This window comes from Rutidosis leptorrhynchoides, chromosome 1, assembly GCF_046630445.1.
Source record: "Rutidosis leptorrhynchoides isolate AG116_Rl617_1_P2 chromosome 1, CSIRO_AGI_Rlap_v1, whole genome shotgun sequence".
NCBI classification, from domain to species: Eukaryota; Viridiplantae; Streptophyta; class Magnoliopsida; order Asterales; family Asteraceae; genus Rutidosis; species Rutidosis leptorrhynchoides.
Genome location: NC_092333.1, coordinates 35841789 through 35913877, shown reverse-complemented (window position 1 = coordinate 35913877; position 72089 = coordinate 35841789). Strand labels below are relative to the sequence as shown.

The 72089-nt window shown below is 33.1% G+C and overlaps 1 protein-coding gene and 1 non-coding gene across 2 annotated transcripts; one reads left to right on the top strand and one right to left on the bottom strand.

The window, feature by feature from the left end:
* Window positions 1-31851: 31851 nt before the first annotated feature.
* On the top strand, window positions 31852-31958 carry LOC139886988 (small nucleolar RNA R71). Its single transcript, XR_011772844.1, has one exon. It is a non-coding gene; the product is annotated as a small nucleolar RNA R71 (small nucleolar RNA).
* A 16353-nt stretch (window positions 31959-48311) lies between these two features.
* Window positions 48312-50449, bottom strand: LOC139858929 (disease resistance protein RUN1-like). Its single transcript, XM_071847762.1, has 2 exons — window positions 49885-50449; window positions 48312-49352 (listed from the first exon to the last, which is right to left on the bottom strand). Exons 1-2 carry the CDS (start codon window positions 50379-50381, stop codon window positions 48533-48535), a joined length of 1317 nt encoding a protein of 438 aa, XP_071703863.1. The 5' UTR covers window positions 50382-50449; the 3' UTR covers window positions 48312-48532.
* Between the last annotated feature and the right edge of the window lie 21640 nt (window positions 50450-72089).

Genomic DNA, 72089 nt, shown 5'->3' with positions numbered 1-72089 from the left:
GAATTTAAAAAGGCAAAAGAAAATAATAAGGGAAAGGGCATAAAAATAGAGAAATCTAATTCCAACCCCGATGAACTTTATATGTATCGTCAACCCCCGAAGTCCTTAAGTTGTAACAATGACCCGGGAACCTCTAAACCACCAGGTTTTTCTAAACCAATGTGGATCACGACGGCTCGTATTAGGGGAACATCATATATCCCTAGAAACTTGGCAAAACGAACCAAAACCGAAGAAGAAGAAACAAGCGAGTCGGAATAAGATAGTTGTATTCGTGTGGTGTAATATATGTAATATAGTGTGCTTATGCTTTATGATATATGTAAAAATTGCTTGTATTAATAAGTATATTTTTTTTATGAATCTAACTCTTGTCTATTTTACAGTATAAAAACACAAAATGGATAGACAACCCAATATTTTAAGAGACCTACCCGGAGACATGATTGATGAAATCTTGTCTAGAGTCGGCCAGAATTCCTCGGCACAACTATTTAAGGCGAGATCAGTTTGTAAGACATTCGAAGAACGTTCCAAGAATGTCTTGGTTTATAAGAGACTTTCGTTTGAAAGATGGGGGATATCACATTGGGAAACCCATAAGTTATGATGTGTTTACTTTGACGCATATATTGCGGGGAACCCAAATGCTATTTTACGCAACGGGTTAAGAAATTATTTTGACTCAATATATCCGAATATTGGACTTCGTGATTTAGAAAAAGCGGCTAACATGCAACATAAAGAAGCATGTTATGCTTACGGATTAGTAATGTTCGCTTCTCACCAAAGTGAGAACAAGAACATCGGGCTACAACTATTAAACAAAACATTTCCACAAGTGACGGAGTCGGTAATTGGGGTAAGAAATGAGGTTTTTAGATTGTTACGGGACTGTTGGACATTACGTAACCCTCGTCCTTTTGACGATGTTACAACACGCTGTCTTATCAACGGCCATAACGGTTATGTTCCACAAGACCAAGGATGGGAAGTAATCCTAGTAAAACCAGAATGCATGACTTGTTTCTGGACGTATGAATTACGTGTCTTTATTGTCTTTGCTGAACGACTTGTGTACTAGCTAGAATTATCTTCACAACTATCTTGTATCAAAGTTATTGTGTGCTATATTTCATGCTTTATGTAAAATAAGCGGTATTGTAAGTTTGTAAAATATTGTATAAAAGTTTGAACGCGAAATATTATTATAATCAGTTTTTCATATAGAATTGTAGTAGTTGAATTGTATATTAGCTACTAAGTATGAACTTAACGGGTAGGTACTACCCGAATTTAAACTTATAAAACGCTAATATGAAGAAAAAGCTTTTATAAATGAGTTCATATTATGCTACGAAATACTATTAACTACTCTTAATATTCTGTATGATTAACTTGTTCCATTTGACTATTTTGAAGGAAATGGCACCGACTACTCGACACACCGTGAATATGAATGAAGAGGAATTCCGTACTTTTCTAGCTTCAAACATAGTCGCAGTACAGGCTGCGCTACATACCAACAATAACGTTGGATCTAGCAGTACAGGAAATCGTGTAGGATGCACCTACAAAGAATTCAATGCCTGCAAACCTTTGGAATTTGATGGAACCGAAGGACCGATCGGATTGAAACGGTGGACCGAGAAGGTCAAATCGGTGTTTGCCATAAGTAAGTGTACTGAAGAGGACAAAGTGAAGTACGCTACGCATACCTTCACAGGTTCTGCGTTAACATGGTGGAATACCTATCTAGAGCAAGTGGGACAAGATGATGCGTACGCACTACCGTGGTCAGCATTCAAGCACTTGATGAACGAGAAGTACCGTCCCAGAACCGAGGTCAATAAGCTCAAGACAGAACTTAGAGGGTTACGAACCCAAGGATTTGATATTACCACGTACGAAAGACGATTCACAGAATTGTGCCTATTGTGTCCGGGAGCATTCGAAGATGAGGAAGAGAAGATCGACGCATTTGTGAAAGGATTACCGGAAAGAATTCAAGAAGATATAAGTTCACACGAGCCCGCCTCTATACAACAGGCATGTAGAATGGCTCACAAACTAGTGAACCAGATTGAAGAAAGAATTAAAGAACAGACTGCTGAAGAGGCCAATGTGAAGCAAGTCAAAAGAAAGTGGGAGGATAACGGTGATAAGAATCACCAATACAACAACAACAGCAATTACAACAATAATCGCAACAATTATCCCAACAATCGCAACATCAATCGCAACTACAACAAACGGCCCAACAACAACAACAACAACAACAGCAACAGCAACTACAACAATCATCCCAACAACAATAATAACCGCAACAACAACAACAATCAGAAGCAGCTATGCCAAAGGTGTGAAAAGTATCACTCGGGGTTCTGCACCAAATTTTGCAACAAGTGTAAAAGAAATGGTCATAGCGCGGCGAAGTGTGAGGTTTACGGACCAGGGGTTAATAGAACGAAAGGAACAAATGGTGTCAGAACGAGTAATGGCGGAGCAAGTAGTGTCGGAGCAAGTTATGCCAATGTAGTTTGTTATAAATGTGGAAAACCGGGCCACATTATTAGAAATTGCCCGAACCAGGAGAACACGAATGGACAAGGCCGCGGAAGAGTTTTCAATATTAATGCGGCAGAGGCACAGGAAGACCCGGAGCTTGTTACGGGTACGTTTCTTATTGACAATAAATCTGCTTACGTTTTATTTGATTCGGGTGCGGATAGAAGCTATATGAGTAGAGATTTTTGTGCTAAATTAAGTTGTCCATTGACGCCTTTGGATAGTAAATTTTTACTCGAATTAGCAAATGGTAAATTAATTTCAGCAGATAATATATGTCGGAATCGAGAAATTAAACTGGTTAGCGAAACATTTAAGATTGATTTGATACCAGTAGAGTTAGGGAGTTTTGATGTGATAATCGGTATGGACTGGTTGAAAGAAGTGAAAGCAGAGATCGTCTGTTACAAAAATGCAATTCGCATTATACGAGAAAAAGGAAAACCCTTAATGGTGTACGGAGAAAAGGGCAACACGAAGCTACATCTTATTAGTAATTTGAAGGCACAAAAACTAATAAGAAAAGGTTGCTATGCTGTTCTAGCACACGTCGAGAAAGTACAAACTGAAGAAAAGAGCATCAGTGATGTTCCCATTGCAAAAGAATTTCCCGATGTATTTTCGAAAGAATTACCGGGATTACCCCCGCATCGATCCGTTGAATTTCAAATAGATCTTGTACCAGGAGCTGCACCAATAGCTCGTGCTCCTTACAGACTTGCACCCAGCGAGATGAAAGAACTGCAAAGCCAATTACAAGAACTTTTAGAGCGTGGTTTCATTCGACCAAGCACATCACCGTGGGGAGCTCCTGTTTTGTTTGTCAAGAAGAAAGATGGTACATTCAGGTTGTGTATCGACTACCGAGAGTTGAACAAACTTACCATCAAGAACCGCTACCCACTACCGAGAATCGACGACTTATTTGATCAACTACAAGGCTCGTCAGTTTATTCAAAGATTGACTTACGTTCCGGGTATCATCAAATGCGGGTGAAAGAAGATGATATTCCAAAGACTGCTTTCAGAACACGTTACGGTCATTACGAGTTTATGGTCATGCCGTTTGGTTTAACTAATGCACCAGCTGTGTTCATGGACCTTATGAACCGAGTGTGTGGACCATACCTTGACAAGTTTGTCATTGTTTTCATTGATGACATACTTATTTACTCAAAGAATGACCAAGAACACGGTGAACATTTGAGAAAGGTGTTAGAAGTATTGAGGAAGGAAGAATTGTACGCTAAGTTTTCAAAGTGTGCATTTTGGTTGGAAGAAGTTCAATTCCTCGATCACATAGTGAACAAAGAAGGTATTAAGGTGGATCCAGCAAAGATAGAAACTGTTGAAAAGTGGGAAACCCCGAAAACTCCAAAACACGTACGCCAGTTTTTAGGACTAGCTGGTTACTACAGAAGGTTCATCCAAGACTTTTCCAGAATAGCAAAACCCTTGACTGCATTAACGCATAAAGGGAAGAAATTTGAATGGAATGATGAACAAGAGAAAGCGTTTCAGTTATTGAAGAAAAAGCTAACTATGGCACCTATATTGTCATTGCCTGAAGGGAATGATGATTTTGTGATTTATTGTGACGCATCAAAGCAAGGTCTCGGTTGTGTATTAATGCAACGAACGAAGGTGATTGCTTATGCGTCTAGACAATTGAAGATTCACGAACAAAATTATACGACGCATGATTTGGAATTAGGCGCGGTTGTTTTTGCATTAAAGACTTGGAGGCACTACTTATATGGGGTCAAAAGTATTATATATACCGACCACAAAAGTCTTCAACACATATTTAATCAGAAACAACTGAATATGAGGCAGCGTAGGTGGATTGAATTATTGAATGATTACGACTTTGAGATTCGTTACCACCCGGGGAAGGCAAATGTGGTAGCCGATGCCTTGAGCAGGAAGGACAGAGAACCCATTCGAGTAAAATCTATGAATATAATGATTCATAATAACCTTACTACTCAAATAAAGGAGGCGCAACAAGGAGTTTTAAAAGAGAGAAATTTAAAGGATGAAATACCCAAAGGATCGGAGAAGCATCTTAATATTCGGGAAGACGGAACCCGGTATAGGGCTGAAAGGATTTGGGTACCAAAATTTGGAGATATGAGAGAAATGGTACTTAGAGAAGCTCATAAAACCAGATACTCAATACATCCTGGAACGGGGAAGATGTACAAGGATCTCAAGAAACATTTTTGGTGGCCGGGTATGAAAGCCGATGTTGCTAAATATGTAGGAGAATGTTTGACGTGTTCTAAGGTCAAAGCTGAGCATCAGAAACCATCAGGTCTACTTCAACAACCCGAAATCCCGGAATGGAAATGGGAAAACATTACCATGGATTTCATCACTAAATTACCAAGGACTGCAAGTGGTTTTGATACTATTTGGGTAATAGTTGATCGTCTCACCAAATCAGCACACTTCCTGCCAATAAGAGAAGATGACAAGATGGAGAAGTTAGCACGACTGTATTTGAAGGAAGTCGTCTCCAGACATGGAATACCAATCTCTATTATCTCTGATAGGGATGGCAGATTTATTTCAAGATTCTGGCAGACATTACAGCAAGCATTAGGAACTCGTCTAGACATGAGTACTGCCTATCATCCACAAACCGATGGGCAGAGCGAAAGGACGATACAAACGCTTGAAGACATGCTACGAGCATGTGTTATTGATTTTGGAAACAGTTGGGATCGACATCTACCGTTAGCAGAATTTTCCTACAACAACAGCTACCATTCAAGCATTGAGATGGCGCCGTTTGAAGCACTTTATGGTAGAAAGTGCAGGTCTCCGATTTGTTGGAGTGAAGTGGGGGATAGACAGATTACGGGTCCGGAGATTATACAAGAAACTACCGAGAAGATCATCCAAATTCAACAACGGTTGAAAACTGCCCAAAGTCGACAAAAGAGCTACGCTGACATTAAAAGAAAAGATATAGAATTTGAAATTGGAGAGATGGTCATGCTTAAAGTTTCACCTTGGAAAGGCGTTGTTCGATTTGGTAAACGAGGGAAATTAAATCCAAGGTATATTGGACCATTCAAGATTATTGATCGTGTCGGACCAGTAGCTTACCGACTTGAGTTACCTCAACAACTCGCGGCTGTACATAACACTTTCCACGTCTCGAATTTGAAGAAATGTTTTGCTAAAGAAGATCTCACTATTCCGTTAGATGAAATCCAAATCAACGAAAAACTTCAATTCATCGAAGAAACCGTCGAAATAATGGATCGTGAGGTTAAAAGACTTAAGCAAAACAAGATACCAATTGTTAAGGTTCGATGGAATGCTCATAGAGGACCTGAGTTCACCTGGGAGCGTGAAGATCAGATGAAGAAGAAATACCCGCATCTATTTCCAGAAGATTCGTCAACACCTTCAACAGCTTAAAATTTCGGGACGAAATTTATTTAACGGGTAGGTACTGTAGTGACCCGAACTTTTCCATGTTTATATATATTAATTGAGATTGATATTTACATGATTAAATTTTTCCAACATGTTAAGCAATCAAACTTGTTAAGACTTGATTAATTGAAATATGTTTCATATAGACAATTGACCACCCAAGTTGACCGGTGATTCACGAACGTTAAAACTTGTAAAAACTATACGATGACATATATAGTTAACATGTTTTTATTATAAGTATGTATCTCATTAGGTATTTTAACAATGAGTTATATACATAAAAATGAGACTATTAATTTAAGAAACTCGAAAACGATATATATAACGATTATCGTTATAACAACGTCTTACTAGGTACATATGAATCATATTAAGATATTGATACACTTGGTTAATTATGTTAAATGATAAGTAAATATATTATTAAGTGTATTAACAATGAAATACATATGTAAAAATAAGACTACTAACTTAATGATTTCGAAACGAGACATATATGTAACGATTATCGTTGTAACGACATTTAACTGTATATACATCATACTGAGATATATTATATATCATAATATCATGATAATATAACAATTTAACATCTCATTTGTTATAATAAACAATGGGTTAACAACATTCAACAAGATCATTAACCTAAAGGTTTCAAAACAACTTTTACATGTAACGACTAACGATGACTTAACGACTCAGTTAAAATGTATATACATGTAGTGTTTTAATATGTATTCATACACTTTTGAAAGACTTCAAGACACTTATCAAAATACTTCTACTTAACAAAAATGCTTACAATTACATCCTCGTTCAGTTTCATCAACAATTCTACTCGTATGCACCCGTATTCGTACTCGTACAATACACAGCTTTTAGATGTATGTACTATTGGTATATACACTCCAATGATCAGCTCTTAGCAGCCCATGTGAGTCACCTAACACATGTGGGAACCATCATTTGGCAACTAGCATGAAATATCTCATAAAATTACAAAAATATGAGTAATCATTCATGACTTATTTACATGAAAACAAAATTACATATCCTTTATATCTAATCCATACACCAACGACCAAAAAACACCTACAAACACTTTCATTCTTCAATTTTCTTCATCTAATTGATCTCTCTCAAGTTCTATCTTCAAGTTCTAAGTGTTCTTCATAAATTCCAAAAGTTCTAGTTTCATAAAATCAAGAATACTTTCAAGTTTGCTAGCTCACTTCCAATCTTGTAAGGTGATCATCCAACCTCAAGAAATCTTTGTTTCTTATAGTAGGTTATCATTCTAATACAAGGTAATAATCATATTCAAACTTTGGTTCAATTTCTATAACTATAACAATCTTATTTCAAGTGATGATCTTACTTGAACTTGTTTTCGTGTCATGATTCTGCTTCAAGAACTTCGAGCCATCCAAGGATCCATTGAAGCTAGATCCATTTTTCTCTTTTCCAGTAGGTTTATCCAAGGAACTTAAGGTAGTAATGATGTTCATAACATCATTCGATTCATACATATAAAGCTATCTTATTCGAAGGTTTAAACTTGTAATCACTAGAACATAGTTTAGTTAATTCTAAACTTGTTCGCAAACAAAAGTTAATCCTTCTAACTTGACTTTTAAAATCAACTAAACACATGTTCTATATCTATATGATATGCTAACTTAATGATTTAAAACCTGGAAACACGAAAAACACCGTAAAACCGGATTTACGCCGTCGTAGTAACACCGCGGGCTGTTTTGGGTTAGTTAATTAAAAACTATGATAAACTTTGATTTAAAAGTTGTTATTCTGAGAAAATGATTTTTATTATGAACATGAAACTATATCCAAAAATTATGGTTAAACTCAAAGTGGAAGTATGTTTTCTAAAATGGTCATCTAGACGTCGTTCTTTCAACTGAAATGACTACCTTTACAAAAACGACTTGTAACTTATTTTTCCGACTATAAACCTATACTTTTTCTGTTTAGATTCATAAAATAGAGTTCAATATGAAACCATAGCAATTTGATTCACTCAAAACGGATTTAAAATGAAGAAGTTATGGGTAAAACAAGATTGGATAATTTTTCTCATTTTAGCTACGTGAAAATTGGTAACAAATCTATTCCAACCATAACTTAATCAACTTGTATTTTATATTATGTAATCTTGAGATACCATAGACACGTATACAATGTTTCGACCTATCATGTCGACACATCTATATATATTTCGGAACAACCATAGACACTCTATATGTGAATGTTGGAGTTAGCTATACAGGGTTGAGGTTGATTCCAAAATATATATAGTTTGAGTTGTGATCAATACTGAGATACGTATACACTGGGTCGTGGATTGATTCAAGATAATATTTATCGATTTATTTCTGTACATCTAACTGTGGACAACTAGTTGTAGGTTACTAACGAGGACAGCTGACTTAATAAACTTAAAACATCAAAATATATTAAAAGTGTTGTAAATATATTTTGAACATACTTTGATATATATGTATATATTGTTATAGGTTCGTGAATCAACCAGTGGCCAAGTCTTACTTCCCGACGAAGTAAAAATCTGTGAAAGTGAGTTATAGTCCCACTTTTAAAATCTAATATTTTTGGGATGAGAATACATGCAGGTTTTATAAATGATTTACAAAATAGACACAAGTACGTGAAACTACATTCTATGGTTGAATTATCGAAATCGAATATGCTCCTTTTTATTAAGTCTGGTAATCTAAGAATTAGGGAACAGACACCCTAATTGACGCGAATCCTAAATATAGATCTATTGGGCCTAACAAACCCCATCCAAAGTACCGGATGCTTTAGTACTTCGAAATTTATATCATATCCGAAGGGTGTCCCGGAATGATGGGGATATTCTTATATATGCATCTTGTTAATGTCGGTTACCAGGTGTTCACCATATGAATGATTTTTATCTCTATGTATGGGATGTGTATTGAAATATGAAATCTTGTGGTCTATTGTTACGATTTGATATATATAGGTTAAACCTATAACTCACCAACATTTTTGTTGACGTTTAAAGCATGTTTATTCTCAGGTGAATATTAAGAGCTTCCGCTATTGCATACTAAAATAAGGACAAGATTTGGAGTCCATGTTTGTATGATATTGTGTAAAAACTGCATTCAAGAAACTGATTTCGATGTAACATATTTGTATTGTAAACCATTATGTAATGGTCGTGTGTAAACAGGATATTTTAGACTATCATTATTTAATAATTTACGTAAAGCTTTTTAAACCTTTATTTATGAAATAAAGGTTATGGTTTGTTTTAAAAATGAATGCAGTCTTTGAAAAACGTCTCATATAGAGGTCAAAACATCGCAACGAAATCAATTAATATGGAACGTTTTTAATCAATAAGAACGGGACATTTCAGTGGCTTTGGAGAACATGGTGCAAAGGTTACAAGCACCAACAGCAGCACCGAAAGTAACAGTACCACCATCAGCAACACCAACAGTATCATCGCCACCACCAACAACAACATCCGCATCCCACACCTCAACATCACAATCTGTACCTCGAACATCAACGTCATACACCCCATAGATACCAAGGAATACCAACAACAACAAACGATGAAGTATTGATTCATAACTTCATCGAAGAAATATTCTGCAGAGAATATGTAGTGTCAAAAAGTTTTGGAGATTACTTATTGTAGTTCTATTTGTAAACCAGATGAATGAGCAAATAGAAATGATGAAATAAAACCCTAATCGGAATGGTGCACGATTTACAAGCTAGATCTGTTAGCAGCAGCACCGTCAGTACCATCAGCATCGTCAGCATCAGCAGCATCTACAACAACCACAAGCTCCGCCAGATCCATAATCACTGCAAACATCATTACTAATCAACAACGCGCATATCGTATCAACGAGTTATGAAGTATTAACTCATTTCCTCTGAAGAAATTATATGCATATTTTATATATATATGAATTTTGAGATCAAAATAAATCTTTTCGTACTAAGCTATTACGTGTGAATCTTAACTAGTAGGTACTACTCAGTTAATTCATATTACTAATATGCTATGATGTACATACTTCGTTAACGACTTAACCATCGTTAACTACAATATCTGTTTCAACTCCATGAATTTCATTTCATAATGAACTTAGAGTATTAATCAACTACATGTTTGATTTTACACTTTTATCTTCGATATACTCGAAACTTTCTAGAAAACATCATTTATATCTTATGAAGTTCATAAGAATTCCATGAGCACTAACATCATTCACCGAGGAAATATCAATAAAAATGAATAACGAAGTATTGATTCATAATTTCATTTACGTTGAAGAGATAATCCACGAAGATTACGAAATTTCTAAAGTTTTAGAGATTATTCATTTCTAGTTCCAGCTGAAAATTAAATGAGCTTAATATGATATTAACTCATTAAATCTGTATTACATTTGAAGAAAATATACATACTAATATTTTCATAAAAATTGTGATAAAATTCTTTTGTACAAAATATTATTTGTGAAACTTTTAACGGGTAGGTAATACCCAAAAGATATATAAATTCACAAATAATATGTTACATTCTTCGAATCTGATTCAGAAATCATCAACTATATTCACTACTTTCACAACGATATACATTCTTTCATAGAAATCAAAACAACCATTCGTATCCAAATTTGATTACATATTCTGATTTTGAAAAATCAAAATCCAAGCCCAGATTTAACAGAAATCATCACTCTTAGATTCTTACATCTTTCAAATGCCATACTTTGAATTCAAAACTGTACTAGAACATCATATGTATACATATAACATTCATCTCTTAGAATTATGAGCATTCATTCTGAAATTCTGAAAAGCAACCAGTCTACGAATCAATACCCTAAATGTTGAAAAAGCTGATGAAGCAGCAAAAACTGTAAACGACTTTAACAGCCAAGAGTTTGATGATAAAGAATTGTGTGTTGGCAAAGCTCAGAAAAAGAGAAGGTTTGGAACTGGAAAACGGATTGAGCAAAACATGAAGGAGGCTGTGGACAAATCACAAAGACTAAACCTGCCTTCAAAGAATCCAAATGATTCAGTATCTGCTGAAGATATTAACGAATACCTTGCTCCTGACTCTAAACTTTTACGGACAAAATCTTCTTCATCATCTTTCGATATTAGAAATTCTAAGATATCATCATATCTTTCATTATAAATATCCTAAATATTTCTGAAGATATTTTCATAACTGTTCTTATTTGAAATCATTTATCTCTTCGCGATATCAATATTACATTAGAAAGGAAACCGTCTTTGTTTCTAAATTCTGAAAAATTCAAATTTAAAATATGAATGTTTTTGAAGTAGTGTTGGGAACTAAAGCATGAGTTAGTATAATATAATGATACTTGATCAACGTGATTATATTACCATAAGTCATGCTGAGTTTTTTTAAATAGAGCGTGATGATTCATAGATCATAACGTCATCATGTGCCATGTTACACGACTTTTGTATTCTAGTTAACCTCTAAACATTTCAAGAAAATATTTTTCTTGATGATTCGGTCTTTTTCGAGTTATTCTGGTAATTTGACAAATCGAGATCGTACTATTACAATTTCCTTCTTAGAACATTAACTATGTTCATTTCAAAATCCATAACTACGAATTTTGGACCATTATTCGCTTGACTTGAAGTCGGGAAGAGGAGACAAAAGTATGGAACTCTTGAATATAAAAGAAAATATAAAGCTCGAAAACAACATATAAATTACAAACTGTGCATATCAATACGTATTGTCACGTAAAGACACGGGAGAACTAAAAACACTATAAAGCCAAGAGTATAGTAAAAGTGAATAGATTCCTCCGGCGGCAGATGAAAAAGAAGAATGACAGATATGAAAGTTAGGAGTATATCAAGAATCAGAACTGGATGAAGTATTCTCACAATCTATTGGGAAGTATAAAATAAGGAAGAAGATTATAGGAGTGGTGAAAATAAATGAAACGGAAGAGGTCAATTTATAGCAAAATATCAGACATAGCAATCGAGACAGATTACCGCATTTAATCAAAGATAATCCTAATTTTCGATGAATCAAATCTTATTTAGATTATGAAGATTTTCTATTCCTTAAATACCGGAAATCAATCGTAACTACGTCAAAAGTTAAGACAAATCTCTATTCCTTCATTTCACTCTATTACGATAACTTCTCTCATACGCTTCGAGTAATCGGATTGTTTTATCCATATTATTCAATGGTGATAAAATTCTATTTACCAACTCATATGTAGTGACCCGAACTTTTCCATGTTTATATATATATTAAATGAAATTGTTATTTACATGATTAAGTGTTTCCAACATGTTAATAAATCAAACTTGTTAAGACTTGATTAATTGAAATAGGTTTCATATAGACAATTGACCACCCAAGTTGACCGGTAATTCACGAACGTTAAAACTTGTAAAAACTATACGATGACATATATATGGTTATATATATAGTTAACATGATTTTATTATAATTATGTATCTCATTAGGTATTTTAACAATGAGTTATATACATAAAAATGAGACTATTAATTTAAGAAACAGTAAAACGATATATATAACGATTATCGTTATAACAACGTCTTACTAGGTACATATGAATCATATTAAGATATTGATACACTTGGTTAATTATGTTAAATGATAAGTAAATATATTATTAAGTGTATTAACAATGAAATACATATGTAAAAATAAGACTACTAACTTAATGATTTCGAAACGAGACATATATGTAACGATTATCGTTGTAACGACATTTAACTGTATATATATCATACTAAGATATATTATATATCATAATATCATGATAATATAACAATTTAACATCTCATTTGTTATAATAAACAATGGGTTAACAACATTCAACAAGATCGTTAACCTAAAGGTTTCAAAACAACACTTACATGTAACGACTAACGATGACTTAACGACTCAGTTAAATGTATATACATGTAGTGTTTTAATATGTATTCATACACTTTTGAAAGACTTCAAGACACTTATCAAAATACTTCTACTTAACAAAAATGCTTACAATTACATCCTCGTTCAGTTTCATCAACAATTCTACTCGTATGCACCCGTATTCGTACTCGTACAATACACATCTTTTAGATGTATGTACTATTGGTATATACACTCCAATGATCAGCTCTTAGCAGCCCATGTGAGTCACCTAACACATGTGGGAACCATCATTTGGCAACTAGCATGAAATATCTCATAAAATTACAAAAATATGAGTAATCATTCATGACTTATTTACATGAAAACAAAATTACATATCCTTTATATCTAATCCATACACCAATGACCAAAAACACCTACAAACACTTTCATTCTTCAATTTTCTTTATCTAATTGATCTCTCTCAAGTTCTATCTTCAAGTTCTAAGTGTTCTTTATAAATTCCAAAAGTTCTAGTTTCATAAAATCAAGAATACTTTCAAGTTTGCTAGCTCACTTCCAATCTTGTAAGGTGATCATCCAACCTCAAGAAATCTTTGTTTCTTACAGCAGGTTATCATTCTAATACAAGGTAATAATCATATTCAAACTTTGGTTCAATTTCTATAACTATAACAATCTTATTTCAAGTGATGATCTTACTTGAACTTGTTTTCGTGTCATGATTCTGCTTCAAGAACTTCGAGCCATCCAAGGATCCGTTGAAGCTAGATCCATTTTTCTATTTTCCAGTAGGTTTATCCAAGGAACTTAAGGTAGTAATGATGTTCATAACATCATTCGATTCATACATATAAAGCTATCTTATTCGAAGGTTTAAACTTGTAATCACTAGAACATAGTTTAGTTAATTCTAAACTTGTTCGCAAACAAAAGTTAATCCTTTTAACTTGACTTTTAAAATCAACTAAACACATGTTGTATATCTATATGATATGCTAACATAATGATTTAAAACCTGGAAACACGAAAAACACCGTAAAACCGGATTTACGCCGTCGTAGTAACACCGCGGGCTGTTTTGGGTTAGTTAATTAAAAACTATGATAACCTTTGATTTAAAAGTTGTTCTTCTGGGAAAATTATTTTTCTTATGAACATGAAACTATATCCAAAAATCATGGTTAAACTCAAAGTGGAAGTATGTTTTCTAAAATGGTCATCTAGACGTCGTTCTTTCGACTGAAATGACTACCTTTACAAAAACGACTTGTAACTTATATTTTCGACTATAAACCTATAATTTTTCTGTTTAGATTCATAAAATAGAGTTTAATATGAAACCATAGCAATTTGATTCACTCAAAACGGATTTAAAATGAAGAAGTTATGGGTAAAACAAAATTGGATAATTTTTCTTGTTGTAGCAGCGTGAAAATTGGTAACAAATCTATTCCAACCATAACTTAATCAACTTGTATTGTATATTATGTAATCTTGAGATACCATAGACACGTATACAATGTTTCGACCTATCATGTCGACACATCTATATATATTTCGGAACAACCATAGACACTCTATATGTGAATGTTGGAGTTAGCTATACAGGGTTGAGGTTGATTCCAAAATATATATAGTTTGAGTTGTGATCAATACTGAGATACGTATACACTGGGTCGTGGATTGATTCAAGATAATATTTATCAATTTTTTTTCTGTACATCTAACGTTGGACAACTAGTTGTAGGTTACTAACGAGGACAGCTGACTTAATAAACTTAAAACATCAAAATATATTAAAAGTGTTGTAAATATATTTTGAATATACTTTGATATATATGTACATATTTGTTATAGGTTCGTGAATCGACCAGTGGCCAAGTCTTACTTCCCGACGAAGTAAAAATCTGTGAAAGTGAGTTATAGTCCCACTTTTAAAATCTAATATTTTTGGGATGAGAATACATGCAAGTTTTATAAATTATTTACAAAATAGACACAAGTACGTGAAACTACATTCTATGGTTGAATTATTGAAATCGAATATGCCCCTTTTCATTAAGTCTGGTAATCTAAGAATTAGGGAACAGACACCCTAATTGACGCGAATCCTAAAGATAGATCTATTGGGCCTAACAAACCCCATCCAAAGTACCGGATGCTTTAGTACTTCGAAATTTATATCATATCCGAAGGGTGTCCCGGAATGATGGGGATATTCTTATATATGCATCTTGTTAATGTCGATTACCAGGTGTTCACCATATGAATGATTTTTATCTCTATGTATGGGATGTGTATTGAAATATGAAATCTTGTGGTCTATTGTTACGATTTAATATATATAGGTTAAACCTATAACTCACCAACATTTTTGTTGACGTTTAAAGCATGTTTATTCTCAGGTGAATACTAAGAGCTTCCGCTGTTGCATACTAAAATAAGGACAAGATTTGAAGTCCATGTTTGTATGATATTGTGTAAAAACTGCATTCAAGAAACTGATTTCGATGTAACATATTTGTATTGTAAACCATTATGTAACGGTCATGTGTAAACAGGATATTTTAGATTATCATTATTTGATAATCTACGTAAAGCTTTTTAAACCTTTATTTATGAAATAAAGGTTATGGTTTGTTTTAAAAATGAATGCAGTCTTTGAAAAACTTCTCATATAGAGGTCAAAACCTCGCAACGAAATCAATTAATATGGAATGTTTTTAATCAATAAGAACGGGACATTTCATCATATTCGTCATGAAAATATTTTTATTGTTAGCCATGACGACCTTACTCAAATTTCGGGACGAAATTTCTTTAACGGGTAGGTACTGTGATGACCCGGAAATTTCTGACCAAATTTAAACTTAATCTTTGTATGATTAACGTTTCTGACACGATAAGCAAAGTCTGTAAAACTGAATCTCAAATTTTTTTGAACTACTTTCATATGTTCAATTACCCTTTGATTGTTCTCAACGATTCGCGAATAATTATATGTATATATATATATATATATATATATATATATATATATATATATATACTATAACTAGAAAACGTAACAATGTGTTGAGTATATGATACTGTGCATTAAACTTATTGGTTTGATTATCTGAATGATATATTTAACTACGGAGTTAAAAGATATTTATTGAGTCCCTTAAGGATTATGATATTATTACGGGTCTCTATTGTGAGACCCACGTTGATTTGGGAAATCATTCATTTTTAACGGTATTTGGAATAAATGGTAAAGTGTTTGTTTAAATAACGTAATTTGGACACATACAATAATAAGGAATATTAACTGTTGAAATTAGATATATGAATAATTTACGATATGTATTTTAAAACGTGTTTATTAATATTGAAAATATATATTTAACAATACGATAAAATATAATATTAACTTGGTTATAAAACGATTTGTTATTATATATATATTAACAAATAACGAGAAGATGATTTATAGAAGTAAATGATCAAAACACTCAAACGTATAAGTTATATTTCGAGTGGTATAGTTTATGGATAATTTAAGTCTATAATTTGACAAAGGTATGAGTCACGAAACGTAAAGAGCGAGTTTTCTCAGCGTACGAAGGGACATTCGAAAAACCGGAACCGGGACATAAGTCGAGTGACGACATACGACTTATCGGAATAAAAAGTACAAGTCACCTATACACGAGAATATAATATAATATATGATTAATTAATTTAAATTATATATATTATATATAATATATTTAAATATGTCGACGAACTACAAAACAAATCAGATGTGAGCTGTCCAGACAGGCCATGCGATCGCATGACATTTGTACTGGAAGCCCATTCGATCGCATGGGAACCAGAATCAGCAAACACCTATAAATTCGATCGGGTTCAGTTTTCTGTCACACACACATATATCTTTCTTCCTCCGTATTATTATATATATTATTATTATTATTTTTATTATTATATATATTATTATATATATTATTTTTATTATTATTATTATTATTATTATTATTATTATTAAGATTAAGATTAATATTATTATTATTAATCTTATTATTATTATTATTATTAGTATTATTATACATAAAATACTACGACGAAGTCATGAGCGTGTCACTTTCAAAATGGGTTTTCAACCGGGATCGAGCTAAGAAAATTATGGGTTATAGCTATAGAGGTTATGGGTAATGTACGTGGGTATTATTGGTAACTCAAACCTAGTGTTTATCATCTCTGTTGCATCTACGTACTTCCCTGCAATATTGAATCACAATATTGATACGTTGAGATCTACGGTTATTTGGTAATCCAAGTTTCGATCACATTTTGGTGAACGACTTTATATGCTGCTAAGGTGAGTTTCATTTGCTCCCTTTTTAATTGCTTTTGCAATCTATATTTTTGGGCTGAGAATACATGCACTTTATTTTAAACGCAATGGATACAAGTACATACTAAATTCTACACTGAGTTTGAACCAAAAATCCCTTAGCTTTGGTAACTAGTAACTACCAGTTATAAAAACTGTGGGCACGAGTAGTTGTATATAGATCCATAGGGCTTGACATCCCCGTCCGTTCCAGGTATAGAGACCCTAGCCTGAACTATAAAGCGGACGTATGCTATTTGAGTTTAATACGTGTTGGTTTGCGTGTATTGTACATGTTGGTTGCATGTATGTTAAAACAAGGGTACTTATTATATATATGTTAAGTTTAGTTACTAGGGTGCTCAATCTTGTAGAATATTTTGATAAACGTTTCTGGATGAAACAACTGAAATCTTGTGATCCACCTTTATGTACAGATTATGCAAAAAATTAAAACTATGAACTCACCAACCTTTGTGTTAACACTTGTTAGCATGTTTATTCTCAGGTTCCCTAAAAGTCTTCCGCTGTTTGCTTATATGTTAGACAGGCTATGTACATGGAGTCTTACACGGCATATTTTTCAAAGAAACGTTACATTTACCAAATCATCACCATGTATCTTATTTTGACTGCATTATCAACAGAAGTACTATTGTAAACTATTATTTATGGTGATTGTCTATATGTAGAAATCATCAGATGTCGAAAACCTTTGATTTAAATATTCATTTATGGTGTGCCTTTTCAAAAGAATGCAATGTTTACAAAACGTATCATATAGAGGTTAAATACCTCGCAATGAAATCGATGAATGACGTGTTCGTCCATATGGATTTGGAGCGATCGTCACAGTTGGTATCAGAGCGTTGGTCCTAGCGAACCAGGTCTTGCATGAGTGTGTCTAACTGATAGTTGTTAAGATGCATTAGTAAGTCTGAACTTCGATCGTGTCTGCATGTTAAAAATTTGCTTATCATTTCTTGTCGAAAATTACATGCTTATCATTCTTAAGTCTAGACAAGTTTTCCTGCATTTATTGCATAAATAGTGTATAGACAAAAATTCATATCTTAGCGTATCTGTTACTGTAAACTTTTCCTGACATCTTCCGAAAATTTCTCCGTGATTTATGGAATTTGGTATTATATATACATATGTAAATTATGTATTGAAGAATACCAAACTAAATTCTATAATCTAATTCATATCAAAACATCATCTCCCTAATTATACAAGATGGATCCCGTATCTAGTTCAAATTCCTTAAACTCTGACAGCTATTCCGATATGGATATTCACCTGAATTCCGAAGACAGTGTAACCGGAATGGATCAACCAATCAGCCATCACCTATTCTGGATGAATTTGGGATGGGTTCATAGCCTACTTAATCATTGGAGACAAGAAGAAGGTGATCCCTTCCATCCACCACATTTCCCTCTTGGCGAAGAACCTGAAGCACTTACCGGTGAACCTGTTCGAGACACCATTTTCTCTCTCATTTCCAGAGTATCTCGTCACGATAATATACTATCTCAAATTCTGAATCTCATTCACCCGCTCGTCCTAATCGACAATCATCCCAGTGTAATAGAAGAAGTCAACGAGCTTCGCGCTCGGGTAGTGGCTTTGGAGAACATGGTGCAAAGGTTACAAGCACCAACAGCAGCACCGACAGCAACAGTACCACCATCAGCAACACCAACAGTATCATCACCACCACCAACAACAACATCCGCATCCCACACCTCAACATCACAATTTGTACCTCGAACATCAACGTCATACGCCCCATAGATACCAAGTAATACCAACAACAACAAACGATGAAGTATTGATTCATAACTTCATCGAAGAAATATTCTGCAGAGAATATGTAGTGTCAAAAAGTTTTGGAGATTACTTATTCTAGTTCTATTTGTAAAACTAGATGAATGAGCGAATAGAAATGATGAAATAAAACCCTGATCGGAATGGTGCACGATTTACAAGCTAGATCTGTTAGCAGCAGCACCGTCAGTACCATCAGCATCGTTAGCATCAGCAGCATCTACAACAACCACAAGCTCCGCCAGATCCATAATCACCGCAAACATCATCACTAATCAACAACGCGCATATTGTATCAACGAGTTATGAAGTATTAACTCATTTCCTCTGAAGAAATTATATGCATATTTTATATATATATGAATTTTGAGATCAAAATAAATCTTTTCGTACTAAGCTATTACGTGTGAATCTTAACTAGTAGGTACTACTCAGTTAATTCATATTACTAATATGCTATGATGTACATCCTTCGTTAATGACTTAACCATCGTTAACTACAATATCTGTTTCAACTCAATGAATTCCATTTCATAATGAACTTAGTGTATTAATCAACTACATGTTTGATTTTACACTTTTATCTTCGATATACTCGAAACTTTCTAGAAAACATCATTTATATCTTATGAAGTTCATAAGAATTCCATGAGCACTAACATCATTCATCGAGGAAATATCAATAAAAATGAATAACGAAGTATTGATTCATAATTTCATTTACGTTGAAGAGATAATCCACGAAGATTACAAAATTTCTAAAGTTTTAGAGATTATTCATTTCTAGTTCCAGCTGAAAATTAAATGAGCTTAATATGATATTAACTCATTAAATCTGTATTACATTTGAAGAAAATATACATACTAATATTTTCATAAAAATTGTGATAAAATTCTTTTGTACAAAATATTATTTGTGAAACTTTTAACGGGTAGGTAATACCCAAAAGATATATAAATTCACAAATAATATGTTACATTCTTCGAATCTGATTCAGAAATCATCAACTATATTCACTACTTTCACAATGATATACATTCTTTCATAGAAATCAAAACAACCATTCGTATCCAAATTTGATTACATATTCTGATTTTGAAAAATCAGAATCCAAGCCCAGATTTAACAGAAAACATCACTCTTAGATTCTTACATCTTTCAAATGCCATACTTTGAATTCAAAACTGTACTAGAACATCATATGTATACATATAACATTCATCTCTTAGAATTATGAGCATTCATTCTGAAATTCTGAAAAGCAACCAGTCTACGAATCAATACCCTAAATGTTGAAAAAGCTGATGAAGCAGCAAAAACTGTAAATGACTTTAACAGCCAAGAGTTTGATGATAAAGAATTATGTGTTGGCAAAGCTCAGAAAAAGAGAAGGTTTGGAACTGGAAAATGGATTGAGCAAAACATGAAGGAGGCTGTGGACAAATCACAAAGACTAAACCTGCCTTCAAAGAATCTAAATGATTCAGTATCTGCTGAAGATATTAACGAATACCTTGCTCCTGACTCTAAACTTTTACGGACAAAATCTTCTTCATCATCTTTCGATATTAGAAATTCTAAGATATCATCGTATCTTTCATTATAAATATCCTAAATATTTCTGAAGATATTTTCATAACTATTCTTATTTGAAATCATTTATCTCTTCGCGATAGTAATATTACATTAGAAAGGAAACCGTCTTAGTTTCTAAATTCTGAAAAATTCAAATTTAAAATATGAATGTTTTTGAAGTAGTGTTGGGAACTAAAGCATGAGTTAGTATAATATAATGACACTTGATCAACGTGATTATATTACAATAAGTCATGCTGAGTTTTTTAAATAGAACGTGATGATTCACAGATCATAACGTCATCATGTGCCATGTTACACGACTTTTGTATTCTAGTTAACCTCTAAACATTTCAAGAAAATATTTTTCTTGATGATTCGGTCTTTTCCGAGGTATTCTGATAATTTGACAAATCGAGATCATGCTATTACAATTCCCTTCTTAGAACATTAACTATGTTCATTTCAAAATCCATACCTACGAATTTTGGACCATTATTCGCTTAACTTGAAGTCGAGAAGAGGAAACAAAAGTATGGAACTCTTGAATATAAAAAAAAAATATAAAGCTCGGCAACAACATATAAATTACAAACTGTGCATATCAATACGTATTGTCACGTAAAGACACGGGAGAACTAAAAACACTATAAAGCCAAGAGTATAGTAAAAGTGAATAGATTCCTCAGGCGGCAGATGAAAAAGAAGAATGACAGATATGAAAGTTAGGAGTATATCAAGAATTAGAACTGGATGAAGTATTCTCACAATCTATTGGGAAGTATAAAATAAGGAAGAAGATTATAGGAGTGGTGAAAATAAATGAAACGGAAGAGGTCAATTTATAGCAAAATATCAGACATAGCAATCGAGACAGATTACCGCATTTAATCAACGAGAATCCTAATTTTCGTAATTTCTGAAGAATCAAATCTTATTTAGATTATGAAGATTTTCTATTCCTTAAATACCGAAAATCAATCGTAACTACGTCAAAAGTTAAGACAAATCTCTATTCCTTCATTTCACTCTATTACAATAACTTCTCTCATACGCTTCGAGTAATCGGATTGTTTTATCCATATTATTCAATGGTGATAAAATTCTATTTACCAACTCATATTCGTCATGAAAACATTTTTATTGTTAGCCATGACGACCTCACTCAAATTTCGGGACGAAATTTCTTTAACGGGTAGTTACTGTGATGACCCGGAAATTTCTGACCAAATTTAAACTTAATCTTTGTATGATTAACGTTTCCGACATGATAAGCAAAGTCTGTAAAACTGAATCTCAAATTTTTTTGAACTACTTTCATATGTTCAATTACCCTTTGATTGTTCTCAACGATTCGCGAACAATTATATGTATATATATATATATATATATATATATATATATATATATATATATATATATATATATATATATATATATATATATATATATATATATATATATATACTATAACTAGAAAACGTAACAAAGTGTTGAGTATATGATACTGTGCATTAAACTTATTGGTTTGATTATCTGATTGATATATTTAACTACGGAGTTAAAAGATATTTATTGAGTCCCTTAAGGATTATGATATTATTACGGGTCTCTTTTGTGAGACCCACGTTGATTTGAGAAATCATTCATTTTTAACGGTATTCGAAATAAATGGTAAAGTGTTTGTTTAAATAACGTAATTTGGACACATACAATAATAAGGAATATTAACTGTTGAAATTAGATATATGAATAATTTGCGATATGTATTTTAAAACGTGTTTATTAATATTGAAAATATATATTTAACAATACGATAAAATATAATATTAACTTGGTTATAAAACGATTTGTTATTATAAATATATTAACAAATAACGAGAAGATGATTTATAGAAGTAAATGATCAAAACACTCAAATGTATAAGTTATATTTCGAGTGGTATAGTTTATGGATAATTTAAGTCTATAATTTGACAAAGGTATGAGTCACGAAACATAAAGAGCGAGTTTTCTCAGCGTACGAAGGGACATTCGAAAAACCGAAACCGGGACATAAGTCGAGTGACGACGTACGACTTATCGGAATAAAAAGTACAAGTCACCTATACACGAGAATATAATATAATATATGATTAATTAATTTAAATTATATATATTATATATAATATATTTAAATATGTCGACGAACTACAAAACAAATCAGATGTGAGCTGTCCAGATAGGCCATGCGATCACATAGCATTTGTACTGGAAGCCCATGCGATCGCATGGGAACCAGAATCAGCAAACACCTATACATTCGATCGGGTTCAGTTTTCTGTCACACACACATATATCTTTCTTCCTCCGTATTATTATATATTATTATTATTATTATTTTTATTTTTATTTTTATTATTATTATTATTATTATTATTAAGATTAAGATTAATATTATTATTATTAATCTTATTATTATTATTATTATTATTAGTATTATTATACATAAAATACTACGACGAAGTCATGAGCGTGTCACTTTCAAAATGGGTTTTCAAGCAGGATCGAGCTAAGGAAATTATGGGTTATAGCTATGGAGGTTATGGGTAATGTACGTGGGTATTATTGGCAAGTCAAACCTAGTGTTTATCATCTCTGTTGCGTCTACGTACTTCCCTGCAATATTGAATCACAATATTGATACGTTGAGATCTACGGTTATTTGGTAATCCGAGTTTCGATCACATTTTGGTGAACGACTTTATATGCTGCTAAGGTGAGTTTCATTTGCTCCCTTTTTAATTGCTTTTGCAATCTATATTTTTGGGCTGAGAATACATGCACTTTATTTTAAACGCAATGGATACAAGTACATACTAAATTCTACACTGAGTTTGAACCAAAAATCCCTTAGCTTTGGTAACTAGTAACTCCCAGTTATAAAAACTGGTGGGCGCAAGTAGTTGTATATAGATCCATAGGGCTTGACATCCCCGTCCGTTCCAGGTATAGAGACCCTAGCCTGAACTATAAAGCGGACGTATGTTATTTGAGTTTAATACACGTTGGTTTGCGTGTATTGTACATGTTGGTTGCATGTATGTTAAAACAAGGGTACTTATTATATATATGTTAAGTTTAGTTACCAGGGTGCTCAATCTTGTAGAATATTTTGATAAACGTTTCTGGATGAAACAACTGAAATCTTGTGATCCACCTTTATGTACAGATTATGCAAAACATTAAAACTATGAACTCACCAACCTTTGTGTTGACACTTGTTAGCATGTTTACTCTCAGCTTCCCTAGAAGTCTTCCGCTGTTTACTTATATGTTAGATAAGCTATGTGCATGGAGTCTTACATGGCATATTTTTCAAGGAAACGTTGCATTCACCAAATCATCACCATGTATCTTATTTTGACTGTATTGTCAACGGAAGTACTATTGTAAACTATTATTTATGATGATTGTCTATATGTAAAAATCATCAGATGTCGAAAACCTTTGATTTAAATATTCATTTACGGTATGCCTTTTCAAAAGAATGCAATGTTTACAAAATGTATCATATAGAGGTCAAATACCTCGCAATGAAATCGATGAATGACGTGTTCGTCCATATGAATTTGGTGCGATCGTCACACTAATGAAACCGGTCCAACCATACCGGTTGCTCCTATACTTAGACGCTCGACTAGAGTGCCCAAACCTAATCCTAGGTATTCTCCATCAACAAACTACTTGCTCTATACCGAGAATGGTGAACCTGAAAGTTACTTTGAAGCAAGAAAGTCTAAAGAATCCATACAATGGGAGCTTGCTATGAAAGAAGAGATGGGGTCACTTGAGAAGAACAAGACTTGGTCACTAGTGAAATTACCTCATGATAAAAAGGCATTGTAAAAAAAATGTGTGTATAGAATAAAGAATGAGGTGGATGGCAAGAAGAGGTACAAAGCACGGTTAGTGGTTAAAGGGTTTCAACAAATGAAAGGGGTTAATTACCAAGAGATATTTTCACCGGTGGTGAAGATGACTACTATTCGTTTGGTACTTGCGTTGGTCGCATCCGAGGACTTACATCTACAACAACTAGATGTGAAGACCGCATTCTTACGCGGGGATCTTGATGAGGAGATCTACATGAGGCAACCAAAGGGCTTTGAGGTAAAGGGTAAAGAGAAGTGGGTTTGTATGTTAAAGAAAAGTTTGTATGGATTGAAACAAGCACCTCGGCAATGGTACTTGAGATTTGATGAGTTTATGAAGAAGGTTGGTTTTGTAAAATGTGAAGTGGACCATTGTTGTTACTTGAAGAAATTCAAGTCTTCTTACATAATCTTATTGTTATACGTTGATGACATGTTGCTTGCGGGTTCGGACGTGTTCGAGATCAATAAGTTGAAAGGTATGCTTTCAAAAGAGTTCGAGATGAAGGATCTTGGTAGTGCTAAGCAAATACTTGGAATGAGTATTGTGCGTGATCGTGCTAAAGGTGTTCTATACTTGTCTCAATCCAAGTATATTGAGAAAGTAGTAGAAAAGTTTAATGTTGATAAAGCAAAGGCTCATACTATGCCTTTGGGTAGCGCGATAAAGTTATTGAAGAATCAATCACCTAAAACGGAAGAAGACAAAGCGGAGATGGAAAAGGTTCCGTATAGATCGGTCGTGGGAAGTATTATGTATGCCATGGTTTGTACGAGATCGGATATAGCTCATGCATTGGGAGTTGTAAGCCATTATATGTCTAATCCGGGGAAGGAGCATTGGGAAGCTGATGTGATGCGAGGTGTATACGAAATATACTATATTTTTACTACGAAATACTACGAAATATGATACAAGTTTTTAATTAATTTACGGATGGGATATACCTAAACCTTGCTACAACACTTATAGGCAGTGTACCTAATCGTAGAGTAGTGTAGTTTTTAGTAAGTCCGGTTCGTCCACAGGGAACTAGCCAAGTTTAACGCTATATATTTTTAACAACTTATATTTGTATATATATATATATATATATATATATATATATATATATATATATATATATAAGTCGTATTATTATTATTATTATAAAAGGGGGTTTTTTTTACCGTTTAATGACCGTTTGTCGGTTTTAAATAAAGCATAAAGATAAATGACGATAATATAAAGGACAGAATTTAAATTGTGATAAAGTAAATTGCAGTAATTAAAATGACAGTAAATAAAGGTACGATGAAATATGAAATAAAATTATTATGCTTATTTAAACTTCTGTAATCATGATGTTTGACGTTTTGATTAGTTGTTACCCGGGTTAATTGTCCTTTGTCCTGGTTTATTTGATACCTATCTGGTTTTTGTCCATAATAGTCCATCGGTCATAATTATAAAATGCTCGTCAAATTAACCTTATTCCCGAAGTCAAATATTCCAACTAATTAGGGATTCGAACTGTAACAAGGTTTTAATACTTTGTTAATAATTACACCAGGTTATCGACTGCGTGTAATCCAAGGTTTTAATACTTTGTTAACAATTACATCAATTATCCTTGTATGTAATCCACCCCTGTTTTAATGAGATATGAATATTAATTTACCCACTTGATCAGAATGAATAATCAATTACCCAACCCGAATAATTAATTAAATGATCGTAAAAGATGTCGTATAAACGTCACTAAATAGAACATACATAATCATTTTAATAATTATTAGATTAACTAATTTGAAGATAGGTTCGACAGATTCTAATGAATTGTCATTCGATTAGACAATACACCCTATCTATTAATAGTCAATAATCCAATGTCCACAAGTGTCGGTCTTTTGTCCAAACATTAATTATGGTACAAAATCCAATAACCCAATCTTAATTTTTAGTCCAACATCACGATTACTTTGGCTTAAATAAGCATAATAATAACTTAGTTACGAGACATTAATTTAAAAAGGAAGAACATAGCTTACAGTGATTATTTATCGCGTAGTGTTACACGGACAGAGTTCCGACTTTAAAACCCGTAAAACATTCTTACAATAACCTTATTATTATTAACTTAAAATTAAAATTATAATTATAAAATATAAATATAAATATAAACTGAGATAGATAGATAGAAATGGGGTGTGGAGTTCGGTAGAATTCGTTGGCTTTTATAGGGGAAATTGTGTCAGGACTGCTCCGCGATCATAGAGTTTTAAGCCTTCACAGCTCTGCGATCGTGGAGATTCTGATTCCAGCTCACAAACTTTTAGCCATTTGCTTGTCGACATAATTTAATAAATATATATAATTTATATATAATTTATATAATTATTTATATATTATATTATATTCTTGTGCATAGTTGACTTGTACTTTTAGCTCCGTTGACTCGCGCGTTGATGCTCGGTTCATGTCTCGGTTCCGGATTTTCAAACGTCCTTTCGTACGCTTAGATATCTTGTACTTTGCGTTTCGCGACTTGTACTCTTGTCAATTTTAGACGTTTCTTATCAATAAATTAAACCACTTGGATTGTACTTTGTACTTTTTAGCTTTTTGGTCATTTGCGTCTTCAAATCGTCATTTTCTTCTTTTGTCTTCGCACTTATTTATTTAAACGAATATTACATAAAAATAGAACAATTGCAACTAAAAGCTTTACATATTGGAAGGATATTGCTATGAAATATATGTTTCTTATTAGCATTATCAAATATCCCCACACTTGAACGTTGCTTGTCCTCAAGCAATACAAAACTTGAAAATAAATTACACTTCACTTGAATCACTTTTTTTATTCTCACACTTTATACATTAGTGATTTTGATATGGCGGTATAAACAATGATAGTAACGATGTGGTTTACAGTCCCACATGACTATAAAAATTTAGATCCTTTAAGGAATTTGGATCTTTATGAAAACATTTGATCTTTTGAAAATTCATTCTAGCTTTTACCCTAGATAAGTTTTTCGGAATAACCCTTCACCGGTGTTTGCAAAATGTTTTTGTGGGTTTGGTGGGTTTCAGATTTAAAAATTTTAGCTCAAAACTTATGGTTTTGTGTCACCCACTTGCTAACCTTGTATTGGGAAAGCAACACATCCAGTTTACTTGCTCCGTATATTACCTTTCGGTAAACTACTGTCCGGTTGTAAAGGAAAGCGTTGAACAAGCAACTGTTAAGGAAATGTCCCGTGACATGCTTTTGATTACGGTCTATAACGTGTCGGATGCAATTACTATCCTTTGTAGGAGCAATAGTAAAGATCACCCTATAATTTTTCGGTCTGGCACAAGGTCCTGTCTTTGACCATGCTATGCAACCACCGTTCTTACGGTTGACCCCCGATTTAGTTCAGGTGACCTAATGAATTCCAGGTGAATTCCTAGAATTTTACGTTCAATGGTAATGAACGCATTGAAAATAGGTTTTCAGAAAACAAATCAGTTTTAATTTTGATCAAAATATTTTCTCGTTCAAGCTCGAGTTTAGATATCATTGAATTTCATGAGTTTGTAATTCTCAATCTTTAAAGTCAATCTCAAGGATTGAGTAATATCAGGCTTAAAAGCTGATTTTTAATCTTTAAGGAGATTATCCTTTCTGGGGGTCTGATTCATTAGTCTTATCAAGCTAATTTGCACGACGCCCTCCCCATTTTACGAGACAGATCCTCTCATGGTTAGGATAAGTCTGACCACTTGGCGACCCTGTTTGATGTTGAGGTCCGTGGATTTCCTGCTGATTTTAGAGATGACTTTTCTAGATTTTTTGTCAACCTACAGCTGGTCTGGACGACAACTTCCTGACCTAAATCAAGAAGCGCGTGTCTTTTTCGAAAGACTTTACTTCCTTTTAATGATGGAATTAATTCATCGTGCAGATCCATTTTTCTTTCAAATATATTACAGTAAATCTGGTAAAACTGATTAAAATCGTCCAAAACAAAAGTACCTGTAATAATCTTGTACAAACATATGTGATATGTGTTTTAAATAACTTGGTAAATTCTTCCCACACTTAGCTTTTATTTATTTTTTCTTTGCCTTTTTATTCTCCTCTATTCCATTTTAAATGAATTCTAACGTTTTGGGTTGTTTTTTCATTTATGTTCTCTCCGAGGTAACAATAATTTCTGCATTAATACCTAGTTTTATTGTTCATAAATATGTATAAACATGATTTTGAATTCATTTAGTTGAAAATTTTTCAAATTTTCACAAAATTTGGCAATTACACTAAGTGTAAACCCGAGAGAATTTATAACCCTTCCCCACACTTGAGATCATGCAATTCCCTCATTTGCATGAAATCAGACTATAATTATAAATTCATGAGGGTGATTAGTGTAGAAAAGTGATTAAAAATACCCAGTTTGTAATTACTAAGGTCGTCGAATGATAGATGGCGCGCCTCATCGTTCATTCGTTTTGTTGTAATTTCACATATGTTTTGCGTCTTATCGTCAAAATTAGTAGCTTTTGCTGAACTTTAATGCCAGTCTTTGAAAATGCGCTGTTTTACCCTGTTTTATACATAAGATAAACTACAAACATATATATAATATATATTTATTTTTTTTTATAAAAACCTTTATTTATTAAAACAATTTGAATATTTTTTTTTAAAAATTTTGTTTCCTTTTACTTTAGGTAGTTTCGGTATGTTTACTTAGTCCGTCCCTCGACAAAATTTAAAATTTGTCCTTTTTAAAGCTATTGTTTTATAAGCAAAGATTTTTGGGTTTTTTTTTAATTTTTTTAGTATACTTTAGATCAATAAAATTAAAAATAATGATAACAAAATTTTTCGCCCCTCCCTCGGGTAAAGCAATTTCGGTTCCATGACCTAGTCTTTAACTTACGACGAATTTTAAAATCATTTTCTTAAACTTAATGAAATAAAGTAAATTTTTATTTTTAAATTCACACAAAAAATTAATTTTAAAAAGCGTATTAATTTCATACAAAACCTACAAAACAAAAATTCAGAATGGGGGGAGAAAACTAATTCTGTAGTGTCTGCCAGTAGAAAAGACCAATCAGATTCCATTCTCGAAACTACACAAGAACAGAACAACTAACTCTAGACAACATTTTCTTTTTAGAACATTTGAATCTCCCCACACTTAGGTAGCTGTGGTTTTGAAATTGTGATTAACTTCATTGTCAATTTCTCTTGGACCATAATCAACTTCTATATCTGTGACTTTTGCTTTAAGCCATTGGTCGGATTCTAGTGTAATATCCACAAATTCAACTAGTTTCGCCTTTTCTTTAGGCGATAGATTGGATACTAACCGGTTACATAACTTAAAGTTCCCCTTAATTCTAGCATCGCGAATCCGTTTAATAAGTTTCTTCATTGAACTATTAATAACGGGGTCATTTAATTTCGTATCAACAACGGGGTTCTTTGTTATCAAGTCATCATTAGGTGTCACTTCATCTTCCCCACACTTAGGTGTTTTATTATTGTTAAGCACTACCGTTGGAGTTGGTAAAATAATATGGTTCTTATCGATCGTTTTTGTTGGTTCATCGGTTTTGGTTGGTGGAGATTTAGACTTTCGACTCACAAAGATGATCGATTTTTCATCATTACTAAGTGTCATTCTACCCTTTCTTACATCAAATAATGCTTCGGTGGACGCTAAGAATGGTCGACCTAAAATTAGAGGAATGTTTGGGTCCTCTTCTATGTCAATGACAATGAATTCGACTAGAAAGGTTAAATTACCCACTTGAACGGGTAAGTTGTCAGCAATTCCAACTGGGTGCCTAATGGTTTGATCAAAGAGTCGAACACTCATCTCTGTTGGACTTAACTCACCTACTCCTAATCTCTTATATAATGAAAGAGGCATAACACTCACACTCGCACCTAAATCTGCTAGTGCATCATACATGACACAATCACTAAGTAGACAAGGAACAATAAATTCAGCCGGATCACCCACCCTGGGTGGAGGTTTTGGTGGAACTGTCTTCACCGGGTTTATCTTTACGGTTTTTGTTTCTTGTACTTTCTTATTCTTCTTCTTCTTCTTTCCAGAGATATCACAAACTTTATTACCTATCATTTGCTCATACTCAACTCCTTTTCTTGGAAACGGGATGGGTGGTCTGTAGGGTGCCACCACTGGCTTTACATACTCGGGTGGTGGTGGTGGTGTTGTAACTTCTTCATTGTTACTCACATCGAAAACCTTCCCATCCTCTGAAGCTGGTTTTTCAGAATTTGTTGATACCATATTAACATTCTCATTCCGAGGATTTACTTCAGTATTACTTGATAGCTTTCCTTATTCCCTCTCACTCATCATACTAGCAAGAGTACCTATGTGTTTTTCTAGATTCAAAATGGAAGCTTGTTGAGTTCTTAGTGACTGATCAAACCTCTCATTTGTTTGGGTTTGAGATGTAATAAATTGTGTTTGAGATTCCATTAGCTTTGCTATCATTTCTTCCAGATTTGACTTTTTCTCTTCGGTTTGTTGTGGTGGTTTATACAAGCCAGGTCTTTGTTGATTGAAAGTGTTGTTTTGAGTTGGTTGGTTATTCAGACCTTATTGGTTGTACGAGTTATTGTTAGGTTCATTTGGATTTTAAAGAATGTTTTGATTTCGATTGCAGTTTGGCCTTGGCGGTTGATAATTATTTTCATAATTATTTCCCGGCCTTTGGTTCATGTAGGAAACATTCTCTCGTTGTTCCATGGTTTGTTCAATGTGACAATCTTTCGTTAAGTGTGATCCACCGCATTGCTCACAACTGATTCGTATTGCGTGAATATCTTTATTCATCTTTTCCATTAGTCTCTCGAAAGCATCTATTTTTGCGGAAACGGAATCAAAGTCATGGCTAGAATCGGCTCTAGCCGCTTTAGATGAATGAAATATATCTTTTTCTTGGTGCCACTCATGAGAGTGGGAGGCTGTATTATCAATTATCTTGTAAGCTTCAGTTGCGGTTTTCTTCATAATGGAACCACCAGCTGTTATGTCGATGTCTTTTCGTGTAGCAATGTCGCATCCTTGGTAGAATATTTGTACTATTTGATAAGTGTCTAAACCATGTTGCGGACATCCTCTCAACAACTTTTCAAATCTTGTCCATGCCTCATATAATGTTTCATTTGGCTTTTGCGCGAACGTAACAATTTCTCCTTGAAGTCTCACGGCTTTAGATGTCGGAAAGAATTGTTTAAGAAATTTTTCAACTAAAACGTCCCATGTATCAATCACCCCTTCAGGTAACGATTCTAACCAATCTTTGGCTTCTCCCTTTAAAGTCCAGGGAAATAACATGAGATAAATCTGTTCATCCTCCACTTCGTGGATTTTAAATAGAGTACAGATCCTATTAAAGGTACGAAGATGTTCGTTTCGATCTTCTTTTGGCGTACCACTATATTGGCATTGATTAGTTACCATGTGTAGGATTTGTCATTTGATTTCATAATCTGGCGCATTAATATCTGGCTTAATAATGGCGTGTCCTTGGCCCGTGCGTGTGGCTCTCATTCGGTCTTCCATACTTAGAGGTTTAGTTACTTCCATAATTGAATTTGTTGAATACGAATCACTAGAAGATTCTGATTGAATGGTTTGTGGTTAAGGAGGAATGATTAGTGGTTCTGGATCTTGGAATTATCCTTGAATATCCTCCAGGTTTTCAATTTTGAATTCGGGTTCAAAAAAATGGATTATCGGAAATTTGAATTGGAGTACTTGGTTGACTAGATGACGATTCCAAAGAAAAATCAACGGCGACAATATTGGCTAGATGTCTTGATCGAGTTACAGGTGGTGAACGTATGAAAGGAGTTGAACGTTTTGCTCGGTGCATTCACTGAATATCCTATTAGTTATAAAAGATAAAAATTATATAAGTTATCAAATTAATAGACTTTTCTGATTTTACCCACGTTTTGAATAGCCAATAGATGCAGCAGGTAGCCAAGACCCTTTAAATCGGAAGCCCACAACTCGCCACTAACAAATCCAACTATTACTACGAACCAGAAAATTTTGGATGTCTATCAATTTAACCGCTTAAAATAATTTTTCGTTTTGAAATTTTAGAGAAGAAATAGAAAATTCTATGTCCTAAAAACTAGAGCGTCGAGAAATAAGAAAGAAAAAGAGCGCGTCGAAAAACGTCAAAAAATAAAAGGTCGAAAAATAAAAATAAGAAAGAAAAACGTCGAAACTTAAAAGTCTAAAAACTAAATCTAAAAAGTTGCGCCTAAAGGTATTAAAGCTTAAAAGGAATTCTATATCCAAAACGGCAATAACTTAAAAAGTACTAAAATCTTAAAACGGCGTCGCAAAATTCTAAAGCACCTAAATCTTAGTCTAAAGAAAAAGCACTTAAGGGATTTTACGGCAAAGCCTAAAAATCTAGAAATACTACGGCAAAATACTAAGCTTAAAACTATATATTACGAACGATAATTATAAAGACTATGTACTAAATAATAAAAAGATACAAATTATAAAAGGATATAATCTAAAAATGATAAAAATAAAATTTTATAAAAATATTATTTTTATAAAAATATTAATCTATATAAATAATAATAATAATTAAACTTAATATTACAAATTATAATTAAAACTAATTACAAATTAATAATATTTAAATTAAAACCCTAAATTAATTAAGTAATAATTATTAAACCCTAATCGTGTAATTAATGCAGTCCAAGGTCGCAGTCTGGAAAAGCTCCGCGACTGCGGTGTTCTGTTCCTGAGGAGCTCCACGACTGCGGAGATTAATAGTAATGGGTTCGGTATTGTTCTAAAACAGTTCGGCCCAGTCACGATTTTTTATGTTTATTTGTTTTTTAAGTTTTATAAAATAATATATAGAAAATTTATAAAAAATAAACTTATATTTTCAAAATCTAAAAAAAGATACTTATTAATTTTATAGAATCTTAAAAATATATATATATATATATATATATATATATATATATATATATATATATATATATATATATATATATACTTTTTTTAAACACTTATTATATAAATACGAAATGAAAATAAGAAATTATATATTTTTACAAAAATATAGATTACAAAAATATAGCATTTTTTTACTGATTCCCCGGCAGCGGCGCCAAAAACTTGATGTGATGCGAGTTGTATACGAAATATACTATATTATTACTACGAAATACTACGAAATATGATACAAGTTTTTAATTAATTTACGGATGGGATATACCTAAATCTTGCTACAACACTTATAGGCAGTGTACCTAATCATAGAGTAGTGTAGTTTTTAGTAAGTCCGGTTCGTCCACAGGGAACTAGCCAAGTTTAACTCTATATATTATTAACAACTTATATTTGTATAAATATATATATATATATATATATATATATATATATATATATATATATATATATATATATATATATATATATATATATATATATATATATATATATATATATATATAAGTCGTATTATTATTATTATTATAAAAAGGGGGGGGGTTTACCGTTTAATGACCGGTTTGTCGGTTTTAAATAAAGCATAAAGATAAATGACGATAATATAAATGACAGAATTTAAATTGTGAGAAAGTAAATTGCAGTAATTAAAATGACAGTAAATAAAGGTGCGATGAAATATGAAATAAAATTATTATGCTTATTTAAACTTCCATAATCATGATGTTTGACGTTTTGATTAGTTGTTACCCGGGTTAATTGTCCTTTGTCCTGGTTTATTTGATACCTATCTGGTTTTTATCCATAATAGTCCATCGGTCATAATTATAAAATTCTCGTCAAATTAACCTTATTCCCGAAGTCAAATATTCCAACTAATTAGGGATTCGAACTGTAACAAGGTTTTAATACTTTGTTAATAATTACACCAGGTTATCGACTGCGTGTAATCCAAGGTTTTAATACTTTGTTAACAATTACACCAATTATCCTTGTATGTAATCCACCCCTATTTTAATGAGATATGAATATTAATTTACCCACTTGATCAGAATGAATAATCAATTACCCAACCCGAATAATTAATTAAATGATCGTAAAAGATGTCGTATAAACGTCACTAAATAGAACATACATAATCATTTTAATAATTATTAGATTAACTAATTTGAAGATAGGTTCGACAGATTCTAATGAGTTGTCATTCGATTAAACAATACCCCCTATCTATTAATAGTCAATAATCCAATGTCCACAAGTGTCGGTCTTTTGTCCAAACATTAATTATGGTACAAAATCCAATAACCCAATCTTAATTTTTAGTCCAACATCACGATTACTTTGGCTTAAATAAGCATAATAATAACTTAGTTACGAGACATTAATTTAAAAAGGAAGAACATAGCTTACAGTGATTATTTATCGCGTAGCTTTACACGGACAGAGTTTCGACTTTAAAACCCGTAAAACATTCTTACAATAACCTTATTATTATTAACTTAAAATTAAAATTAAAATTATAAAATATAAATATAAATATAAATATAAACTGAGATAGATAGATAGAAATGGGGTGTGGAGTTCGGCAGAATTCGTTGGCTTTTATAGGGGAAATTGTGTCAGGGCTGCTCTGCGATCGTGGAGTTTTAAGCCTTCACAGCTCCGCGATCGTGGAGATTCTGATTCCAGCTCACAAACTTTTGGCCATTTGCTTGTCGACATAATTTAATAAATATATATAATTTATATAATTATTTATATATTATATTATATTCTTGTGCATAGTTGACTTGTACTTTTAGCTCCGTTGACTCGCGCGTTGATGCTCGGTTCATGTCTCAGTTTCGAATTTTCGAACGTCCTTTTGTACGCTTAGATATCTTGTACTTTGCGTTTCACGGCTTGTACTCTTGTCAATTTTAGACGTTTCTTATCAATAAATTGAACCACTTGGATTGTACTTTGTACTTTTTAGCTTTTTGGTCATTTGCGTCTTCAAATCGTCATTTTCTTCTTTTGTCTTCGCACTTATTTATTTAAACGAATATTATATAAAAATAGAACAATTGCAACTAAAAGCTTTACATATTGGAAGGATATTGCTATGAAATATATGTTTCTTATTAGCATTATCAGAAGCGGTCAAATGGTTGCTTCATTATTTATAAGGTACTTCTAGTATGGGATTGTGTTGCACTAAGGGCAATGTTATACTTAGAGGTTATGCGGATGCAAATTTGGGTGGATTTGGTGATTCGGGTAAAAGTACTACGGAATATGTGTTCATGGTTGGTAAGACTTCGGTTAGTTGGATGTCTAGACTACAAAGGAGTGTTGTTTTGTCAACCACCGAGGCCGAGTATATGGCTATTGCGAAAGCTTCTAAGGAGCTTTTTTGGTTGAAGAACTTCTTGTGTGAGTTGGGTAAAAGACAAGACAATTGCGTCTTATATTGTGACAACCAAAGTGCAATCAATCTCGCGAAGAATCCGGTGTTTCATAATCGTACGAAACACATTGATTTGAGGTATCATTTTATTCGAGAACGTATTGAAGATGGTACTTTGACATTGGAGAAAGTCCTTGGTATAAAGAATCCCGTGGATATGTTTACTAAGGTGGTGTCAATGGACAAGTTGAGGTTTTGCATAGCCTCTACGGGTCTTCTCATGAACTAATGAGAAGGTGGTGACCGACTAGGGAGATAGAGAGATGATGATTCGATTCTAACAAGAAGTGTTGAAGACCTTGTATCGAAAGTCTGCTTATCCGGCGTATGTGATAGGAGTGTGCGTGTCCCAAATGGAGTTTGGCGGTAAAGGGTGCTTTGGCGATCTTGGTTAGTTTGGTATGATGGGTTGATAAAATGTGAGTCATAGTTTTGACTATCTTCAAGTGGAAGATTGTTGGATGTGAAGGATATCAAAACAAAAGGATTCGGACGAACAGGGGAGGCGCGCCGCGACCTTGGAAGTCGCGACGCGGCCTAGTGAATGAAACAGAGCATCAGATTTGGAAAACGACTGTCCGGAGAATTGCCTTAGAGGCGCGGTGTAACGTCCTCCAGATAGGGCCTGGAAGAATAACGTCACTAAATATATCAAATCACAATTGTATAAACGAGAACGACTCTATATGAGACGTTTTATTGAGTTTTGCAGCGGAAGATAAATAGATTACATTGTATTTAGTGAACACTGCATTAAATGTCTTTAATTGATATGATATGAAATGAAGACTCCAAGCATGGCAAGCAATCATCATCAAAGCAGCAGATATACAGCGGAAGCAATATTTAAGTACCTGAGAATAAACATGCTTAAAAAGTCAACACTAGGTTGAGTGAGTTCATAGGTTTGTCATAAATAATGATTTGAGTAATAGTGTTAGACCACAAGATTTTTGTTCATAAGCTTGGCCTCGTCGAGACCAATTAGTAGATCTCGCAGATCCAAAAGTTGTTCATAAAGTTGGTCTCGCAGGGACCAAAAAGTAGATCACGCAGATCCAAAAGTTATTCATAAGCTTGGTCTCACATGGACCAATTAGTAGATCACGCAGATCCAAAAGTTATTCATAAGCTTGGTCTCGCAGGGACCAATTAGTAGATCACGTAGATCCAAAGTTGTTCATAAGCTTGGTCTCACATAGATCAATTAGTAGATCACGCAGATCCAAAAGTTGTTCAAAGTTTGCCCCAAAGACAAGTTGTGTTTATACTTGTCGGTTAGGGACTTAGTCGGACATAGCCGGGTATAGCATAGTTTAAAGTTGGTACTTGTGTCTAGCGTGTAAAACAGTTATAAAAGTTGTGCATGTATTCTCAGCCCAAAAATGTAAAGAGTAAAAGGGATCTATAAACTCACGAAACGATATGATAGTTTGTAGTAATTATGTGTATGATGACACTGAACAAGTACGGAGTTGTCCTCGGATTCACGAACCTATATCAATTGTATATATTAAAACGTATATTCGTAATCGAACAAGTTTATATATATTATTATTAATTGTTAATTTAGTAAATTATATGTTTCATCAATAATTTATTTAACTATTTTTATTTTATATACTTTAGATGAATAATTAATATTTATTACAGTTATATTATAGGCAACAATTAGGTTATAAATAACATTTGTTATAATAATAATAATAATACTATTAGTAATACAATTATTGATAATATTAATAATAATGTTGATAATAATAATTTTAATGTTATTAATAATGATGTTTATAAAAATAATTATAATAATAGTAATAACAATAATAATAAAAATGATAGTAATAATAATAATTTAAAAAATGAAAGTTTTAATATTATTGTTAAGAATAAAATGTTAATAAAAATAATACTTTTTAATAATAAGGATAATCATATTGGTAATAGTAAATATGATAACATTAATAATACTTATTAGTAGTAATAATAATAATAATAATAATAATAATAATAATAATAATAATAATAATAATAGTACTAAATGATAATACTTACTATAATCATAATAATAATATGTGTTAAATAATAATAATAATATTAATTATAATACTAGTAATATTAACAATAACTAGTAATAACAATAACAGCGATAATAACAATAATAATAATAATGATAATAATAATTATTTTAAAGATAATAATAATATCTAGTATTAATGATAGTAATAATAATAATTAATTTAACAATAATAACAATAATTAATAATAATAATAATAATGAAAATAATAATAAGAAAACTACCTTAGGAGCTTTCCTTAAAAAAATGCCATAGACGGGACTCGAACCCGCGACCCCTCGTTAACCCATCAACACCCCTAACCATATGAGCTATCCTGTTTTTTCTGGTTTTATCCTTACACGATTTTATTTAACACATGTTTCACTGTCATCTTCTTCATAACAATACACAGGCAGGTGATTTAAAACCATAGCACGAAATAATTATTTCGTTTAGAACTTGCAATCGAAAATAGATCAACCTGTTGTGGTATTGATTTCAAGAATAAAAGAAAACAAAAAAAAAAAAAAAAAAAAAAAAAAGAAGAAACAGCTACTGCTGCTGTCGCTATTTTAAAGAAGAAAAAAATTTGATTTTTATTTTGAGGACGTTATAGACAAAGATTATAATATGAAATGTGTTTCAAATCACTCCTAGAATGTTTCTCAATCATCAATTGAACCAAAAACTGTAACACGATTACGAATTTCGCAATGAACAAAACGGTTGACTTTTTGAAATTTAAGTTTGACTCGTAAATTCGAACTTGATATTAGGAATTGGGTTTTAAAACTTTGCAGATAGTTTATATAGGAGATTCCTAACATCTCTGCATTTTTAGTTTTTGGAATGGGATTCGTTTATGAAGTTTTTGAAAAATTGAACAAGAACAGAAGTATGCGAGCTTATTTATATTTCTGTTTAATCTATCAGCTAAGGGTTGTTATAATTGATTTTGATAGTGAAAAGAGTTTCGAATGCTTTCATTATAACCAGAAATTGATTGATTTATAGCAATGGAGTTCGACACACTAGCACACACAAGAGGAAAAGAGAAGAAAAAATAAAAATAAAAATTAAAAGCAGCTCAGTTTAAAAAAAAAAGATCACGATATATAAAATTTAAAAAAAATAGATCATGATTAAAGAAAATAATAAAAAAATAAAAGTGGGTTACCTAATACCTAATTTTATTATCTGCATCTTTTTATTTAATGTTAATAATTAATGATAATACAAATTATATTAATAATAATAATAATATTAATATGACAATATTAATAATAAAAATGATAATTTTAATTATAATTTATAATAATGATAATAATCATGTTAATAATACTATTAATAATAATAATAATAATAATATTAATAATAAGTTGTATTAATAATAATGGTATTTATAATAATCTTAATAGTGATAATATTAACAATATTAATGTTATTAATAATTATCAATAATAATAACATTAATAATATTTGTAATAATAATATTTGTAAATGATAATGTTTAGTGATAAAAATGATATTAATAATAATATTAATATAACGAGTTAATACAAATGCATAATTATTTATGAATAATTGTTCGTGAATCGTCGAAATTTGTCGAGGTTAGGTTTAAATTTAATATAAAATTTTCCGGTTGTCATAGTACCTACCCGTTAAAAGAAATTTTGTCCCGAAATTTAGTTGTTGCCATCAATCGGCGTTGTTCGTACATAGACGAGGATATTTACGTTTTATTTGGTCTTCACGTTCCCAGGTATGTTCGGGGCCTTGCGTGAATTCCAACAGATAGAATATTGTTATGTTTCAAGCGTTTAAATCATATGAATCAAAATTTCTACAGGTTCTTCTATGAAGTACATTTTATCATTAATGCGGAGGTTATCTAAAGGAATAACACGAGTGTCATTTGACTAGGTTATCCTCAAAAGGGATAATGGTGCTATACAAGTATTTCAGTAAATTGGACACATGAAATGTGTTATGAATAGTATTGAGCTCATTTAAAAGCCTTGAGCGTTTATGCCACAATAGACAAAATAAAGAGGAGTTCATGAAAATCATAGTCATGAAATTTGATAGAGATCGTCATTCTTTACAACAAGAATGATGAATATGAGTTGAAAATTAGAGTTCTATCGACATTAAATAATATGGATAAAATGATTCAATTATAGGAAGAGTATAAATGAAGCTATCGTAAGATATTTAAATGAGGAAATTAAATGTTCGCTTTAACTTTTGATATGGTTAAAGTCGATTTCCGAAATTCAAGGGATTTAAAGAAATCTTCGAAATCCTTATAAGATTTGATTCTCCGGTAATTAAGGAATTTTGGGATTTCTTTGATTAAGTGCGGTGAATTGCCTCGATTGTTGTGTTTGGAATTTTGATATAAATTAGCTTCTTCCGTTTCATTATCTTCACCATTTCTATGCTTTCTTTCTCAATTCAAACTTCCAAAAGATTAAGGAAATGCTTAATCCAGTTCTGATCCTTGTTATTATATTGACCATATATACAGTCATTCTTCCTTTTCATTTACCACCAGAGGAATTTGTTTTCTTCTACTATTCCCTTGGGGTTATAATGTTTTTACTTCTCCTGTGTCTTTATGTTGCTATAAGCATTGATATACACAGTTTGTAATTTCGGTGTTGTTATCAGGCTTTGTATTTTCCCTTATATGTCGGAGCTTCATGCTTTTGTAAAGCAAGTAATGGTCCAGAATTCGTAGGTATGAAGTTTCGAATGATCATAATATATAAAGTAGAAAGGAAAGGTAATAGCACGATTTGATTTGTCAAATTACCAGAATATCCGAAAAAGACCGAATCATCAAGAAAAATATTTTCTTGATATGTTTAAAGGTTAAATAGAATGTAAAAGTCGTGTAACATGGCAAATGATGATTATAAAGTCTATGAATCATCATCTTCCATTAAAAATTCAGCATGACTTATTGTAATATAATCACGTTGGCCTGACGTCATTATATTATACTAACTCATGCTTCAATTCCCAACACTTCTTCAAAACATTTATAATTTAAACTTGTACGTTACAGAATATAGAAACTAAGCAGTTTCCTTTATGATATCGCAAATAGATAATTAATTGCTGACAAGAATAGTTATGAAGATATCTTCAGAAATATAGAGGATATTTATAACGAAAGATATGATGATATCTTAGAATTTTCTAAGATCAAATGATAATGAGAAAAATTCTTCCGTAAAGATTTAGAATGCGTAAAAAGATCTTCTGTGATTTTCATCAGAAATCGAATCATCTAGATTCTTTGATTACAGGTTTAGTCCTTGTGATTTGTCCACAGTCTCCTTCATGGTTTGCTCAATCCGTTGTTCAGTTCCAAATCTGAGCTTATACCATTCTTTATTATCAAACTTTTGGCCCTTAAGACCTTCTACAATTTTGCTGTTTCCTCTGCATTTAATGCAGCCATATTTGAATCATCAGTTATCAATCCGTGATGGTTTCAAGAAATTTCGTTTTTAGATGATTAAACGCTGATTGTAATCGTCAACGGATCTAATGGTTGACGAATAAGCGTTGTTGATTTCAAAAGTAATGAATGATAATTTCGGTGGTTTGATGTGATAATTCATCATAGAATACGAATGAATATAATTTATGAATGTAGTGATCTTTAGGAAGATATCATCTGCTAAAGCTTTACTTGAATTCTGATATGTCAAAATATGTAGTGGTTGTTCTTTAGTGAACGAATACATATATCTTGTAAGTAGTATAGTTACTGACTATTGAATCAGAATTGAAGAATGTACAATGTAATATATTAATGTGAGATATAAATATTTCTCGGGTATTACCTACCCGTTAAAATATTTTCACAATTAACAGTTTGTACAAAAGAATTTTTAATTACAATCTTTATGAAGATATACGTTCATATATGTATTCTTCAGATATAATATAGATTTAATGAGTTAATATAATATTAAACTCATTTGATTTGAGGTTGGAACGAGAATAAATAATCTTCAAAACTTGAGAGATTACATAATCGTCGCGGAATATTTTGCTAATGAAGTTATGAATCAATACTTCATCGTTCATTGTTATTGATATACCTCGGTATATGATGTTGGTGCTCGTGGAATTCTTGTGAAATTCACAAGACATGAATAATGTTTTCTAGAAAGCTTCAAGTATGTTGAAAATGAAAGTGTAAAACCAAACATGTATTTGAATAATACACTTGGTTTATTATGAAATGGAGTTTATTGTGCTGAAGCAGTGATTAACGATTGTTAAGTCATTAACAAAGGATGTACATCATAGCATATTGTGATATGAATTAACCAAGTAGTACATACTAGTTAAGGTTCACACGTAATAGCTTAGTACGAAAAGATTTATTATTGTTCCAAACCATATATATATATATATATATATATATATATATATATAAAGTATACATATATAATTCTTTAGGAAGAATGAGCCAATACATCTTAACTCGTTATTACTAATATTCTTTGGTATCTATGGGGCGTATGATGTTGATGTTTGCGGTACCGAGTGTGATGTTGAGGCGTGAGATACGGATGTTGTTGTTGGTGGTGCTGGTGCTGCTGGTGGTGATCCTGATGGTACTGGTGGTGCTGGTTATGCTGCTGGTGCTGCTGCTGGTGTTCGTAGGTTTTGCACCATATTTTCTAAAGCCACTACTCGAGCGCGAAGCTCGTTGACTTCTTCTCTTACTCCGGGATGATTGGCGGTTCGGACTAGCGGATGAATAAGATCTATAATTCTAGATATTATATACTCGTGACGGGATATCCTGGAAATGAGGGTGAAAACAGTGTTCCGAATTGGTTCGCCGGTAGGTGCTTCTGGTTCTTCGCCAATAGGGCAATGAAGTGGGTGAAAAGGATCTCCTTCTTCACTTCTTCATTGATTAAGTCGACTACGAACCCATCCCCAATTCATCCAGAATAGATGATGGCTGATTGGTTCGTTTGTTCCGATTACGCTGCCATTGGAGCTCGAGGAGTTCGAAGAATCCATATTATGTGTTTGGAATTAGGGTTTGATATGAAATGGGTGTTGAATATTGAATGATATATTCATCTCCTTGAATACGTATTTGTAGCAACAAGATTTCCGTAATTTACGGAGGAAATTTAGGAAAAGTGTTAGACAAAGTCTATTGGGATAGATATGATAAGATATGATTTGTCTATACTCCAATAATGGCAGTATAGCGTGTTGAGATCATAAAACGATAAGTATGTAATCTAATAATCTTTCGATTAAATACTTTAAATTCGTATACTGTGATAACCCAATGACATTTTTTGGTTCGTAAACCGATGCATAAAGGCATAAGGCATATAGGTACGTGATATATAACATGGAGTTATATACGTTTGAGTATGAATAGTAACAATTATAGGAGTTTTAAAAATCATGGATAATGTTTCATGTAATACATATGTAATACACAAAGCCATGATAAATGACATAGGAATGTCAAGAATTTCTGAAATCATGGTGTTGCATTTAAATGCGGTGGCGGAATTGGATAGTACTTAGGACAGTGAGCAGAGTTCTTAGACTGGCTTGGCATTCTAAGATAAGTAAAGTTTCTAAAGTATAGTGTAGTATTTATCAGTTAAAGACAACAAGTAAAGGCACTATGGTCAAGGAAAGTTGTAGTCCTACATTGCTAAGGTACCTAATTGTATAAGGCACACATAAAATGCAATCCTGGTTCTCTACAACAAACTGCTCTGATACCAATCTGTGACGTCCTCCAGATAGGGCCTGGAAGAATAACATCACTAAATATATCAAATCACAATTGTATAAACGAGAACGACTCTATATGAGACGTTTTATTGAGTTTTGCAGCATAAGATAAATAGATTACATTGTATTTAATGAACAATGCATTAAATGTCTTTAATTGATATGATATGAAATGAAGACTCCAAGCATGGCAAGCAATCATCATCAAAGTAGCATATATACAGCGGAAATAATATTTAAGTACCTGAGAATAAACATGCTTAAAAAGTCAACACTAGGTTGAGTGAGTTCATAGGTTTGTCATAAATAATGATTTCAGTAATAGTGTTAGACCACAAGATTTTTGTTCATAAGCTTGGCCTCACCGGGACCAATTAGTAGATCTCGCAGATCCAAAAGTTGTTCATAAAGTTGGTCTCGCAGGGACCAAAAAGTAGATCACGCAGATCCAAAGGTTATTCATAAGCTTGGTCTCACATGGACCAATTAGTAGATCACGCAGATCCAAAAGTTATTCATAAGCTTGGTCTCGCAGGGACCAATTAGTAGATCACGCAGATTCAAAAGTTATTCATAAGCTTAGTCTCGCAGGGACCAATTAGTAGATCACGTAGATTCAAAAGTTGTTCATAAGCTTGGTCTTACATGGACCAATTAGTAGATCACGCAGATCCAAAAGTTGTTCAAAGTTTGCCCCAAAGACAAGTTATGTTTATACTTGTCGATTAGGGACTTAGTCGGACATAGCCGGGTATAGCATAGTTTAAAGTTGGTACTTGTGTCTAGCGTGTAAAACAGTTATAAAAGTTGTGCATGCATTCTCAGCCCAAAAATGTAAAGAGTAAAAGGGATCTATAAACTCACGAAACGATATGATAGTTTGTAGTAATTATGTGTATGATGGCACTGAACATGTGCGGAGCTGTCCTCGGATTCACGAACCTATATCAATTGTATATATTAAAATGTATATTCGTAATCGAACAAGTTTATATATATTATTATTAATTTTTAATTTAGTAAATTATATGTTTCATCAATAATTTATTTAATTATTTTTATTTTATATACTTTAGATGAATAATTAATATTTATTACAGTTATATTATAGGCAACAATTAGGTTATAAATAATATTTGTTATAATAATAATAATAATACTATTAGTAATACAATTATTGATAATATTAATAATAATGTTGATAATAATAATTTTAATGTTATTAATAATGATGTTTATAAAAATAATTATAATAATAGTAATAACAATAATAATAAAAATGATAGTAATAATAATAATTTAAAAAATGAAAGTTTTAATATTATTGTTAAGAATAAAATGTTAATAAAAATAATACTTTTTAATAATAAGGATAATCATATTGGTAATAGTAAATATGATAACATTAATAATACTTATTAGTAATAATAATAATAATAATAATAATAATAATAATAATATTATTAATAATACTAAATGATAATACTTACTATAATCATAATAATAATATGTGTTAAATAATAATAATATTAATTATAATACTAGTAATATTAACAATAACTAGTAATAACAATAACAGCGATAATAACAATAATAATAATAATAATAATAATGATAATAATAATTATTTTAAAGAAAATAATAATATCTAGTACTAATGATAGTAATAATTATAATTAATTTAACAATAATAACAATAATTAATAATAATAATAATAATGAAAATAATAATAAGAAAACTACCTTAGGAGCTTTCCTTAAAAAAATGCCATAGACGGGACTCGAACCCACGACCCCTCATTAACCCATCAACACCCCTAACCATATGAGCTATCCTGTTTTTTCTGGTTTTATCCTTACACGATTTTATTTAACACATGTTTCACTGTCATCTTCTTCATAACAATACACAGGTAGGTGATTTAAAACCATAGCACGAAATAATTATTTCATTTAGAACTTGCAATCGAAAATAGATCAACCTGTTGTGGTATTGATTTCAAGAACAAAAGAAAACAAAAATAAATAAATAAATAAAATAAAAATAAGAAGAAACAGCTACTGCTGCTGTCGCTATTTTAAAGAAGAAAAAAAATTTGATTTTTATTTTGAGGACATTATAGACAAAGATTATAATACGAAATGTGTTTCAAATCACTCCTAGAATATTTCTCAATCATCAATTGAACCAAAAACTGCAACACGATTACGAATTTCGCGATGAACAAAACGGTTGACTTTTTGAAATTTAAGTTTGACTCGTAAATTCGAACTTGATATTAGGAATTGGGTTTTGAAACTTTGCAGATAGTTTATTAGGAGATTCCTAACATCTCTGCATTTTTAGTTTTTGGAATGGGATTCGTTTATGAAGTTTTTGAAAAATTGAACAAGAACAGCAGTATGCGAGCTTATTTATATTTCTGTTTAATCTATCAGCTAAGGGTTGTTATAATTGATTTTGATAGTGAGAAGAGTTTCGAATGCTTTCATTATAACCAGAAATTGATTGATTTATAGCAATGGAGTTCGACACACTAGCACACACAAGAGGAAAAGAGAAGAAAAAAAATTAAAAGCAGCTCAGTTTAAAAAAAAAAAAAAAGATCACGATATATAAAATTTAAAAAAAATAGATCATGATTAAAGAAAATAATAAAAAATTAAAAGTGGGTTACCTAATACCTAATTTTATTATCTGCATCTTTTTATTTAATATTAATAATTAATGATAATACAAATTATATTAATAATAATAATAATAATAATAATATTAATATGACAATATTAATAATAAAAATGATAATTTCAATTATAATTTATAATAATGATAATAATCACGTTAATAATACTATTAATAATAATAATAATATTATTAATAATAAGTTGTATTAATAATAATGGTATTTATAATAACCTTAATAGTGATAATACTAACAATATTAATGTTATTAATAATTATTAATAATAATAACATTAATAATATTTGTAATAATAATATTTGTAAATGATAATGATTAGTGATAAAAATGATATTAATAATAATATTAATATAACGAATTAATACAAATGCATAATTATTTATGAATAATTGTTCGTGAATCGTCGGAATTTGTCGAGGTTAGGTTTAAATTTAATCGAAAATTTTCCGGGTTGTCATACGCGGCGCGGCCTCAAATGGCGCGGCGCGGCCTCAAATGGCGCGGCGCGGCTTCGTCTGGTGAGAAGTTTCCAAATTTATGTTTTTCTTGTTCTCCAAGGTGTTTTTTGGCCTATATAAGCATCCTAATGTAACCCTCAGTTGTATCTACGAATTATATCAATAAAATCTCTCTAGTTGGTCCGTGGATTAAATTAATCGATATTCGATTACATATAACCAGGTTAAATCTCGCGTCTTTAATTCTTTAATTATTGTTCTTTCGTTTGTCGATTGTGGAAGGGTAATTCTCTGAAATTACTCTATTGTTTGGGTCCTATAATCCTTACAAATTGGCACATCAAGGTAAGAATGAAGTTTGGGATTGTAATATTAATTTAACTTTGAGTCGATACTAATTCACAATTAAAGTTGGCATATTTGGTGGATAAACATGTACTTGGTGTTCAAACGAGAACTGTAGTGCTCACTAACGCAAAACCTACTATTGTTGTGTGTCATTAAATGCCCTGAATACTATTTTGTAATATGGGTTAGGGTTTATAGTCATATATTTCTTTTTGTATGCACTGTACTGATTTAGTTTTATTTTCATATATATTTCGTTTTCAGTTTGTTTGATTAAGAGTCGTCGTGCAACGCACGGGTTCTTAAAGGCTAGTATATAGAATATATAAGGGTTGACATATACAAAGCTGGATCGGTTGGTTTAAGTAATTTATAATCAAACCAGTACTATATCAAATCTGAAGATTAATGAATTGTACGGAGTAATATATTAAAGTACCTTGTTACATGTGGGCATAGAATATAAAGATGAAAAAGTCTATCTAGATTGTACGGAGTAATATATTAAAGTACCTTTTTACATGTGGGCATAGAATATAAAGATGAAAAAGTCTATCTAGATTCTAGATCTAGATGTTTATAATAAGAAAATTAATATACTCCGTATAAACATAGAATATAAAGATGAAAAAGTCTATCTAGATTCTAGATCTAGATGTTTATAATAAGAAAATTAATATACTCCGTATAAAATAACAAAGACCAAGTAAAAGATTCCCTCACAGTTGGTCAATTCTTAATGTTCATATTCATATTTATTTATATTTATAGTCATAAATAAATACAGAGTATTAAAATTATAAATATCGTCTGCCCGTTAACCGTTATAGATATTTTCCATTTTTAACAAGAAAACGATATGAAGATAACTTTAGATAATGAGTCACTAGTGTAACTCAACATTGATCCAATAACTTGGCCTCTAAAAAGCATCAACATAGTACTCTGCATTCTACAACTATGCTGGATTTCGTTTCTTATTTAACGAATAACGCGATATCAGCACTTGAACGTCATCTATAGGATTTTTCCCGAGTCTGCTCAACTCGCTTTTCCATTCAGATAAACTCTTACTGAAAAGAAAGCAACCCAAAACTTTAAGAGTTAACGGGTGACCCTTCATATAACCAACTACTTGATCAGATAACCCTTTAAACTCCTCTTTCGGTTGTTTTTGCTTAAAAGCATACAAACTAAACAGTTCCATAGCTACATCATCTTGCAAAGGTTCAACCTCATAAATGTTTTCCACTCCATGAGAATTTAATAACTGTCTATTTTTTCCAGTTATTAAAATCAAACTACCTGGACCAAACCAATTAATTGAACCAGCTAAAGCTTCTAAATAGTCCAATTCATCCACATCATCAAGAATAAGCAAAACCTTTTTCGATATCATGATCCTTTTTAAGACATTACTTCCTTCACCAACACTACTTACTTTCAAATCTTCTTTTGTGATGTCTTCTATAACTTGTTTTTGAAGTTGAATCATTCCATGCTTTTCGACGATTTCCTTCACGTTTTCACAGAAACTGCAAATGTCAAAGTGGGCGTATAGTCTGTTGTAAATAGCTTTGGCAATTGTGGTCTTTCCAATACCAGTGATACCGCATATTCCAATCATGTGAACCTCACTTGACCAAGTGAAGTGCTGCAAGTTCATTCGTTCTACGCCCAAATGTACCCCAACTAGTTTCTCACCAATATGCAAGGGTCCGACATTTAACTCGTTAAAGAGATGTTTTGAGATCATGTCTATAAACTTTGATTCGTACCTGCCAACATAAAGAATGATACATATAATGAGTTCGGGTTTAACACTAAAAATTTGGCACCTGAGTTGTGCGGTTCAGTACATTAAAAACAGAATCTATTCTCTACAAATATAAAAGAAAACAGATATCATCTACTTTCTATAAACATAAAAAAAAGATATAATCTACTCTCTATAAACATAAAAATCAAGGTTTTCCCTGTTCACACTACCGGTGATTATTTTTACTCAGATGTATGAGGGTGATTGTTTCCAACCCTTCCCGGGATATCCCATGACCGGTTTAAAATCATCACAAGGTAGCCCAGTGGTTGGGCCCTGATATCCTTGTAAGAGGTCTGAGGTTCGAATCTTGTGGTGGTCGGGGAAGGGTTTGAAACTGCCAAGGAGTAATCCTGATGGCCGGGCTGCGTACAAAAGAGTATGGGGTTGGATTACCCGCTCTCTCAGTAACCTGAACAGGAAAAACCTTACAACTTTTACAAACATATTTTATGAAAATCATAGAAAAAGAGAGGATAATAAGTCATTACCCATTGGCCATAACTTTTAAATCCCATCCAGGTAAGTTTGCAGCCTTGGTCAAAGCTTCCTTCAATCGAGTCACCTCGGTTTTCCCTTCAGATTCATATTTCTTGAAGATAATATCAACGCTTTCAATTTGTTTAACCACCATTTCGGGTGTAATATGGTAAAAAACCGTGCGGATCAGATACTTGTGTGGTTCCTTCTCCTTACATTCAAGTATTTTCACAAGTTTTCTCAAACATAAAGGTGATGAAGCATAGCTGTTAGAGAATATGACCACCAGAAACCTTGATTGTTCAATGGCACTATAGATTTGTGGAAATCTTTCTTCTCCTATGTTCATGTGCTCATCTTCTTTAAAAGCACGAATTCCTTTTCGTTTGAAAGCGCTAAAGAGATGATCCACAAAGCTTTTAGTGATAGTATCATCTCCAAAACTCACAAAGACATCATATGACCATTTATGACTATAAGTAATGGATTTAGGAGATGAATTTTCCATCAAAATTGGTGACAGATGAAAGTAAAATGAGGATCACTAATCAATTTTATTACTAAATAAAATGATCAAAGAAATTAATGAAGAAAAAGCTAGTTTGGTAAAAGTAATTATTAGAGGTTCTATTTGATGGAATTTGTTTATGTCCTATGAATGTGGTTTTAGATGCATGTATCTTTGACTTATAATATACGGTAATTGTAATGACCCGAAAATTTGCGACTAAATTTAAACTTAATCTTTAAAGGATTAATGATTTCGACACGATAAACAAAGTCTGTAAAACTGAATCTCAAAATTTTTGAACTATTCAAGTACCCTTCGATTTTCTCAACGATTCGCGAACAATTATATGTAAATAGATACATATATATACTATAACTTGAAAACGTAACAAAGTTTTAATTGCATAATACCGTACATTAAACTTATTGGTTTATATATCTAATTAAATATATATGATTACAAGTTATTTAGTAAACGATAATAACATTCGATTATTGATTTGATTGATATTTAGATAAGTTAACTAAAACGTTTAAGATGAACCAGTAAAACACTAATTTGATAAAGTATTTTCAAATTGCTACAGTACCCAAAATGCTACAGTGTTTTCGAAAATCACTATTTGCTACAGTAAAATTGACTTTGCTACAGTGAAATGCTACAGTAAAATTGACTTTGCTACAGTAACTTTGCTACAGTAAAACACTATTTTAAAAATGTATTTTAACAAATAGTGAGACGATGATTTATAGAAGTAAATGACCAAAATACTCGAAAGTTTAAGATATACTTTGAGTGGTATAGTTTAGGAATAATTTAAGGCTATATTTTAACAAAGGTACGAGTCACGAAATGTAAAATGCAAGTTTTCTCAGCGTACGAAAGGACATTCGAGAAACCGGAACCGGGACATAAGTCAAGTAACAACGTACGACTTATCGGAACAAAAGTTACAAGTCAACTATGCATGTGAATTTAATATAATATATAATTAATTATTTAAATTATATATATTATATATTTATTTTATATTATGTCGACAAGCTAGGAGCCAAAATAATGTGAGCTGTCCCTGGTCCTCATGCGAGTCGCATGGCCAGAAGGCCATTTCCATGCGAGTCGCATGACTCCAGATTTCAGGCCAGGTTCTATAAATTGCAACATTTTCTGCCGAGTAAAGAAAAAAAAACACACACACATACATATTACTCCGTATTTATTTTATTTATTATTTTTATTATTATTATTATTATTATTATTATTATTATTATTATTATTATTATTAATAAGATTATTATTAATCTTATTATATTTTTATTTAGTGTTATTATTTTTGCGATACAAAAATAATAATGTACATCAAATATTACGACGGGGTGCTGTCCAAGTAATTTTCAAAATGAGTTTTCGAGCAAGCTAGAGCTAAGAAAATTATGGGTTATTGCCAAGGAGGTTATGGGTAATGTTCGGGGGTATTTTTTTTGTGAATCAAACCTCGTGTTTATCATCTCCGATGCGTCTACGTGCTTTCCTGCAATATTGTATATCAATATTAAACAGTGAGTTTCATTTGCTCCCATTTTAATTGCTTTTGCAATATATATTTTTGGGCTGAGAATACATGCGCAGTTTTATAAACTATTTTACTAAATGGATACAAATACTAAAACTGATTTTGTGTGAGTTTCATATGATCCCTTTTACTCAATATATTTTTGGGCTGAGAATACATGCGACTGTTTATAAATACTGAAAATACTAGATTTATATGCGTGAGTTTCATAAGATCCCTTTTACTCTCTACATTTTTGGGCTGAGAATACATGCAAATGCTTTATTAACCGATATACAATATTTATATGCGTGAGTTTCACTTGCTCCCTTTTTAATTGCTTTTGCAATCTATATTTTGGGCTGAGAATACATGCACTTTATTTTAAACACAATGGATACAAGTACATACTAAATTCTACACTGAGTTTGAACCGAAAATCCCTTAGCTTTGGTAACTAGTAACTGCCAGTTATAAGAACTGGTGGGCGCGAGTAGTAGTATATGGATCCATAGGGCTTGACATCCCCGTCCGAGCTAGAGCACTAGCCTTTTAACGGACGTATGCTATTTGAGAAGCGTATACGTTGGTTTGCGTGTATTATTAAGATGATTATACAAAGGGTACAAATTATATAAACGTTAAAGTTTAGTTACCAGGGTGCTCAACTTTGTAGAACCGATTGATAAACGTTTCGGATGAAACAACTAAAATCTTGTGATCCACCTTTTATTTAAAACATAATGATAAACGTTTTGAATAAAACAACTGAACTTTTGTAATCCACATTGATATACGGATTATGTGTAATATTAAAACTATGAACTCACCAACCTTTGTGTTGACACTTGAAGCATGTTTATTCTCAGGTTTCTAGAAGTCTTCCGCTGTTTGCTCATACGTGATACAAGTTATGTGCTTGGAGTCATACATGCTATATACAAGAAACTTGCATTCATCAAACCATTACCATGTATCTTATTTTGACTGTATTGTCAACAGATGTATTATTGTAAACCATTTAAATGGTGATTGTCTATACGTAGGAATCATCAGATGTAAAAAAAAACCTGGAATTTATATATTCATTTATGAAATACCTTTTCAAACGAATGCAATGTTACAAAACGTATCACATAGAGGTCAAATACCTCGCAATGAAATCAATGAATGACGTGTTCGTCCATATGGATTTGGAGCGATCGTCACAGTAATGATAACTAGTAACAGCAAAATGATTAGTTAATCCAAATTTTAAAAATAATATGGAATTAGTAAATGTATATGGGTAAAATATCTAGATATTAATATGTATAAGAAAATATCTAGATATTAGAATATGAGAGAAAAATCTAGAAATTGAAATGTAAAAGAAAAATCTAGATATTTGTAGGTTGTAGAAATATCTAGATATTTATATATCCATGGAAATATCTAGGTTCTAGAATGTTCCATGGAGTAGTATAAATATGGGAGGAGATTTCATTTGTGTTGTGTGAAGTTGTGAGAGTGAAATAAGAAGTGAGTTGTGAAGAAGAGAAGAAGAGTGTGAGTTAGCGAAAGTAGAGAAGATAAAGCTTGTAAGTAATATTGTAATTGTAATTTAATATAAGTGTTTTTGTTAAGTTTCCCGATCAAGCCTTAGTTTGTGTTTAAGTTCTTAGTGCACTTTTGTTGTTCTTATTATATGGTCGGCTCTGCCGCCTAAGTAATACATGGTCGGTTATACCGCCTAAAGATATATGGTCGACACTGTCGCCTAAGTACATTGTGCACTAAGGATTTATAAAATTAAAGGCTAACCAACGTCAAAGTGTTGTTGTAGTGAGTCTAGTATAGTCTAGATCCTCTATAGTGGTGTGTTGGGCTCGTCGAAGCTTCCAACAATTGGTATCAGAGCGGGTCGTTCGGGACCATTTCTAGTGGAGGAAATCGGTAAACGTTGGACGTTTACATCGGCTTGTTTTCACCAAGGCTCTAAGGAAGATTCTGTCGGAGCACAGTTAGGAACTGTGAAAGCTCATCGGTCAGGGACCAAGCTTATTGGACGTTGGACGTCATGATGGCAGATCTTGCAAGTACGAGCAGTGGAATCAAGAGTCTCAATAACCACAACTATGGTTATTGGCGGACTTGCATAGAATCCTACCTACAAGGACATGATTTATGAGAAATAGTTGCTGGCAGTGACACAACGCCTCCACCGAAAGAAAATGCTGAAGCCTTGAGAAAATGGAACATCAAGGCCGGGAAGGCTTTATTTATATTGAAGACTACAATCGAGGAAGATCTATTGGAGCACATCCGTGACGAGAAAACACCAAAGGCGGCTTGGGAAACTTTTGAAAAATTATTTTCAAAGAAGAATGAAGCACGCCTCCAGCTCTTGGAAAATGAGCTCGCGGGTATCTCACAAGGAAGTCTGTCTATTTCTCAGTACTTCACCAAGGTGAAATCAATTTGCCGTGAGATATCTCAACTTGCTCCTGAAGAGAAAGTGAGTGATGCAAGGATGAGGAGAATTATCATCCAAGGCTTAAGATCCGAGTATAATGGATTTATAGCCGCTGTGAGAGGATGGCCTACTCAACCATCATTAATAGAGCTGGAGAATCTATTGGCAAATCAAGAGGCATTAGCCAAGCAGATGAATGAAGTAACCGTAAAAGACAGAGAAGATGCACTCTTCACCAATAAAAAGAAAGCAACATCTCGAAGACAAGAGGCGATGAAAGAAAGTAAGACATATGGGTGGAAGGGTCACCCAAAATCAAAAGGCAACGCTTCAGGGGGAGCTCAACAAGGAAGAAGAGATCATCGCCAACAATACGGGGAAAATGATAAGAGAAAGAATGGTGAATGCTTCAATTGTGGCAAGAAGGGTCATTTTGCTCGAGAATGTAGATTCCCCAGAAGGCGAACTTTCGAAGGAAATGTGGCCGCCGCAAGAGATGAGAAGAAAGAGGTCACATTCGAAGCAACCATTAATGAGGAAATATGGGATGCAGAAGCAGGACTCTCCGTTGAAGCTGACATGGATGATCAAGCTCTTGCAGCAACCTTAAAGTCAAAAATAAACTACAAAGATGATTGGATCATTGATTCTGGGTGCTCAAATCATATGACCAATGATGAGACGAAGCTGCAAGAAATGGAGGATTACAAAGGAAAGAGAGTCGTGTTGACAGCCGATAATTCAAGGTTGTCTATTTCTCACATTGGAAAGACAATAATTCCAAATGAAGGCGAGTCTCATAAGCTCTAACTCGAGAAGGTGTATCTTGTCCCTGGCCTAAAGAAGAATTTACTGTTAGTACCACAATTGACAGCAGAAGGGAACTATGTGCTCTTTGGACCAGAAGATGTGTCCGTATTCAAGAGAGTAAAGGTGGTTGGCAATCCAGTTATGCATGGAAGAAGAATAGAATCGGTCTATGTATTATCTGCTGAAACAGCTTATGTGGATAAGACTCGAAAAAATGAGACGGCTGATCTTTGGCATGAACGTCTTGGACATGTGGGCTACAACAAGTTAAAGGAGATGATGGTAAAACGCATAGTAAATGGGCTTCCTCAAATTGATATCCGAACAGATACAATATGTGCTGGATGTCAATTTGGCAAAGCTCACCAATTGCCATTCAAGGAGTCAGCGCATCAGTCCAAGACACCACTAGAGCTCATACACTCAGATGTTTTCAGCCCAGTGAAACAAACATCACTTGGAGGTATGAAATATATGGTGACATTTGAAATGTCCCGTTCTTATTGATTAAAAACGTTCCATATTAATTGATTTCGTTGCGAGGTTTTGACCTCTATATGAGACGTTTTTCAAAGACTGCATTCATTTTAAAACAAACCATAACCTTTATTTCATCAATAAAGGTTTAAAAGTTTTACGTAGATTATCAAATAATGATAATCTAAAATATCCTGTTTACACACGACCATTACATAATGGTTTACAATACAAATATGTTACAACAAAATAAGTTTCTTGAATGCAGTTTTTACACAATATCATACAAGCATGGACTCCAAATCTCGTCCTTATTTAAGTATGCGACAGCGGAAGCTCTTAATAATCACCTGAGAATAAACATGCTTTAAAACGTCAACAAAAATGTTGGTGAGTTATAGGTTTAACCTATATATATCAAATCACAATAATAGACCACAAGATTTCATATTTCAATACATATCCCATACATAGAGATAAAAATCATTCATATGGTGAACACCTGGTAACCGACATTAACAAGATGCATATATAAGAATATCCCCATCATTCCGGGACACCCTTCGGATATGATATAAATTTCGAAGTACTAAAGCATCCGGTACTTTGGATGGGGTTTGTTAGGCCCAATAGATCTATCTTTAGGATTCGCGTCAATTAGGGTGTCTGTTCCCTAATTCTTAGATTACCAGACTTAATAAAAAGGGGCATATTCGATTTCGATAATTCAACCATAGAATGTAGTTTCACGTACTTGTGTCTATTTTGTAAATCATTTATAAAACCTGCATGTATTCTCATCCCAAAAATATTAGATTTTAAAAGTGGGACTATAACTCACTTTCACAGATTTTTACTTCGTCGGGAAGTAAGACTTGACCACTGTTGATTCACGAACCTATAACAATATATACATATATATTAAAGTATGTTCAAAATATAATTACAACACTTTTAATATATTTTGATATTTTAAGTTTATTAAGTCAGCTGTCCTCGTTAGTAACCTATAACTAGTTGTCCACAGTTAGATGTACAGAAATAAATCGATAAATATTATCTTGAATCAATCCACGACCCAGTGTATACGTATCTCAGTATTGATCACAACTCAAACTATATATATTTTGGAATCAACCTCAACCCTGTATAGCTAACTCCAACATTCACATATAGAGTGTCTATGGTTGTTCCGAAATATATATAGATGTGTCGACATGATAGGTCGAAACATTGTATACGTGTCTATGGTATCTCAAGATTACATAATATACAATACAAGTTGATTAAGTTATGGTTGGAATAGATTTGTTACCAATTTTCACGTAGCTAAAATGAGAAAAATTATCCAATCTTGTTTTACCCATAACTTCTTCATTTTAAATCCGTTTTGAGTGAATCAAATTGCTATGATTTCATATTGAACTCTATTTTATGAATCTAAACAGAAAAAGTATAGGTTTATAGTCGGAAAAATAAGTTACAAGTCGTTTTTGTAAAGGTAGTCATTTCAGTCGAAAGAACGACGTCTAGATGACCATTTTAGAAAACATACTTCCACTTTGAGTTTAACCATAATTTTTGGATATAGTTTCATGTTCATAATAAAAATCATTTTCTCAGAATAACAACTTTTAAATCAAAGTTTATCATAGTTTTTAATTAACTAACCCAAAACAGCCCGCGGTGTTACTACGACGGCGTAAATCCGGTTTTACGGTGTTTTTCGTGTTTCCAGGTTTTAAATCATTAAGTTAGCATATAATATAGATATAGAACATGTGTTTAGTTGATTTTAAAAGTCAAGTTAGAAGGATTAACTTTTGTTTGCGAACAAGTTTAGAATTAACTAAACTATGTTCTAGTGATTACGAGTTTAAACCTTCGAATAAGATAGTTTTATATATATGAATCGAATGATGTTATGAACATCATTACTACCTCAAGTTTAGTAGGTAAACCTACTGGAAGTGACAAGAAATGATCTAGCTTCAAAGGATCTTGGATGGCTTGAAAGTTCTTGAAGTAGGATCATGACACAAAAACAAGTTCAAGTAAGATTTTTGCTCGAATTAAGATAGTTTATAGTTATAGAAATTGAATCAAAGTTTGAATATGAATATTACCTTGAATAAGAAAGATAACCTACTGTATATAACAAAGGTTTCTTGATCTTAGATGATTACTTGGAATGGATTAGAAAGCTTGGAAGTAAATTAGTAAACTTGAAGGGATTTTTGAAGTATTCTTGAAGTGTTCTTCCTATGATGATTATATCTTGATTCTTGAAGTGATTTTTGATGAAGATGATGATTAACTACTGGAAAAATACGTTCATAATAGTGTGGGTGTGTTGAGAGAGAATTAGAAAGAGATTTGGAAGTGAAATGAAGTGAATGATGAGTGTTAATTGGTGAGTGGTGAGTGGGGTTAAAAGGAGTTCTAGTTAGTTGACTAGCTCATGGTAGAAGTTAAAATTGATTAGTCATACATGACATAATCAAGAGTGGAATCCCATGCTAGTTCCTATTGGTATATACCCATAGTAAGTACGTTTTGAAGCTGTGTATAATACGGGTAAGAATACGACTAGAATTCTTGATGAAAGAAAAGAATGGGAAAGTAACTGTAACCATTTTTGTTAAGTATGAGTGTTTTGATATATGTCTTGAAGTCTTCCAAAAGTATTTTAATACATCTAAATACACTACATGTATATACATTTTAACGGAGTCGTTAAGTCATCGTTAGTCGTTACATGTAAGTGTTGTTTTGAAACCTTTAAGTTAACGATCTCAATTAATGTTGTTAACCCATTGTTTATTATATCTAATGAGATGTTAAATTATTATATTATCATGATATTATGATATATTAATATATCTTAATATGATATATATACATTTAAATGTCGTTACAACGATAATCGTTACATATATGTCTCGTTTCGAAATCCTTAAGTTAGTAGTCTTGTTTATATGTATATAACTCATTGTTAATATACTTATGGAGATACTTACTTATCATAATCTCATGTTAACCATATGTATATCCATATATATATCGTCAAGTCGTTTTTACAAGTTTTAACGTTCGTGAATCGCCGGTCAACTTGGGTGGTCAATTGTCTATATGAAACATATTTCAATTAATCAAGTCTTAACAAGTTTGATTGCTTAACATGTTGGAAACATTTAATCATGTAAATATCAATCTCAATTAATATATATAAACATGGAAAAGTTCGGGTCACTACAGTACCTACCCGTTAAATAAATTTCGTCCCGAAATTTTAAGCTGTTGAAGGCGTTGACGAATCTTCTGGAAATAGATGCGGGTATTTCTTCTTCATCTGATCTTCACGCTCCCAGGTGAACTCGGGTCCTCTACGAGCATTCCATCGAACCTTAACAATTGGTATCTTGTTTTGCTTAAGTCTTTTAACCTCACGATCCATTATTTCGACGGGTTCTTCGATGAATTGAAGTTTTTCATTGATTTGGATTTCATCTAATGGAATAGTGAGATCTTCTTTAGCAAAACACTTCTTCAAATTCGAGACGTGGAAAGTGTTATGTACAGCCGCGAGTTGTTGAGGTAACTCAAGTCGGTAAGCTACTGGTCCGACACGATCAATAATCTTGAATGGTCCAATATACCTTGGATTTAATTTCCCTCGTTTACCAAATCGAACAACGCCTTTCCAAGGTGCAACTTTAAGCATGACCATCTCTCCAATTTCAAATTCTATATCTTTTCTTTTAATGTCAGCGTAGCTCTTTTGTCGACTTTGGGCGGTTTTCAACCGTTGTTGAATTTGGATGATCTTCTCGGTAGTTTCTTGTATAATCTCCGGACCCGTAATCTGTCTATCCCCCACTTCACTCCAACAAATCGGAGACCTGCACTTTCTACCATAAAGTGCTTCAAACGGCGCCATCTCAATGCTTGAATGGTAGCTGTTGTTGTATGAAAATTCTGCTAACGGTAGATGTCGATCCCAACTGTTTCCGAAATCAATAACACATGCTCGTAGCATGTCTTCAAGCGTTTGTATCGTCCTTTCGCTCTGCCCATCAGTTTGTGGATGATAGGCAGTACTCATGTCTAGACGAGTTCCTAATGCTTGCTGTAATGTCTGCCAGAATCTTGAAATAAATCTGCCATCCCTATCAGAGATAATAGAGATTGGTATTCCATGTCTGGAGACGACTTCCTTCAAATACAGTCGTGCTAACTTCTCCATCTTGTCATCTTCTCTTATTGGTAGGAAGTGTGCTGATTTGGTGAGACGATCAACTATTACCCAAATAGTATCAAAACCACTTGCAGTCCTTGGCAATTTAGTGATGAAATCCATGGTAATGTTTTCCCATTTCCATTCTGGGATTTCGGGTTGTTGAAGTAGACCTGATGGTTTCTGATGCTCAGCTTTGACCTTAGAACACGTCAAACATTCTCCTACGTATTTAGCAACATCGGCTTTCATACCCGGCCACCAAAAATGTTTCTTGAGATCCTTGTACATCTTCCCCGTTCCAGGATGTATTGAGTATCTGGTTTTATGAGCTTCTCTAAGTACCATTTCTCTCATATCTCCAAATTTTGGTACCCAAATCCTTTCAGCCCTATACCGGGTTCCGTCTTCCCGAATATTAAGATGCTTCTCCGATCCTTTGGGTATTTCATCCTTTAAATTTCCCTCTTTTAAAACTCCTTGTTGCGCCTCCTTTATTTGAGTAGTAATGTTATTATGAATCATTATATTCATAGATTTTACTCGAATGGGTTCTCTATCCTTCCTGCTCAAGGCATCGGCTACCACATTTGCCTTCCCCGGGTGGTAACGAATCTCAAAATCGTAATCATTCAATAATTCAATCCACCTACGCTGCCTCATATTCAGTTGTTTCTGATTAAATATGTGTTGAAGACTTTTGTGGTCGGTATATATAATACTTTTGACCCCATATAAGTAGTGCCTCCAAGTCTTTAATGCAAAAACAACCGCGCCTAATTCCAAATCATGCGTCGTATAATTTTGTTCGTGAATCTTCAATTGTCTAGACGCATAAGCAATCACCTTCGTTCGTTGCATTAATACACAACCGAGACCTTGCTTTGATGCGTCACAATAAATCACAAAATCATCATTCCCTTCAGGCAATGACAATATAGGTGCCGTAGTTAGCTTTTTCTTCAATAACTGAAACGCTTTCTCTTGTTCATCATTCCATTCAAATTTCTTCCCTTTATGCGTTAATGCAGTCAAGGGTTTTGCTATTCTGGAAAAGTCTTGGATGAACCTTCTGTAGTAACCAGCTAGTCCTAAAAACTGGCGTATGTGTTTCGGAGTTTTCGGGGTTTCCCACTTTTCAACAGTTTCTATCTTTGCCGGATCCACCTTAATACCTTCTTTGTTCACTATGTGACCGAGGAATTGAACTTCTTCCAACCAAAATGCACACTTTGAAAACTTAGCGTACAATTCTTCCTTCCTCAATACTTCTAACACCTTTCTCAAATGTTCACCGTGTTCTTGGTCATTCTTTGAGTAAATAAGTATGTCATCAATGAAAACAATGACAAACTTGTCAAGGTATGGTCCACACACTCGGTTCATAAGGTCCATGAACACAGCTGGTGCATTAGTTAAACCAAACGGCATGACCATAAACTCGTAATGACCATAACGTGTTCTGAAAGCAGTCTTTGGAATATCATCTTCTTTCACCCGCATTTGATGATACCCGGAACGTAAGTCAATCTTTGAATAAACAGACGAGCCTTGTAGTTGATCAAATAAGTCGTCGATTCTCGGTAGTGGGTAGCGGTTCTTGATGGTAAGTTTGTTCAACTCTCGGTAGTCGATACACAACCTGAATGTACCATCTTTCTTCTTGACAAACAAAACAGGAGCTCCCCACGGTGATGTGCTTGGTCGAATGAAACCACGCTCTAAAAGTTCTTGTAATTGGCTTTGCAGTTCTTTCATCTCGCTGGGTGCGAGTCTGTAAGGAGCACGAGCTATTGGTGCAGCTCCTGGTACAAGATCTATTTGAAATTCAACGGATCGCTGTGGGGGTAATCCCGGTAATTCTTTCGGAAATACATCGGGAAATTCTTTTGCAATGGGAACATCATTGATGCTCTTTTCTTCAGTTTGTACTTTCTCGACGTGTGCTAGAACAGCATAGCAACCTTTTCTTATTAGTTTTTGTGCCTTCAAATTACTAATAAGATGTAGCTTCGTGTTGCCCTTTTCTCCGTACACCATTAAGGGTTTTCCTTTTTCTCGTATAATGCGAATTGCATTTTTGTAACAAACGATCTCTGCTTTCACTTCTTTCAACCAGTCCATACCGATTATCACATCAAAACTCCCTAACTCTACTGGTATCAAATCAATCTTAAATGTTTCGCTAACCAGTTTAATTTCTCGATTCCGACATATATTATCTGCTGAAATTAATTTACCATTTGCTAATTCGAGTAAAAATTTACTATCCAAAGGCGTCAATGGACAACTTAATTTAGCACAAAAATCTCTACTCATATAGCTTCTATCCGCACCCGAATCAAATAAAACGTAAGCAGATTTATTGTCAATAAGAAACGTACCCGTAACAAGCTCCGGGTCTTCCTGTGCCTCTACCGCATTAATATTGAAAACTCTTCCACGGCCTTGTCCATTCGTGTTCTCCTGGTTCGGGCAATTTCTAATAATGTGGCCTGGTTTTCCACATTTATAACAAACTACATTGGCATAACTTGCTCCGACACTACTTGCTCCGCCATTACTTGTTCCGACACCATTTGTTCCTTTCGTTCTGTTAACCCCTGGTCCGTAGACATCACACTTCGCCGCGCTATGACCATTTCTTTTACACTTGTTGCAAAATTTGGTGCAGAACCCCGAGTGATTCTTTTCACACCTTTGGCATAGTTGCTTCTGATTGTTGTTGTTGTTGCGGTTATTATTGTTGTTGGGATGATTATTGTAGTTGCTGTTGTTGTTGTTGTTGTTGTTGTTGGGCCGTTTGTTGTAGTTGCGATTGATGTTGCGATTGTTGGGATAATTGTTGCGATTATTGTTGTAATTGCTGTTGTTGTTGTATTGGTGATTCTTATCACCGTTTTCCTCCCACTTTCTTTTGACTTGCTTCACATTGGCCTCTTCAGCAGTCTGTTCTTTAATTCTTTCTTCAATCTGGTTCACTAGTTTGTGAGCCATTCTACATGCCTGTTGTATGGAGGCGGGCTCGTGTGAACTTATATCTTCTTGGATTCTTTCCGGTAATCCTTTCACAAACGCGTCGATCTTCTCTTCCTCATCTTCGAATGCTCCCGGACACAATAGGCACAATTCTGTGAATCGTCTTTCATACGTGGTAATATCAAATCCTTGGGTTCGTAACCCTCTAAGTTCTGTTTTGAGCTTATTGACCTCGGTTCTGGGACGGTACTTCTCGTTCATCAAGTGCTTGAATGCTGACCACGGTAGTGCGTACGCATCATCTTGTCCCACTTGCTCTAGATAGGTATTCCACCATGTTAACGCAGAACCTGTAAAGGTATGCGTAGCGTACTTCACTTTGTCCTCTTCAGTACACTTACTTATGGCAAACACCGATTCAACCTTCTCGGTCCACCGTTTCAATCCGATCGGTCCTTCAGTTCCATCAAATTCCAAAGGTTTGCAGGCAGTGAATTCTTTGTAGGTGCATCCTACACGATTTCCTGTACTGCCAGATCCAAGGTTATTGTTGGTATATAGCGCAGCCTGTACTGCGGCTATGTTTGAAGCTAGAAAAGTACGGAATTCCTCTTCGTTCATATTCACGGTGTGTCGAGTAGTCGGTGCCATTTCCTTCAAAATAGTTAAATGGAACAAGTTAATCATACAGAATATTAAGAGTAGTTAATAGTATTTCGTAGCATAATATGAACTCATTTATAAAAGCTTTTTCTTCATATTAGCGTTTTATAAGTTTAAATTCGGGTAGTACCTACCCGTTAAGTTCATACTTAGTAGCTAATATACAATTCAACTACTACAATTCTATATGAAAAACTGATTGTAATAATATTTCGCGTTCAAACTTTTATACAATATTTTACAAACTTACAATACCGCTTATTTTACATAAAGCATGAAATATAGCACACAATAACTTTGATACAAGATAGTTGTGAAGACAATTCTAGCTAGTACACAAGTCGTTCAGCAAAGGCAATAAAGACACGTAATTCATACGTCCAGAAACAAGTCATGCATTCTGGTTTTACTAGGATTACTTCCCATCCTTGGTCTTGTGGAACATAACCGTTATGGCCGTTGATAAGACAACGTGTTGTAACGTCGTCAAAGGGACGAGGGTTACGTAATGACCAACAGTCTCGTAATAACCTAAAAACCTCATTTCTTACCCCAATTACCGACTCCGTCACTTGAGGGAACGTTTTGTTTAATAGTTGTAGCCCGATGTTCTTGTTCTCACTTTGGTGAGAAGCGAACATTACTAACCCGTAAGCATAACATGCTTCTTTATGTTGCATGTTAGCCGCTTTTTCTAAATCACGAAGTCCTATATTTGGATATACTGAGTCAAAATAATTTCTTAACCCGTTGCGTAAAATAGCATTTGGGTTCCCCGCAATATATGCGTCAAAGTAAACACATCGTAACTTATGGATTTCCCAATGTGATATCCCCCATCTTTCAAACGAAAGTCTCTTATAAACCAAGACATTCTTGGAACGTTCTTCGAATGTCTTACAAACTGATCTCGCCTTAAATAGTTGTGCCGAAGAATTCTGGCCGACTCTAGACAAGATTTCATCAATCATGTCTCCGGGTAGGTCTCTTAAAATATTGGGTTGTCTATCCATTTTGTGTTTTTAAACTGTAAAATAGACAAGAGTTAGATTCATAAAAAAAATACTTATTAATACAAGCAATTTTTACATATATCATAAAGCATAAGAACACTATATTCCATATATTACACCACACGAATACAACTATCTTATTCCGACTCGCTCGTTTCTTCTTCTTCGGTTTTGGTTCGTTTTGCCAAGTTTCTAGGGATATATGATGTTCCCCTAATACGAGCCGTCGTTGTCCACATTGGTTTAGAAAAACCTGGTGGTTTAGAGGTTCCCGGGTCATTGTTACAACTTAAGGACTTCGGGGGTTGACGATACATATAAAGTTCATCGGGGTTGGAATTAGATTTCTCTATTTTTATGCCCTTTCCCTTATTATTTTCTTTTGCCTTTTTAAATTCAGTTGGGGTAATTTCTATAACATCATCGGAATTCTCGTCGGAATCCGATTCATCGGAGAATTGGTAATCCTCCCAATATTTTGCTTCCTTGGCGGAAACACCATTGACCATAATTAACTTTGGTCGGTTGGTTGAGGATTTTCTTTTACTTAACCGTTTTATTATTTCCCCCACCGGTTCTATTTCTTCATCCGGTTCCGATTCTTCTTCCGGTTCCTCTTCGGGAACTTGTGAATCAGTCCACAAATCATTCCAATTTACATTTGACTCTTCATTATTATTAGGTGAGTCAATGGGACTTGTTCTAGAGGTAGACATCTATCACATAATATCAAACACGTTAAGAGATTAATATATCACATAATATTCATATGTTAAAAATATATAGTTTCCAACAAAAATGTTAAGCAATCATTTTTAAAGAAAACACGGTCGAAGTCCAGACTCACTAATGCGTCCTAACAAACTCGATAAGACACACTAATGCAAATTTTCTGGTTCTCTAAGACCAACGCTCTGATACCAACTGAAATGTCCCGTTCTTATTGATTAAAAACGTTCCATATTAATTGATTTCGTTGCGAGGTTTTGACCTCTATATGAGACGTTTTTCAAAGACTGCATTCATTTTAAAACAAACCATAACCTTTATTTCATCAATAAAGGTTTAAAAGTTTTACGTAGATTATCAAATAATGATAATCTAAAATATCCTGTTTACACACGACCATTACATAATGGTTTACAATACAAATATGTTACAACAAAATAAGTTTCTTGAATGCAGTTTTTACACAATATCATACAAGCATGGACTCCAAATCTCGTCCTTATTTAAGTATGCGACAGCGGAAGCTCTTAATAATCACCTGAGAATAAACATGCTTTAAAACGTCAACAAAAATGTTGGTGAGTTATAGGTTTAACCTATATATATCAAATCATAATAATAGACCACAAGATTTCATATTTCAATACATATCCCATACATAGAGATAAAAATCATTCATATGGTGAACACCTGGTAACCGACATTAACAAGATGCATATATAAGAATATCCCCATCATTCCGGGACACCCTTCGGATATGATATAAATTTCGAAGTACTAAAGCATCCGGTACTTTGGATGGGGTTTGTTAGGCCCAATAGATCTATCTTTAGGATTCGCGTCAATTAGGGTGTCTGTTCCCTAATTCTTAGATTACCAGACTTAATAAAAAGGGGCATATTCGATTTCGATAATTCAACCATAGAATGTAGTTTCACGTACTTGTGTCTATTTTGTAAATCATTTATAAAACCTGCATGTATTCTCATCCCAAAAATATTAGATTTTAAAAGTGGGACTATAACTCACTTTCACAGATTTTTACTTCGTCGGGAAGTAAGACTTGACCACTGTTGATTCACGAACCTATAACAATATATACATATATATTAAAGTATGTTCAAAATATAATTACAACACTTTTAATATATTTTGATATTTTAAGTTTATTAAGTCAGCTGTCCTCGTTAGTAACCTATAACTAGTTGTCCACAGTTAGATGTACAGAAATAAATCGATAAATATTATCTTGAATCAATCCACGACCCAGTGTATACGTATCTCAGTATTGATCACAACTCAAACTATATATATTTTGGAATCAACCTCAACCCTGTATAGCTAACTCCAACATTCACATATAGAGTGTCTATGGTTGTTCCGAAATATATATAGATGTGTCGACATGATAGGTCGAAACATTGTATACGTGTCTATGGTATCTCAAGATTACATAATATACAATACAAGTTGATTAAGTTATGGTTGGAATAGATTTGTTACCAATTTTCACGTAGCTAAAATGAGAAAAATTATCCAATCTTGTTTTACCCATAACTTCTTCATTTTAAATCCGTTTTGAGTGAATCAAATTGCTATGATTTCATATTGAACTCTATTTTATGAATCTAAACAGAAAAAGTATAGGTTTATAGTCGGAAAAATAAGTTACAAGTCGTTTTTGTAAAGGTAGTCATTTCAGTCGAAAGAACGACGTCTAGATGACCATTTTAGAAAACATACTTCCACTTTGAGTTTAACCATAATTTTTGGATATAGTTTCATGTTCATAATAAAAATCATTTTCTCAGAATAACAACTTTTAAATCAAAGTTTATCATAGTTTTTAATTAACTAACCCAAAACAGCCCGCGGTGTTACTACGACGGCGTAAATCCGGTTTTACGGTGTTTTTCGTGTTTCCAGGTTTTAAATCATTAAGTTAGCATATAATATAGATATAGAACATGTGTTTAGTTGATTTTAAAAGTCAAGTTAGAAGGATTAACTTTTGTTTGCGAACAAGTTTAGAATTAACTAAACTATGTTCTAGTGATTACGAGTTTAAACCTTCGAATAAGATAGTTTTATATATATGAATCGAATGATGTTATGAACATCATTACTACCTCAAGTTTAGTAGGTAAACCTACTGGAAGTGACAAGAAATGATCTAGCTTCAAAGGATCTTGGATGGCTTGAAAGTTCTTGAAGTAGGATCATGACACAAAAACAAGTTCAAGTAAGATTTTTGCTCGAATTAAGATAGTTTATAGTTATAGAAATTGAATCAAAGTTTGAATATGAATATTACCTTGAATAAGAAAGATAACCTACTGTATATAACAAAGGTTTCTTGATCTTAGATGATTACTTGGAATGGATTAGAAAGCTTGGAAGTAAATTAGTAAACTTGAAGGGATTTTTGAAGTATTCTTGAAGTGTTCTTCCTATGATGATTATATCTTGATTCTTGAAGTGATTTTTGATGAAGATGATGATTAACTACTGGAAAAATACGTTCATAATAGTGTGGGTGTGTTGAGAGAGAATTAGAAAGAGATTTGGAAGTGAAATGAAGTGAATGATGAGTGTTAATTGGTGAGTGGTGAGTGGGGTTAAAAGGAGTTCTAGTTAGTTGACTAGCTCATGGTAGAAGTTAAAATTGATTAGTCATACATGACATAATCAAGAGTGGAATCCCATGCTAGTTCCTATTGGTATATACCCATAGTAAGTACGTTTTGAAGCTGTGTATAATACGGGTAAGAATACGACTAGAATTCTTGATGAAAGAAAAGAATGGGAAAGTAACTGTAACCATTTTTGTTAAGTATGAGTGTTTTGATATATGTCTTGAAGTCTTCCAAAAGTATTTTAATACATCTAAATACACTACATGTATATACATTTTAACGGAGTCGTTAAGTCATCGTTAGTCGTTACATGTAAGTGTTGTTTTGAAACCTTTAAGTTAACGATCTCAATTAATGTTGTTAACCCATTGTTTATTATATCTAATGAGATGTTAAATTATTATATTATCATGATATTATGATATATTAATATATCTTAATATGATATATATACATTTAAATGTCGTTACAACGATAATCGTTACATATATGTCTCGTTTCGAAATCCTTAAGTTAGTAGTCTTGTTTATATGTATATAACTCATTGTTAATATACTTATGGAGATACTTACTTATCATAATCTCATGTTAACCATATGTATATCCATATATATATCGTCAAGTCGTTTTTACAAGTTTTAACGTTCGTGAATCGCCGGTCAACTTGGGTGGTCAATTGTCTATATGAAACATATTTCAATTAATCAAGTCTTAACAAGTTTGATTGCTTAACATGTTGGAAACATTTAATCATGTAAATATCAATCTCAATTAATATATATAAACATGGAAAAGTTCGGGTCACTACAACATTCATTGATGACTTCTCAAGATATGTGTGGGTTTACTTCATGAAGGAGAAGTCGGAGACTTTTCTGAAGTTTAAAGAGTTCAAGAACAAGGTAGAAAGTGAGCTCAATACTAAGATTCGATGCTTACGCACAGATAATGGAGGAGAATATTTATCAACCGAGTTCAATATCTATCTTAAGAAGCACAAGATCAGAAGGCAATTAACTTGCCCTAATACTCCACAACAGAATGGAGTGGCAGAACGTAAGAATCGTCATCTTGCTGAAACCTGTCGAAGTATGCTTCATGGTAAGAATGTACCAGGAAAATTTTGGGCCGAATGTATGAGGACGGCTTCATACGTGATTAACAGACTCCCACAAACAAAGTTGGGATATATTTCACCATATGAAAGATTATGGAAGATCAAGCCAACCGTCAACCATCTCAAGGTTTTTGGATGTGTATGCTACGTCTTCGTACCAGATCATCTACGAAGCAAATTTGATAAGAAGGCAATTCGGTGCATTTTTGTCGGTTATGATGAATCAAGAAAAGGATGGAGATGTTGTGATCCAAATACTGGGAAGTGTCATACTTCAAGAAATGTGGTATTTAATGAAGCTTCTTCATGGTGGTCACCTCAAAAGATAGAGCTTCCAGAATCTCATGGATTAGAAGAAGTTCCAGAAGAGAAAGAAGAACATAAAGAGCACATATCGGATACAATTAAAGAAGGAGATGGATCGTACTCTAAGGAAATGAGTCCATGGAAAACTGGGGTACATCAATCTACATTCGAAGAGGTTCGTCCAAGCCAAATGGATGCCGAGGAGCATGTGCAAGAATTACGGAGATCAACAAGGCCGAGGCAACCTAATCCGAGGTATGCCAATCCTGCTCATGTGGATGAATTAATACATATTGAGCCTTCCACTTATGAAGAAGCAGCACAAAGTCAAGAATGGCAGAAAGCGATGGAAGAAGAAATTAATGCACTAAAAGAAAACCAGACATGGAGTTTAGTTTCAAAGCCAAAAGATGTAAAACCAATATCTTGTAAATGGGTTTACAAGGTGAAGACTCGATCAGATGGCTCAATTGAAAGGTATAAAGCTCGACTTGTTGCTAGAGGTTTTTCTCAACAATATGGGCTGGATTATGAAGAAACGTTTAGTCCAGTGGTGAAGATCACAACAATTCGAGCTCTACTAGCTTTAGCCGCTAGCAAATCTTGGAAGCTGTGGCAGATGGATGTCAAGAACGCTTTCTTACATGGAGAACTTGACAAAGAAATTTATATGGAGCAACCAAGAGGCTTTGAGAACAAGTCCCATCCTGACCATGTCTGCAAATTAAAGAAAGCACTATACGGCTTGAAGCAGGCTCCAAGAGCTTGGTACGGGAAGATTGGCGAGTTTTTAGTAAAAAGTGGTTTCACAGTTGCTCCTTCAGATTCTAGTTTATTTGTGAAACAAGATCAAGGAAAACTAGCCATAGTGCTAGTATATGTGGATGACTTAATCATCACGGGAGATCACTATGAGGAGATTCAAAGAACAAGAGAGAATCTGTCTATCAGATTTCATATGAAGGAGCTTGGAGAACTCAAACATTTTCTTGGACTCGAAATAGAGAAGAAAAGAGAAGGATTATTTCTGGGACAACAGAAATATGCGCGAGATCTTTTACAAAAGTACGAAATGCTTAATTGCAAACCTATCTCAACTCCGATGGATCCGAATACTAAACTACGAGCAGATGAAGGAAAGAGTCTTCAAGATGTTACCATGTATCGAAAGATGGTCGGAAGTCTTATTTATCTCACACTAAGCCGGCCAGACATATCTTATACAGTTGGAGTGGTTAGTCGATACATGAGCAATCCGAAGAAGCCTCACCTTGATGTTGTACGACGCATCTTAAGGTATGTTAAAGGCACTATTAACTTTGGCATTTTGTACAAGAAAACAAAAGAATGTCACGTGACTGGATATTGTGACGCCGATTACGCTGGAGACTATGATACACGACGGTCAACAACTGGATACATGTTTAGTCTTGGATCAGGAGTAATATCATGGTGCAGCAAGAGACAACCAACCGTATCCTTGTCAAGCACTGAAGCAGAATATCGATCGGCATCGTCAGCAACACAAGAAATTACATGGTTGAAACAACTAATGGAAGATCTTCATCAATCAACAGACTATCAAGTAGAGCTTTTCTGCGATAACCTATCAGCTATACGTCTAGCAGAGAATCCAGTCTTTCACGCAAGAACAAAACATATAGAAGTACACTATCACTATGTTCGCGAGAAGGTCCTTGAAGGGGAGATCAAGATGGTGCCAACAAAGACAGATGAACAGGTAGCAGATATATTCACCAAGAGCCTAAGTAAACCGAAGTTTACAAAATTCAGAGAAGCACTTGGAATGGTCTGCAAGACATCGTTGAAAGAAAATTTGCATTGAGGGGAGTGTTAAAATACAATGCAAATTTTAAAAATAATATGGAATTAGTAAATGTATATGGGTAAAATATCTAGATATTAATATGTATAAGAAAATATCTAGATATTAGAATATGAGAGAAAAATCTAGAAATTGAAATGTAAAAGAAAAATCTAGATATTTGTAGGTTGTAGAAATATCTAGATATTTATATATCCATGGAAATATCTAGGTTCTAGAATGTTCCATGGAGTAGTATAAATATGGGAGGAGATTTCATTTGTGTTGTGTGAAGTTGTGAGAGTGAAATAAGAAGTGAGTTGTGAAGAAGAGAAGAAGAGTGTGAGTTAGCGAAAGTAGAGAAGATAAAGCTTGTAAGTAATATTGTAATTGTAATTTAATATAAGTGTTTTTGTTAAGTTTCCCGATCAAGCCTTAGTTTGTGTTTAAGTTCTTAGTGCACTTTTGTTGTTCTTATTATATGGTCGGCTCTGCCGCCTAAGTAATACATGGTCGGTTATACCGCCTAAAGATATATGGTCGACACTGTCGCCTAAGTACATTGTGCACTAAGAATTTATAAAATTAAAGGCTAACCAACGTCAAAGTGTTGGTGTAGTGAGTCTAGTATAGTCTAGATCCTCTATAGTGGTGTGTTGGGCTCGTCGAAGCTTCCAACACAATATTGAATTTAAATTCCATAAACAAGATAACAAGTTGTAAAAATAATGACAACATGAACATGTTCATCCAAATATTCTAATGCGTCTAGAAGATAAAATCATGTTACTTGAAATGCCACATTACTAGTGAACTAATGAACCCACACAAGAACCGTTCAAGTCATTGTCAATTTCATCATTTAACACATTCTTATTTTTATTCCATCCTTAACTAATCCATTCA

Coding starts and splice junctions, on each gene's coding strand:
- LOC139858929 (XM_071847762.1), bottom strand. CDS start 50,381: ATGGAAAATTCATCTCCTAAATCCATTACTTATAGTCATAAATGGTCA. Junction 49,353..49,884: donor TTAAAAGTTATGGCCAATGG/GTAATGACTTAT, acceptor TTATGTTGGCAG/GTACGAATCAAAGTTTATAG.